The sequence below is a fragment of the Cupressus sempervirens genome, chromosome 3, assembly GCF_028749045.1.
Source record: "Cupressus sempervirens isolate cs-2001-9-10 chromosome 3, ASM2874904v1, whole genome shotgun sequence".
Lineage (NCBI taxonomy): Eukaryota > Viridiplantae > Streptophyta > Pinopsida > Cupressales > Cupressaceae > Cupressus > Cupressus sempervirens.
Window position 1 is genome coordinate 204,057,434 of NC_143120.1, and position 72,089 is coordinate 204,129,522.

General features: G+C 33.5%; 1 protein-coding gene and 2 pseudogenes across 4 annotated transcripts; 1 reads left to right on the forward strand and 2 right to left on the reverse strand.

Moving 5' to 3' along the window:
• The first annotated feature begins 36,242 nt into the window (after positions 1 to 36,242).
• Positions 36,243 to 39,577, forward strand: LOC149565527 (uncharacterized; annotated as a pseudogene).
• Positions 39,578 to 39,916: 339 nt separating this feature from the next.
• Positions 39,917 to 44,295, reverse strand: LOC149565528 (putative pentatricopeptide repeat-containing protein At3g23330 pseudogene; annotated as a pseudogene). The gene has a single exon (XR_016362050.1). The product of XR_016362050.1 is annotated as a putative pentatricopeptide repeat-containing protein At3g23330 pseudogene (transcript).
• Positions 44,296 to 47,979: 3,684 nt separating this feature from the next.
• Positions 47,980 to 51,681, reverse strand: LOC149565529 (pentatricopeptide repeat-containing protein At1g08070, chloroplastic-like). 3 transcript variants are annotated; one of them, XM_089819039.1, is made up of 3 exons: positions 50,373 to 51,681; positions 48,940 to 50,207; positions 47,980 to 48,457 (listed from the first exon to the last, which is right to left on the reverse strand). In XM_089819039.1, exons 1-2 carry the CDS (start codon positions 51,544 to 51,546, stop codon positions 49,312 to 49,314), a joined length of 2,070 nt encoding a protein of 689 aa, XP_089675165.1. In that variant the 5' UTR covers positions 51,547 to 51,681; the 3' UTR covers positions 47,980 to 48,457; positions 48,940 to 49,311. The 3 variants fall into 3 exon arrangements, with proteins under 3 accessions (XP_089675165.1, XP_089675164.1, XP_089675163.1); XM_089819038.1 differs by having other exon boundaries at positions 48,940 to 49,151; positions 49,277 to 51,681; XM_089819037.1 differs by having other exon boundaries at positions 48,940 to 51,681.
• Between the last annotated feature and the right edge of the window lie 20,408 nt (positions 51,682 to 72,089).

Sequence of the window (72,089 nt, forward strand, 5' to 3'; positions counted from 1 at the left end):
CCTAAATGTTAACCCTAACAATTTTTTTAACCCCAACCTAACTATTTCTCTAACCTAAGTTGATGCTAAACTTAACTATAGCACTAATGCAAACCCTTACCATGGTGTAAAACCTCAACCATAAAGCCTAATGTTCACCCTAGGCATAATCCAAACACCAAACTAGGTATATCATCTATCCATGACTCTAACCATGATGTAAACCCTAACCTCAAGCTTAAAACATATTTTAAAACTATATCTAATCCTCAACCTAACCAAACCTTAATCCTCTCCCTAACTAAAAGATAATATAAACACTAACCGTAACCCTACCCCTAATCAATGCCATAACTCTAACCCTGCACATTATATAAACCCTAACACTGACCTTAATTATAGCCTTAACCATAACCTTGACCTTAACTACAATATTAATCATAACAAAATCCTAACAATAATGCTAAAAAAAGTATTTCTATAACCTAAGAATAATTCTAAACCTAACTATATCACTAATATAAAACCCAACCCAAACCTTAATCATGATGTAAACCCTAACCTTGATCCTAAAGCTTAATATTAGTCCTAACACTTACACGCTAGCCATACCCAAACCCCAAACCTAACTATATTGTTATTCCAGACCCAACTCTAATCCTAACCATGATTTAAACCACAACCACACCATAACCTCAATGCCAAACCCTAAATCTAGACTTTATCCTAAATTTAACCATAATTAATCCTAATGTCAACCCTAATGTAAACTTAATATAAATTAGCACCCAAACTCTAAACCAAAACAAATCCAACTCTATCCCTAATTGTGATGCAAACCTTGTTCATAACCATAATCCTAACCTTGACAATAATCCTATCTTTCTCCATAACCTAGACCCTAGCATTAACCATAATGTAAGGCAAAACCATAATCATAACCCCAATATATCTTAGGGTTACTAATTAGAGTATAACATAATTAACATTAGAAAAAGTACTTATAGTATAATATTATATTAAATTTTATTTAACAATCTTTTATGAAATTATTTATTAATATATTCAATGTGGTATGCACACTCCACTAGCTAATATATATTCTATATGTTAAATACACTGAGATATATTAATTTTTTTATCATTTAACTTTTTAATTAAAATTAAAGTTGAAAAAATGAACCACCTCATCTCGACGTATTTAACATATAGTATATATATTAGCTAGTTTAATATTAATGTTATTATTAATATAATTTATTGGATATTATCTGATGAAATTGATTTATTCCTCCATAGTTCAAGAGTACCCACATTGTAACGCATTCCATCTGGTTCCTACTCTCCCATCTATTACGTATTCAATAAACTTGTACAACGCCGCTAATTTTGGAGGCAAAAAGGCTATTGCGCTGCATTTAGTATCTTTAGGATTTTGTTCTGAACACTATATTCGAATGGCTTTTGCAATCAATCAGTCGTCGAATGTAAAAATAGCAGATACTAACCCTCTTAATCTTCTAGCAATTCATGACACCAATATTTGTTTCCCATCCATGCAATTAACAATATAATAATTGCACTTTACTGCCACTTAGCCATCTTAATTGCTCTCCAGTTATAACTTCATAAGTTTATAGTTTCAATCGTAGAAGGCAAACTTTTAAAATGCTCAGAGGTTTGGCAGAATATCCCACAACTTCATGAGCGAAATTCTCCATTAGAAATTTTTGTCAGCGTCAATCTCTAATAAGTACTATCGATAACTAAATAACTGAATGTTAGAGGATTATCTTGAGTGAGGTAGGTCTGACAGTCCAGGATTTCCAGGATTTTAACTGAGGTAGGTTTGATATTTGCATAATTCTGGTCATGTTTTTTGATGAATAGTCATTCTCTATTAATAAAGTAATATACTTGTTACATATTACAAGAAAAGAACTACAGATACAAGATCATCACAGGAAAGTTACAGAACAAAAGTTAGTCTAGATAATATCCAAGAAATACAGATCAAAAAAATTTTAGAAGACAAATAGATTGTGTGATAAGCTGAAGTTGTTACATGTAATGGAAGAATGTGGAAGAGTATTTAGCACTATTTCTTTGGCTTCCATGGCGTTGAAGAGACAGAGACTGTGTGATAACAACAATGGCAGCAGGCCTCAGAAAATGTTGCGTTTGTTTGGGGTTGATATCACTGTTAAGGCCCAAGAAGCAGAAAAGTGGAGGGCAGTAACAGAAAGCAGGAGTAAAAAAAGGTTAGGGTTAGAATTAGAGCAGCGGAGTTTCCAATGCAAATTCTGTAATAAACAGTTTGATAACTCGCAGGCACTGGGTGGACACCAGAATGCCCACAAGAAGGAGCGTCTGCAAGCAAAACGAAATCAGATTGAGAAGTGGAAAAATAGTATGCCAGATTTGGCATTTATCGCCTCTATGCCATTACACCCACAGGGACTTGAACCCCTGCCCTCTTATCCAACACTTAGTCCATCCTTGAGTTTTGCTCCACTACAACATGCACTTTACGAATTTTCATCTTTTAATGACTGCCCAAGCCCAAGCCCGAACCTCTACTCCTCCACAACTCTACAGGCGCCTCTTCCTTATAGCAGATATTTTCAGCATCCACCCCTCCAATTTTGTCAACCAAGAGGTCTCAAGGTTGAAACTGGACAGAGTACATCTCGATCTCATTCTCAAGTGGAGAATAAGGAGATTGATCTCTGCTTATCGCTAGCTTTACCAGCCAGCCACCCTTAAACATCATACGGTAAGAAGAAAATTAAGGTTGGAAAAAATAAGTCAACTTTGACAATTTAACACTTGTAGTGTTGGAATGAAGCTTAAAGTGTGATGTTTAAGCCGTCCATCACCAGCCTTGTAAATCCTGTAAATGATTATTGTTTATGATATCTTTAATTTACTTCATGATATTGTTTACTGCTTTGCTCTTCTGATATTGATGTTTTGTAATGTAATTGTGTGAAGGAGTTCACTGAATGGGAAACCAATTGTAGACAAAAGTTGATATAATAGTTAAAAGAATTGAAGGAGCAGATACTCGCCATATTGTAGTATGGTGTTTTCCAGTCGCTCAACAGTTCAATTTCACTCTGCATATGTCGGGTGTAACTTCAATTTGATATGCCTTCGAATTGTTTTATGTCTATATTATTTTTAATAACACTGTAATAATTAACTCCAATATTTTGCAGGTCGAACTGATTCTTCTGTATGACAATATCTTCAAAATACTTTCTAAAAGTTTCATCCTCATTTTTCGCCTCAAGTTAAACCCAGACAGTTGCAGCCATTAGAGTAATCCTTCTACTGACCTCTATCTCCTCAACGCCATGAAAGACAACCATAACCCATCGTTTCTCATTTTAAAGAACTCGTATTTGGATACATAAAATGTAACTATTCAGAAAATACTGAGAGTTATATTCTCATTTTAAAAAATTTGGGTTATATTTTCATTGAAATTATATATCTATATATATATATATATATATATATATATATATATATATATATATATATATATTATTGAATTTCAGTGTATGAATAATTGTTAAATTTAAGACGTGTAAAACATATTATATCATTTGATATCTAATGATATAATATTGTATAACATGTCTCAAATGTTATTGGGAAGAATTTAAGAAACTTACAAAGCTTTTAATTAATAGTTGTTATTTGTTTGATATTTAATCTAATGTTTAAAATTTGTTATTCTTATTAAATTTTATTCTATTTAAAATATAAAATTGAAATAGTATATAAGAGATTATGAATCTTTTATCATTTGGTAAAGTTGATGGTTTCCAATTAGTCTATTAGAAGTCAAGTCTTCCTTAGTAGAAGTCTCTATATAAGAAGAATCAAATCCTACTTCCTTGAGTAACTAAAGGATTATATATGTTTGATGTAAAACCCACCAAAGTTCAATTGCAATCATAAGAAAATGTTGACAATACAAAGTAAATATCATCTTTATTTTATTAATTGCCAAAAATATAAGTTTAAAGACTTAAAATTCATGTACCATCATCCTCCTCAACTCGGATCATGCCAAGCAAGTCTTTCCTACATGGAGGAGTTCACCTAGTCTAGCTTCTTCTTCATGTTCTTTGATATCATAAAATTAAACTTTATCTCTTTCTCCTTCCAACTCAAAATGTCACTCTCATAACTACATAGCTTCTCTTGAATTCCTTCGCAACTATGAAAAGGTTTGAAATAATGTCAAATGGTTCAATTTATTTCTCTTTTAAGTCTTGCTAAAAAATTGGCTCAAGATTTTCCTTACAAAAATCTTCATTAGGTAGGAAGTCCCATTTTTTAAAGAAAACAAAAATTTAGCACACCAACATGCATGAAATGCCTTTAGCAATAAGCTAACGAAATTAATTTGACAGTCCTCAATGGTGTGCTTTCTCATGAATGGGTGTGTGACACCATGGCAAATAAACTTGATTGCACTAGGAATTAAATGACTTGTACCACCATTAGTTTAAGATGAAGAAATTTTTATGCCAACTAAAACCATATTTAAAGCTAAAACACACATCAAAGTTTTGGCAAGAAAATTCAAATTTAGTTATGTCATTTTCCCAATTTTCAAAAATCAACATGCTTCAATAAGCCCGTAGTCTTATGATATCATTACCCTTCCCTAAACTAGACTCAGCAATTATAAATAATCAAAAATACTAAATATTAAGTAAATGTATTCAATAATAATATAATGTGATATGTTGGAATAGGATATGCCAAAAACTCAATTGGTCAATAGTCCTACATGACAATCTTTTGAATCATCAAAAAAGCTAGCCCAAAAATGGGAAATCTAATAATTATAGTAACCTATGGAAAATATCCCCTTCTATCATTTTATAGGAAATATGGAAGGAAAGAAATAGGAGAATATTTTCTAATGAAAAATTGACAATAACCTCCTTTCTAAACAAAGTGGAAGCCAACATAATAGAGGTAATCAATAATAACTAAAGAAATATGCTCACTAAAGAAGGAACCTTCTCAAATTGGGATGCAAACATGTGTAAAAATTATTATTTATCCCTTGATGACCTATCTAAAATCTAATAAAAAAGCAAGAGAAGAGTGTTACAAGTGGGAATCTCCCCCATTAGGATGGACAAAATTAAATTTTGATGGAGCTTCTCGAGGCAATCCAAGAGAGTCAAGAATAGGATGTACATCATTCATTTGGAAGATGGATCTTGGAAGGTAAAAAGATCCAAGTATTTAGGAGTGTCTATGAATAACTTAGTAGAGAAAGAGGCACTAATTGAAGGTCTTTATATTAGTTTGAATTCTGATATAAAAAGGATAATGGTAGAAGGGGATTCATAGATAATATTAAATGTAGTCAAAAAGAGAAGTACCCCAAATTGGAAAATCAATTGCAAAACGGAATATGCTTTAAATTTTAAAAAACAAATTTTAAGAAACTAGAATTAAACATATATTTCAAGAAGGAAACAAAGAAGTAGATAGATTACCAAATCAAGGGGAGACGGTGAAGACTTTTTTACTAGGAATGATCTAGTTATCCATGATTAACTAAAGCTTAGAACATCTACTATCTCTAGAATTCTAATACTCTAGATAGATATATAGATAGATTTCATATTATTTTTAGTGTCGTAGCTTCAATATTTAGAATTTAAATTTGAATTTTAGAAGGTGAATAACTATTCAACACAATCAAAAAGATAAACATGCTAAATACTCTGCAATCATAATCTTTAATTACTAATAAATATCTTAGTAAGGCATTTCAAATTTCACCCTCAAAAACTAAACTAAAGAAATCAAAATAAATTTGGAAAATAGCAATTATTACATATAATCCTAGGTAAAAGTACAAAACTCTGTCACCTTTCAGGCTAACTTATCAAAATGACTAAATTTAAGTATTTCTATGTAAAAATCAATTTTGTTCAAACCTATGATCTAGAATTATTCATTCTAGCTAAGTTATATATGGTTTCATATTTTTCCAATTGGAAATGTCTATTAAATGCATGTTTTATACTAGTTTGTAACCAATTACTAAAGAAATAAAATTATTTCAGAAAACTCATATTTCAATAACTCTTACTATATTTTATTATATTTTTCTAATAACATATAAAACTATTTTATGGAGCTCAAAGTCAAGAATATTCTCAAATTGATTTTATAATGTTTTAATTAGATATAGTATATTGTAATTAAATAATTCTACAAGCACATATTTTAAAACTTGAAAAGATGTTGATTTTGAGAAGGAGAAAAATATTAAAATGATATCAAAAAAATATTAAAATTATGTGACATTCTAGAGGAGAGAGTCCTCTTCCAGAATGTATAATTTTTCTTTTGGTTAGAATATATTTGTTTTGAAAAATGTGGTGGGAGATGAAAAATATTGATTTTAGGTTAGTTGAAATTTGAATCATTATAAAAGATAAAATATAGGTCTAAAGCCAATTTTTAGTTTTGATCATTCTAGCTATATATGTTATCTATAACATAGTCTGTTCCCAATTTTAAGCATTTTTCAGCAAATAAAAAATTATCTACAAAAACTAAGAAAATATATCAATTCTTATTCCAAATAATTATTAAAAATTGTAATCCTAAATTTCATCCATCTCTACACATTTCATTAGTTTACTTCATTTTCAAATTCTAAATAAAAATACTAGTTTTATGTCATTGAAGGTGAACAATTATACTTTTGTTATCTTTTTCCTTTACAAAAGAGTGATACGGGTTTGTGTTTTTACCCTCCTACTATAATTAGGGTAGCTTAATTCACTTAATGAAACTCTTAAGCTATGGATAAAGAACCCTGATTACAAATGTTTGGAGACTAATCATTTTTGTGAGCTTGAAGTATAAATGATGTTGTAGGGTTACTATGGGTTGATCTAAAATAGAAGCATAAATAAGGCAATCTAAACAAGTTCATGGTTCCAAATAAAAAGTACCAACATTTTGTTAAGAATAAGGTGTCTCAACCTTGGATAACTCCTATTCTTATTATTTGTTTTGTAAATGTATTTTTTGCAAATAATGTAATTAAGTGTGAGTGCACATGTCTAGTTAGCATGTTGATGTGTCACTCCACTTGTATGTGTCAGCATCTTGAATTGTATGTGAGGATATCATGGCTGATATAGTTATGACAGGTTTCTATGACACATAAGAGCTATCTTTGGAAGATTCGATGTCAAGGGAAGACATGAAGACATTTGGCAATTGATCATTGAGTACTATACACTTGAGTCTCCAACTCACGCGTGGGGTTCGGGCATCAACCTAAAAAAAATTGGGTTCCTATTTTTCCAAAGAATGGTAAAACCCTAATACACTTATTCTTTGGAAATAACCCTAAAAGGGAAAGAACGTGATATAAGCATTTTTAGGGTTGCAAATTGGAGAGTGAGAAAGTGTATTGTTGGTATGGTATGGTTCTACTAGATTGGTCTTCTATGTCGTTGTTCTTCTGAAAGAACTTGCATTGCAAGTGTGTTGTAACCTTTTGTGTTGAAGATAATACACTTTCCAAGTTTTGGAGGGGTGGGGTTGTTTTATCGAAAGGTTTTTCCTTGCCGACATGTCAATGTGGGGTAAAAATACAAAGTTGTGTCACCTTTCAAACTGACTTATCAAAATGACTGCATTTGAGTATTTCTATCTAAAAAACATTTTTTTCAAACATATGATCTTGATAAAATTATTCTAGCTAAGTTATATTTGGTCTCACATTTTTCCAATTGGAAATGTCTATTAAATGCATGTTTTATACTGGTTAGTATCCAATTACTAAAAAAATATAATTATTTCATAAAACTGGTGTTTCAATAACTCTCATTATTTATTATGATATTTTTTAATAACATATAAACACCATTTTACAGATCTCAAAGTCAAGATTATTCTCATATAGAGTTCATAGTGTTTTAATTAGATATAGTATATTGTAATTAAAAAATTCTACAAGTACATATTTTAACACTAAAGAAGATATCAATTTTGAGAAAGAAAAAATATTAAATAATATTAAAAAAATAAAAATTATATGACGTTCTAGAGTAGAGAGTCCTCCTACAAAATCTATATTTTTTCTTTTGGTTGGAATAGATTTATTTTCAAAAATGTGGTGGGAGATGAAAACTATCGACTTGACTAAGTTGAAATTTGAATCGTTATAAAAGAAAAAATATAGGTCTAAATCTCATTTTTATTTTTGATTGTTCTAGCTATATATATTTTATTGATAACATAATCTAAGATCAAAGAGAAATAAGTTTATTTCCATATGGTTTTGTGGTGGGAACTAGACCCCTAATTTCTAGCATTTTTCAGCAACTAAAATTTATCTTTAAAAAATAGGAAAATATATAATTTATTATATTCTAAATAATTATTAAAAATTATAATCCTAAAATTCATCCATTTCTACATATTTCATTAGTTTACTTCATTTTAAAATTTTAAATAATAGTACCAATTTTATGTCATTGAATGTGAACAACTACACTTTTGTTAGCCTTTTCTTTTGTAAAAGGGTGACACAGGTTTGTGCTTTTACCTTTTTTTTATGTGTTTTTTTTCTCTATCTATTTTTTGTATCCATGGTGGACTGCAATATTATTGTTTACATAATATCGAATCTAAAATTGTAAGGATTTTATAGGAATTTACACAATACTTTCCTTAAGGGATTAGTGTAGGAAGTTGTTTCCACACCTAATTTTCCTTGCACATTCAAAGTATGAATTTTAGAGGCCATAAATCTCCTTTGAATCCATGCGAGAGGAGGAGCACCAATTGTAAGATATTAAATTATGTAACAAGGAAGGATTGTCTATCCTAGACCCTAATATTAAGGGGTGATTATATATTTTCTAAAACTTTGTAAAGATACTTCTAAACTTATTTAAATGTAAGGGAGGGCATGCCTTCCCAAAGACCTTTTCTAATTCACAAAGGTGAATGTATATGCATGAAATCAAGACATAAATGTCACAGGCTACGCTAAGGATTTTCTTCCCTATTATTTTCCCTTCAGTGCATGCACTTTGAATGGGAATAATTTGTAAAATATTTCTAATATAATATATAGGGCTCTTTTCCTTTTACTGATTTTATATATATATGTATGTATGTATGTATGTATGTATGTATGTATGTATGTATGTATGTTACGTTATAATCAAATATCATTATCTCATGTGTGTGTCCATGTATATATTTACACACACAACACACACACACACACACACACACACACACACACACAGCTATTAGATAATTACTAATCCTATTAAGAATAAATGTATATACCTAATAGAAATTAATATAAGGAACATTGATTAGAAGTGAGATAGGCAAATAATCTTCATAATTGCAAAATGTTGATTACAATGTCACTAGAGAACCATTCATTCTTGATATAAAAGACATTAAGTGGTCATTATAATATCATCATCCATGTCATTATCCAATTATTAAAAAGACATATTTTCAAGATAATAATAACAATCTATTATCCATTTGTACCTATTCTAACAATAATAATGTTTAACAATCTAAAAAATTCTTGAATAAATATTACCTCAACTCCTTATGTCTTTTTTTATTATAATTATCTTTGACACTTTATTAAATATCCTTGTTTATATTATAAATTATTCATAATGTATAAGTATAAATGATAAATACCTAATAAGATAAGGTTCCACTTTTGTATATTTTGTGGTTTGTTGGTGGTGTTATCTAGGGAAATATTTTTTGGTATGTACATGAATGTTCCAAAATGTAGATATATAGCACTTTATGTTATTACTATGTTTGTATACCCAACTCTACTTATCAATACACTGTGTTGATGGATTAATTTCCAATGATTGTGGTTAACACAATATGGTCATTCAGATTTCAAGTCTCATATCTAGAAACTCATGCATATCATTGATTTTCATTAGATGGTACCTTGGTGACAACATGTGATAGCTTATAGTTTCATTGGTCGAAGTGAATATCTTTTTATTTCTATCTTTTGGTCTTGATTGTGGCTTTCTAGTAGTGACAACAATTTTCATAAACATTGTAATATCCTAATATGTTACTTACAATTAATAATGTAACATGGTCACTATGTAATCCTATACTTATATCAAATTCTTAAAAATTAAATGTAATACCCTAGCCAATGCAGTGGTTTTATCACATGTTTTATTATGAAGTTTACTACTAATCTCTATGCCTAAGTTGTCTTTTAGTGTCCAAACACTTAGTCATTTACTAGGAAAGGATGGAAGGTCATCATTGCAACCAAGTCATCTTGTAAAGGTCAAGGATTTGTTTATTTTGCATTACATGTCAAGCAAGTTAGAGATTATTGAGCACCCCAGTTGAGATCGAACGCATATATAAGCCAAGCTATTACAGTTGAGACTAAGTAAATTGGAAGACAGTTTTTGTTAAGTAAATAGAAAATATCAAGCATATAAAAGTCGAGTGCCAGCATGAATGGTAGTTACGACTAAGTGTCATAATATTCAGATGTCGAGCAAACCATTTTTGGCATATAAGTTTGCAATCACACAAACACCTATGTACAAACCATTTTTGGCTAACTTCTATATGCATTTAATGATTGTAGAGACAGTTAAGATGGAGTTTATGCATCTTTATAGAAGCTATTAATTATGAAGAACGAAAATCAACCAATCCAAAAATTAGAAGAGAAACAATAAAAGAGATGAATCATGAACCATTGATTATGATCCAAATATTTCAAATATTGTCTATTTAAAGAGGGTTCTAACCCTAGGATCATGAATATGAAGGATGGATGTATGAGAGAATAAATGAATGTGTGAATGTGCAAGTAAAGGAGCAAACAAGGATAGAACTTAGAAAGAAAGGCTAAGTTTGAAAGGAGATCAAAAAAAGAAATCCAATTGGTGAAGGATAAAATAGAGCTATCAGATTAATGGATCGGATTGAGACATTGAACATAGAAGATCCAAAATCAGCTTTCAGAGAAAATCGAGAGTGTTGGGTACTTAATCATTTTTAACAGATTGAATCAGGGTAAACCTTTTAACCAAGTGATCCTAAAAGATCTATTTAAATCTCCTAACAGAATCTTTACTTGATTGTAAGTGTAGAATCCTTTAACAAGGTAAGACCTAATAGTCTTAAATCTTTTAATAGGGTAGACCCCTCACTAGGTAGATCATATATTATGATCAAACATTGTAACCCTAACAGGTTAATTTTATTCTTGCAATAGTGAAGATTTGTGTGTTTCATCCCCAACTCAGTTTTACATTCACATTGAAGTGTTTCTAGGTAACCAAATCATTTGTGTTATATGTTGAAACTTTTCATGGATGTGATGTTTTCATTTACATTTCAGTATTATAGTTTTGATGATAGATACAAAATGTATTAGGTGTGAAATCAGCATTTTGTTTTGTAACTAAAAGTTTAAGATCCTGATTTACCCACCCCCCCCACCCCACAGCATCTTGTTTCCCATTAAATCCTTCCAATAGCTTACATGTGCATATTTGAGAGGAAATCTTTGTATATAGTGTATGGTGTGAGAATGGTTAATAATTATATGGATTTTTATGATGGTTACAAAATTATGACAACATGTCTGTAAGACATGTATATGTGATGAAAGTGAAAACTTACATAGACAATTAATTTGAGGAGGTGTTGGCACTAAAAAATGAAATTATAGAGGCTCAACAAATATAGGTTGTGTCGGTTGTACTTTCATCAAGTATTGGTAGTAAGCCTTGTTATGTTAATGGGGTGTGTCTATTTTTGCAATAAAGCCTCGCAATACCTCTTCATGTTACAGTGAGAATTTTTGGTAGTTAGCCTTATTGTAAAAAACTATCTTAGCTAGTTTCACCTACTCGATGTTTACCACATAAGTCCTAGTGTTGATTGTTATGGTGTTTTTGTTCTTTATTTCGTATCTATATTTATAATGGTATAATTGGAATATCTTAAGTGGTGGTGGTTGATTATTAAGTAATAATCGGCATATATCAAAAGTTTTAATAAGTGTGTAGGAATAAATAATTCACTCTCTCTCATTTATTTTTCATATTAAATAATAAGTAGATATATTTATATATGGAAATTATGGGGAATGGAAGGTGAGAGGGGGTAGAGGAGAGAGATTGAAAGAGAGTAATTAGAGGAAGACCTGTGTGTGTGTGTGTGTGTGTGTGTGTGTGAGAGAGAGAGAGAGAGAGAGAGAGAGAGAGAGAGATTCATTACATATGAATATATATATATATATATATATATATATATATATATTAGGGGGAGAGATGGTGAGAGGGGGAGGGACATGGGGGAAAGAGAAAAGGAGATATTTGGAAAGATGACATACAGAGAGAGGAAAGAGGTGTAAGGTACAGAGAGGGGGAGAAGATGAGATAGATAAAAATATGATTGCTAGGGCCCTAGAGAGAGAACATATGTATTAACAAGGCATGCGATATATTTTTGGGTCCTAAGATACAATAATGGGTCCTAGAGGATCCCAAGATAAATTAACGAGTGTGAGTGAGTCCTAGGGTACATTGATTGATGAAAAGGAAGCCTAAGATACTTTAAGAAGTCCTATGACATCTTAAGGGGATCTTAATATCATAGTTGGTCCTAAGGTGTCCTAGGCTATCTTTCTAAGTTCTCATTCATGTGATTCATAAGTGCTCATGAGGGGAAATGAGTCTTAGGAGTCTTAATGTTTCCTAAGTGTCAAGATTTAGGGATGAAGAAATCAATAAGAAACATGAGAGAAGAGATACAAGTAATGGAGATGGTGAGAGGGGTGGGAGGGGAGAAAGGAGGTAGCATGAGGTGGATATAAGGAGAGAATGTAGAAAGGGAAAGAAATACAAGGTAGGACGATAAAGGGTAATTCAGAGGAAGAGATGGAGGGGTAAAAGTACAAACCTATGTCATTCTTTTACAAAGGAAAAGGCTAACAAAAGTATATCTATTCAACTTCAATGACATAAAACTAGTAGAATTATTTAGAATTTGAAAATGAAGTAAACTAATGAAATGTGTAGACATGGATGAAGTATAGGATAATAATTTTTAATAATTATTTGGAATAATAATTGATATATTTTTCTAATTATTAAAGACAATATTTTAGTTGTTGAAAAATGTTGAAAATCAGGGGTCTAGTTCCCACCACAAAACTATATGGAAACAAACTTATTTTCCTTTGATCTTAGATTATGTTATAGATAACATATATAGCTAGGACAATCAAAAATAAAAATTGGTTTTAGACCTATATTTTAGCTTTTATAACAATTCAAATTTCAACTAACCTGAAATAGATAGTTTTCATTTCCCACCACATGTTTGAAAATAGATCTTGTCTAACCAAAAGAAAAATTATACATTCTAGAAGAGGGCTCTCTCATCTAGAACATCATATGGTTTTTTTGTTTTTTTTTTTTTCTATAATTTTATTTTATTTTCTTTCTCAAAATTGACATCTTCTCGAGTGTTAAATTTGTACTTGTAGAATTTTTTAATTACAATATGCTATATCTAATTAAAACACTATAAAATTGATATGAGCATATTCTTGACTTTGAGCTCTATAAAATGGTGTTTATATGTTATTAAAAAAATCATAAAAAGTAGTAAGAATTATTGAAACAATAGTTTTCTGAAATAATTTTATTTCTTTAGTAATCGGATACAAACTAGTATAAAACATGCATTTAATAGACATTTTCAATTGGAAAAGTGTGTGACCATATATAACTTAGCTAGAATGAAAATATTTAGATCATGTGTATGAAAAAAATTAATTTTTAGATAGAAATACTCAAATTGAGTCGTTCTGATCAGTCAACCTAAAAGGTGACACAACTTTTTACTTTTACCTAGAGAGAGTATAGGTTTTACTTTGATAATGCTTAGTACTCCATGTTTTTTGTAAATCATTTTTGTTACAAGTCAAAATATGTAGTGATTGGTTTAGCCTGAGCATATTCACTACTCCTTGAGCATATTACTTATAAACAACTCAAGTCGAATAGTATTTCCAAGAAGATGAAGTTTTTCAATAGTTTTACCTTTGTCAAAGAATTTTCTAAATTCTGAAACTTTATTGCCAACTAAATTTATGTGACCTAGTTTTCCTAGTTAACACACAATGTGATTTGAAGTAATACACACATGCATACACATGTATATTAAACGCACATACCAATATGTGTATGTATGTATACACATAAAATTTACATATGCATGTCCATATGTGTGTGTGGCCTTATATTTTAAATTTTTTTAAATAGAATTTTTTTTTTTTGTCACATATCAAATTTATATGTCATTAATTGGGTATTTGTAAAATTGCCATCATACTTTCACATGTCTTCTAAGCTTTCTAACTAAGATCTTTTCTATTTTTAGATTACATTAAAATATTAAGTTCAATATTAGTTATTAGTGTCTCCATAATTCTCAAGATATGTGTACAATTTTTCTAATAACTTTTGATCTATTTACCAAATACTGAAAAAATCATATATTATGTGTACTTGATTCTTTTACACTTCAAAAAAAATGTTTTATAAAATTTATTATGGGACATTAACAAACATCTAGTTTTCAAGATATGCCCAATTTCAAAAACCACTAAAAATTACTCAATATAATTCTTTTTTTTTAAAACAAAATTTAACTTTTACAACTATCTTTTTAGAAAAATATTCTTTTTAAATACAAAAGAAAAACATTTTTTTACGTGCAAAGGATTTAATTTCTTCATCATGTTCATCTTTAAAAAACTTTAATATTTTAGAATCTTAATTTAGATTATGTACAATTCTAATTTTTCTCATATTTTTTAATTTTAAATATATAACTTTCAAATTTATCTTCCTAGTTCAAATTTATGTTCATAAAAAATTGACCATTTATACCCTTGTTAGTATATTATTATGATGCACACGTATGATGTAGAGAATTGTAGAAACAAACCATTAAATTGAATACATGTTATCCCTTCAAAATACACTAAATAAATTTCATTCTTAGAGGCATCTCATGAGGCAAAACATAACACCTTTCAACACAAGTTTACCAGTACTTCACCATTTACATAGTTTTATTTCTATTCCACATAATATCATTCATAACTTTCAATTTTGATATTTTATTACAAAACCCTTTGGAGGAATTTTTAAACACTGGGAATATTAAGACATATCCAAATAATAGTTCAATCCAATAAATACATTACAAGTTATGGTCTCTGTACTGAGACCCATTTTTACTATCATAAACTAGAAACAAAACTTGTAACCCTGCCTAGGGCATCTCATATATTTCTTAAAACAATTCAAAATGACACCAAACTAATTCCCAATTAATCATACATGAGTCTAGTTTCTAAATCTATAAGCCATCAATTTTTGCAATGCATAGATAATTAGCAAAACATGAGAATCTCCGCCTATCACTTCAATAATGGAGATCCTTAAAAACCAGTCTTCACTCCGATACACATAACTTGCAAAAATATGAATGAAAATGACTCAAACCAATTGGAAATAAAATCTAGTTCACATAAAATTCCATTAAATATAATTAGAGTTCCTAATTCATCCACATGTCTCTGCACCAAAAATTTCAATCTGACTGTAGTCAGGCATCCTCAAATCTACAAATAACAACGTTTACCAAAACTGTCATAACATATTCATTTATAAATGAAATAAACTTTTAAAAAAATCCAAAAGAAATTTTATTCATCCTAATATCAAAATTTATATATTATACATGGTTTCTAGTTATATGCAGGCGTACAATACCTAGAACCAACACAAAAATTGAAAACCAATCAAAATAGCAACTTAGAATCACACTAAATTTGTTTCAAATATAACTCTTTCTTTCCATTATGATTTTGTTTGACCATACATCATTTTTTATATACTCTTTGGTATTTTACAACTTCACAACTACCTTTTGAACCAACTCCTTGCATTCTATTAATCATGATGCATTTTCATGACAACAGTTTATGCATTTTTGCATTACAACTTTTGCAAGTTTAACTCCAAAATTGACAAATATTTGCATGGACGCTTGAATCACCCTAAAATGGACTTAAATATACATTTTACATAAATTTTAGTCTTTACATCTTGACCAAAATGGACTCAAATGACTCAAATGAATTTAAATATCTCATATAAGGTATCTTATCCTCCTTGTGTTCTTTTTCTTAAGGTACCCCTACACCAGTGTATATATAAATATATATAAGTCATGGGATAAGAAGATTTTATTTTTCCTAATATATTTAGTGACTATTGTAACATATTTTCAAAGAAGTGATCATATTTTGACACATTTTTTCTTATCACTTTCAAGGAATTATCATGAAAATGAGGTGGTTTAGTTGTGTGGAAATAGGAAACACCAAAGAGTCATGGATTAGAGAAGACTTGAAGATTAGGGCATGTTTGGTTGTTGGAATACAAATAGGAAATTAGAATATGTTTTCTATTTTTCATTTGTTGCATCAATTGGAATAGGGAATAGGCATGCATATTCCCATTTGCTCCTAAAATGAACTTATGTCCATTTCAAAAAATAGTTGTTATTGGAATAGTCATTCACATTCCTAATATGCATTCTTATTCTCAATTAACTAGTTTAGGGTCAATTTTGATCATAAGAATTCTTCAAAGAAATTAATATACTTCTAATATAATGTCGTGTTCGAGATTAAGAGTTAAATTATATCCCTTATGTTTATTAAGTCTTACACTTTCGAATTATCTTTTTGTAAATATGTGTTTTGTAATTAAATGAATATATTCATAAATTTTAAGTTGAATCATACTTTGAATTACTTGTGTCGTTCACAAAAATATTAAATGATGTTTTTTTTTTGGGCTAATTTTATACTGTAAAGTGTGAGCTATTTTTTTCATTTTTCATATTATTTTGATTTTTAAAATATATAGTTTTTAGATTATTATATATTTTTAGATTATTAGTTTGTAAGATTAATAATTTTTTTAAATGATTTGTTTTATAGTGTAATTTTTGGATTAAACTACTTATTTTTAATGAATAGTAGTTTATTTAATAAGAATTTTTTTATTTTTTAGTCAATTTGTATTTTGAATTATATATAAGTAATTCAAAAATATAATAACCATTCAATAATATAGTATGCATTTAGATCTAATTCAAAGACTTCTAAATTGTAAACTATAAATAAATTCTATCAATTTCCTTTCTATCTTTAAAATCTTATAGTTATTTATTATCAAGTACTTATAATAAATTATTAAGTTGTTTCAAATGATTTAATTTTCAACATGACATTTAATAAAATATAAATTGAATTTTTATAGTTGACTTGTATTTTAAATTAGTTATCTAGGTGACTTAGAAGATTTAAGAATTGATAAATGACAAAGACCTAACCTTATCATTAATCATGTAGAGCTAACCTTAATGGTAAATCATAAATTATATATTTTATTTTATTTTTTAGATTATTTCTAAAGTTTTAATATTTACTTATTAATTTTATATATTACTGTAAGATCAAATATAAATTTAGATAATATAAAATAAAGGTGAATATGTTATAATATTATTATTAGTACTTATTTGAGGTTAAGTACTATTGCATTGAATTCTTAGTATTAGCTAGTGATTAAAATAATTTCTTTACACCAATTCCAATACATTACATTATATGGTATTTTCAAAAAAAATAAAAATAGTTTTCTAACATATGATTGGTCAAAATGGCTAATTATCATAAACACCATCATTTTATTACTTTTTCCATGTTGCTCAAATTCATCCAACTTTGTGAAACCAATATAAATTATTTATACAAATATCACTTTTCAATTGGTTACATTGATTTAATTTAAATATTTATATTATTTAATTTTTTAAATACTCATTTTAAATATAAATAGTTGATAAACGCATAATAATTTTTTATTAATTATGATTCTATTACCATTATATCTAATTTACAATAGAAATTATCTCTAACATAAAAAGATTATTTTTGAGTTAGGTAATCTTTAACTAAACAAGAGTATTGATTGTTCTAAGAAGTTAGACCTGACAATTAAAGTGGTTTCCTCTTATTCCAAAGGTATAAGTTCAAAATATAGAACTATCTATGATAATTCATTATAAATAGAAATTGTTGGGATAAGGTGACTCAACATTACCATGATTTATTTTTTTATTTGTGCTTTATTGGAAAGTTGTTAAATGAAGTTCAATTCTTCCACAAGAAAAGACTTGAAGTAGAAAAATATGAAGCTTTTGTTTTTTGATGATTTATTCTCTTGTGCTTTATTTTTATGCAAGGGTTGTGCGTAAGAAAGCTTCTAAAATATTATGTAGATGTGTTGTGTAGTGCCTGCCCCTAGTTTACATTCTGTTATTATTGTTGAACTCTTTTAGGCTAGTTTATGTTTATGCTTCATGATTAGTAGCATTATCTTTCAGATTATCAAATGTTGTTTCATATTCAGTTGATTTTATGATGAGACTACTCGGTACTAGTTACTTCATGTATGCAAGATTATACCTTGATGATGATTATTATAGTGATTTCAGTTATTTGATGGTATTAGTTAGATGGTTTATTATACGTATTTTCTTATGGATACTTACCTCATACTGCATGTGTATGGTGTGCGTGTATATTTTCTTTATGTATGACATTTCTGACGTGGTTAAGGGAGTCGTAGTCACCTGCTAGTCGAGATCTACATGATGCACCACTTCTTGCCATTTCCTGTCTGTTTAGTTTAGAATATTTTTGTTTGTACACATGTGGATTTTATGCAGATTGCAAGTACTGGGTATCGACTTCCTTGAATTTCCAAGATGAGTGTACCCTATCACAATATCTCAATGGTAAGAGAGGGGAGATAAATTCTTCAGTCCAAATCCTAAACCGTTAAACCAATTGTCCTAGAAAATTAGGACAAGTATCTAAGATGATTACCTTTCTGAATGTGTCATATGATGTAAATTCATGATTATAACCCTAGAGTTTGACCTTATATGTGGTATTTTATGATGGGTTTCTATATTTTGTCTTATAGGTCTTTGGTGATTTTTCTATTAATTAAGTCAAATTAAAAGATCAAATTAATGATTTATTTAATGGAAAATTATTATGATATTTTCAATATTTAATTATATTTAATTAATTGGGAGATTAGTTAAATAAAAAGAATTAAATTTAAAGAGAAAATTATAGTCTAGTTTGAGAGTGTATTAATATTTATTTAATTTAATAATAATATATTTAGGAGATCATTTTTAAATAAATACTAAATATTATTATTACTTAAGTTAATAAATATTTATCAATTAACACTTCAAAAATAAATTAAAGAGTGAAAAAAAAATTAATCTATTAAAGATATTTAAAATTGCATAAAGTATGCATGAAGTTTCGAAAAAGATAATAAAGAGTTAAAAAGTTGTGATCAAGGAGTTCTCTTAGGTGATCGCACAATTAGTGTCCCGAATTTAGGAGAGAATTCCTTATCAGCAATTGAGGGTCCATTTTCTAGGGACTAGGGAATTTTGGAGAAGTGAATTTTCTGAGAGAAGGTTTTGAGAGAAAAAATTTCTCTCATAATCTTTGGGTGTTTGCGAATTTAGCATCAAAAGTAGGTAGATCCTTGTGTTTTGTTCACCCAGTTAATTATGTTATCTAATATTCTTGTCTTCTTTGTGACTATGAATTGTTTATCCAAATTTCATTGTGATAAGTCTTTCAATATTTTATTTTGAAATTATTGGTATGCATGTGGTTTTCTTCTGTATACATGAGGATTAAAAATGTCATTAGAACCGTCTTTCAATAGATTTAAAAATTGAAAATAAAACCGAGAAGAGTTTTTCAAAATAAATGGAAAATTTATGTTAAAATTTTGATTAGTTCACTGTATTTTTCCTATCAAAGTGTTTGATAGAACGTGTGTGTGTGTGTGTGTGTGTGTAAAGTTTCTTTTGGGATGGGGTTTTGTTTATATTTAAAAAAAGATTTTTATATTAAAAATAAAAATTAAAAAACATATATTAAATTGATGGGAGGAGACGCAGGTTTTACCCCACCTCCCCCCCATCCCCTGCCAGTAGCATCACCGCTATTATTCACAGGGTACTGTGACTGTAGCAATACTTTCTACTATTGTGGTCGTAGGCCCCTACGGTAGTAGGGTGGCCGCACAACCCATAAAAGCCAGCGGGCCCTAAACGCAAGGTAGCATGCGTTGTCAAATTTTATTTTAAAATTATTTTTTATTTAATTTTTATTAAATTTAAATTGTATTTAATTTAAATTATTATTTATTAATATTTTTTATTTATATTTAATAATTTAATAAATAATTAATGAATATTAATATAGTTATTTATTTTATAATTATTAATTAATTTAATTAAATTTAGTTTAATTAAGTTTGATTGATGATGAATATCATTTAATGATGTTTTAAATTTATTTTATTATTATTATTATTTATTTAAATAAAATTATAATTATTTTATTTCAAAATCAATTATTATTATTTTAATAATTTAATAAATAATTACCTTTAAATTATTTTGGAATACTGACTTATAAAACGAATAAGGGTAATTGTGCATTTTATTCAAATATAAGAAATGAGTTAAATTGTAAGGGTAAAGTGTGAATCTCACCTACATAAAACATACATTGAAACAAATACTTAAACCCTAATGTTAACTCAACTATGTGTTTTTAAAATCAAACCAAACTACAAAACTACACTATTATTTGTATGTTGTCTATTTTTTAAGTTTGGGTTGACTAGAGCTTTGACCAGTTATAGGACGTCTACAAGAGGCTTGGGAGTTCTGTGTTTGTGATAATATGATGATTTGATCTTGATTTTTTAAACTCAACCATGGTAATGTGTCTATTATGCTCTAGGATGAGTTTGGATTCATTGTTTTTAGTGTTATTGTGTGGAATTGAGATGAATGGTATGACCTATTTGACTTAACTTTTAAGTCTTCAGTGAATGGTATCCTCTATGATGAGTTTGGATTCATTGTTTTCAGTGTTATTGTGTGAAACTAAGATGAATGGTATGACCTATTTGACTTAACCTTTGAGTCTTCAATTAGTTGTTTTTGGAATGCTTTCCAGTTGCTTGTAAAGAACTGAAGTGTTATTGTGGATTATCTTTTGATACTTTCCAGTCACTTGTATAGAGCTGAGGTGAAAATTGTGAGACTTTGATTTGTACTTTTATGAGCCTAGGGTAGGTAATCTATATGTTAAGTTGGGAAGTGGCTTGTAATGGAGGTCGAGGCCCAAAGACCTATTTGACTTAACCTTTGAGTCTTCAATCAGTTATTTTTGGGATGCTTTCTAGTTGCTTGTAAAGAACTGAGGTGTTATTGTTGATTATCTTTTGATGCTTTCTAGCCACTTGTATAGGGCTGAGGTGAAAATTGTGAGTCTTTGATTTGTACTTTTATGAGCCTAGGGTAGGCAATCTATATGTTAAGTTGGGAAGTGTCTTGCAATGGAGGCCAAGGCCCAAAGTGGCTGCTAAAGTAACCCATTGTAAGTTGTTTGATAAGTGAAAACACTACACTAAATGAGAGTAAAATGAACCTAATAAGAGTCTTTTTTTGTCTTTCCTCACCCATGCCTCGAGTGCTAGTACAGACTAGGATGGGAGTAGAGAGGACACTTGGTTGTGACCATGCATCATTAGTATGCCTTGTCAGTACAAAAGAATACTAGTTTTGCATAGAGTCACTAGGGGGGCGGAGGATTAAAAGACTAGCTGGGTAACCCTAGAGTTGGTTCGTGCGATGACACTTGCCCACTAGCAGTATAGATTTCCTATGTGTTTGTGTTTGTCTCTGGGTCTAGATGTCGATTTATCTTGGAACGTTTGAGTTAGATTACTTTTAGGGTTTTCCTTGATATAGATATTACTTTTTATTTTAAGATTGTTATCCTATGTGGGACTTGAGACTATCTCCTCAAGGCGATGGGAGTGAAGCTTTTTGGGTTACCACGAGGTCGAGTGGTAGTGCTTTTTACTTTTACCATTGAGATTTCTCTATTAATGTTGTGGCTAGAGTTCCTTATCTGCATTTCCTTTCATTCTATCTTTGTGTATTATGATGGATGATTTCATTTATTTTATTGTACTTTGTTTCATAGATCGGAAAGAGATTATTTATGGGAATTGCAAGGTGACTCTTTTGTTACCTAAATGCATAGATGTTATGGAGTTGATCATTGGATGATCTGGAAGCTTCTAGATAACCTATCTCTCTCATATGCATGTGCTAGTAGTAGTTGTGGAGTTGGTCTACATGTGGACCTGAAGTTGTTGTACTACATTTTCCTCTTGGGTGCTTGTACTTGCATGGCTTGGATTCTTGTTCGTTGGATCTAAGGGGTTCATAGATGTCCCTTAAAAATCTATGGTGATGTTCATCTTTGATAATCCATTATTCTAGGTTCAGTTGTTTGGTTTTTTTTTTTTTCTAGACTTATGAGGTTTCTGACTAAGAAGTGAGTGTGGATGTGCATGGGTGTTCTTGAACATAGTGGTTTTGCAGGTTTTGCATGATAAAGGGAAAAGTTGTGGTTTTTTGTGGATCTATTAAAGAGCTATTTTCTAGACTCTGATTTCTTCAGGGTGTTAGTAGATGAGATAGTTGTAGTTCTACATGCATGCATGTTTTGTGCATGGTGAGAGGATGTGTTTCTTTCTTTGCATGGAGGTGTTGATACGTGATCAATTGCTCAACATTTTGTGGTGATGTTTTTTTGGATTCTTGAACTATGGTGCTCGATGTTGACATAATTGAAAAATCTAATTTGTGTTTGATCTATTGTTTGAGCCATGTTGTCTACATGATTATTCTCTTTGATCTCATTAATTTGTACATGTCACAAATATGATAGTGGGTTTGCATGTTGCAATTATTGGATCTAAAAGTTATGCATTCAGGTGGGTGGCTCACCCATTTAATTACAATGGGATAACTTGGATGTAGAATATCTATATCCAACAGACTTGGTTCAATGTTGGTGTAGATTTGTTAGTTGGGCATGTGTGTGGTCACTTGTGCATTGGTGTGGTTGCTTTGGGATGAGAGGATGGATGATAAGTAAGTACTTGGATAGTCACTTATTGGGTCTTATAGCATAGTGAATTTCCTTAGTGTGGAGATCTTGGTTCCAATCAGTGTGATGTGTGGGCTTGGATGATTTTCAGATTTGGGAGATGGTGTGTCATATGCTTAGATAGCTTGGTATCATGTTTCAATGGGAGCTTTAGCAATGGTTGTATTTTTCATCACATGGTGATGGATGATCTTCTTTAGTGTTGCTGATGTTGGAGGATACCTTGGATCCTATTGCTATGGAAGGGTCTTTCACATTTGTTGGTTCACTAGTTAGAGATGTTGACATCTTTAGGATTCAAGGAGTCCTTAGTAAAGATGTGTGGTTTATGCTTTCATTTGATATGTTATCATGGTGGATTTTATGTCATGGTTTTTCTCTTGATTACCATTTTAGAGTTGTTGCATGAAGTAGTTATTTGATATGATCACATGGAGCATGTTATCTCTTTGGAGGAGATGGTTTAGATCATATTGTCATGTTTATGTTCCTAATTGCATGGTTGGAGCTTTTGCATTGATCTTGGTTTAGTTTCTTGGTATTGATTACTTTGATCATTTGTTTGATACTTCATGATAGTGTTATGTTGCATTGAAGTTTGGCATAGATTGATTGATTACATTTGCTTATGGATACTTGGAGACTTAGATGAGGCTAGGGCTCTGTTGATATGAGAGACATGTGGTTGAGATGTATACTCTTGATGATATCTCAATAGAAAGTTTGAGGAGCCTACACCTAGTTGGACGTGAGTTCAACATGGTCCTATGAGGAGATTGTTCTTGGAAAACTCATGATTGACTTACATATTTTGAAGGAGCATTCTCATTCCCTACTCTTGGTCTACTCGATAGTTTATCACTTGAGAGGTATTTTCCAATGTTATTTTCAAGTGTTTTATGTTTTCTTTCATATTCATGGATCTTTAGCTATAGTTAGATGGTTATGGAGGATTCATTGTGAGAGATTAATAACATGGTTATCTCCTTGAGGTGTATTTTCATTTATGATGACAATAGGAGATAGTAGTGAGTTGATTTCCTAAAATGGGAGATGGAGTTGTTTGGTCTTCTTTGAGAGGCTTACATCCATATAGATTCATAATATCATGTTATGTGTGATCTCTTGAGGTTGAACAATTTTGGATGTTGTTGTGGCTTTTCTCTTGGGGTTGTAAAGGAGATCATACTTTACATAACTGAAAGTTAGAAGTGTTTGTAAAAGGACATGCTACATTTGCAAGTTCTCTCTTTGGTCTTTGTTATCTTCTTGGATGTTTGGGTTCACACAACATTATTTTTTAGATTTATTGGAGCTAAGGTGATCACTCCTTTTTGGTCATTTTTTATCACTCGTACTTCATTATCTTACGTCCCTGGTATCTCACTCATCATTGGACTCATGCTCTTTGCATCTTCTTGGGATTTTTTAGGGTGGGTTCTCACCAGCTACATATTCAGATTGATCACCAGATTGATAGGGAGGACAGGATCTATCGGCTTTATCACCTCAGGGAGGTCAAGACCAAGTCTCACTTTATTTTTTATTGTCTCATTTACTATGAGATTCGAGGGAGATTCTATTATTTGTTCAGAGAATGTCGGTCTCTTCCCTCATTCTTCAAATGTATTGACAAGCACTGTCTTGCACTCTACCTTCAGGAAACCATGCAACTTCACAAGCACACTAAATAGCTCCAACTTGCTCGACATCAACCCCTATGCAACTCATCACCTCTTTCTTCAATCCTACGGTTCCTGCCTGAGGACTGAAGCAACCTCTCTGCACTATCTCAGTTCACACCAAATCTGTGAGACCTCACAAAGATTACACTTAGCAATGTCCCTCTAGTAGACCTCGGAGGCAACCTTCCAAAGTACCTAATTGCCCTAATGTCTACCTTTCCATTCTGGACTACTTCTCGCCTATGAGGAGTTCTTAGCCCTTGTTAAATTCCTTTTTCTTAGTTCTTTGTTGTTTTGCTTTCATGTTTTTTCTATGGATGTCGTTTGGTGCTCCCTTTGCTAGCATTTTGCCTTTTGTATTGTTTCCAATCCCTTAGATCCTTGTTGATCTCTTGTTGGACATTAATAAATTTATCTTATCTTATTATCTTTAGTTCTTTATTTTGTTGGATCTGGAGAACATGGAAGAGTTGTGGAGACTGGATGAAAAAGATGTTTCGTGTAGTGTTCTTGCTACAAGATTTGCATATCTTTGTGGATAGTCCTTAGTACTACATGGTTACGCTTTCTTTGTTATCAGTAGAGTTAGTATGTCTTTGATTTTCCAAATTTGACATTACCCATGCAGTGGGAGTTCTTGTATGTGTATGGTCTTCATCAATTGGTTTGCAAGTAGAGCTTGAGATTGCAATTTATGGGTTGGTTATGTTAGGGGAGAGGCACCAGTAGTGGAGTGGGCTAACTTTGTCAATACATAGTTCTCACATGGAATGTCGTGAGACTTCCTTTTTTTTTTACAAACATATAATGGACACTTAACTAATTATAACTAAGGTTTGAAGTTGCCACTCATCATGCGAGTTGTCGAAATAATCCATTTAGTTTGGAGTGTCCAAATATTGACTTTTTAGACATTTGACCAAAGCTCAATAATAAAATTGTCAATAGATAATTGTTTAGACATGATTTCTTATGAAAATATATACAAATACATGTTATGAAAGCAACATATTAAATACTTAAAGACTCCTAATATTTTAAATAACATTTATTTTAGTTATATTTTATTCTTATATGAAACAAAAATAGACCAATTGTGTATCACATTGAACACAATTAAATTCAAATAGTAATACATTATAATTTTAAAAATTAATTAAAATATACAATAATATATAAAAACCTATTTAAAATCTAATCTATTTAATTCATTTCTATTTTCAATTAATTAACACAATCACAAATTTACTACATCCTACAACCTAAATTGTTTATAACCTACCTTAAATTTGGGCACCATTAACCCAAAAGAATTTATCGATGCCCTTATTATGGACACTGTTATACCTATACTACTTCTTCCAACACCTATTAATTTAAAATTTTGACTAAAAAATAAACACTATAATGCTGCTTACGAGATTTTTTATGCCCTAACATGTCCACGCGTTGATCAAACCTGGGCGTAGCATACACGTATTCATCCCGAAGCTTCCAACCTTGCATTTGCGATTGTGCCCTAAATGCAGCTTGGGGTTTATTTCATGTCGGTAGTGGATTGTGCATGGGGTTTATTTCGTGTGGGCATCAGCTTTATACCAAGCTGCTTTGAGCTATGGCAGTATGTTGTATGGTGAACAACTTTACCCCAAATGTGCACATGTTTTCAGCCCACGAATAGTGCAGTATGAGGGCGAATGGCCTACTTGCCCACTCAAACAATGGGATGGGCAGTTAGCTTCTCTGGGGTAGGAGCTGACATTCTAGCAATGTTGCCCTCGACCAAGCTATCCTCTATCCAGGTCCCCTTTACAATAGTAGGGGCAGCGCCTTTCGAGCTGTGGTGGGCATTCAGCAGTGGGTGTTCATGAGGCATTGTTGTTGTCATTACTATAGGGTAGGGCTTTTACTTATATAATTTGTGGGGGTCCCCTGTAACTAGAAAAATTGTGGGGAGGCCCTAGCACCCCCTTTTCAATATTGGCATGAATAGTAGGACCTGTGGGTCAGTTGAATACGGGTCGACTTTCGTAGCTCCACTTTCTTAGCAGATGCATTTTGTACTGGGTTTTTCAATATAAGCTTTTGCTGAAAAATAGCTTAGATCTGTGCATATTTTCAAAGGTGTGTGTTCACACCATAGATGGAAAGGAAATAAGATGGCTTGAGCAAAATAGTTACATAATTTCATTTTCCTCTAATGAATTTACCTTCTATTTTTCTGTGATTAGGGTTTTGATCTTTGATACCATACCCTATTTTTTGGAGTATTTGTGCTCTGAAGCACCTTGCACTTGTACTTGTTACATCTCCGTCGACGGAAAATTATCTTCCATCATCTCTTTTTGTGCATATTTGGTTTTGGCATAACATTCTGGTTTAATTTTGTGACATATCATTCGTATACTGAGTTGGCTATTTGCAAAATTTTAACTCTTACCAGATGCCAAAGGTTCGTGAAGGTTTTATTACAAAATGGATTTATTAAAGGTAATGTGTTCTTTTATTAATTTATAATAACAAGCTTTTGGAGTTTCAGCTATTGTTACACATATGTTAGATTTTTGAAAAAAATGAAAGGCACTAATACATTGAAATGTCAGTACATTTGATAAGAATTTGATTTCATTTTCCAACGGTGTGAACTTATCCGTATGTGTAGAAATGGATTGGTAATGTTGTTAAGGTCCACTTTGTGGGTAGATATCATATTCCTCATCTATACTACTGTATGGGTCTCGAAGTTTTAATGGGTGTTAAAGATGCTCCTCTGCTTTGCATGAATGCAAACTAACAATGTTATGAGAGAATGACATGGAAATGAGTTAGAAAACCTATATATTTACTTGAATTTATGTTTGAGATGAGCCAAGTGAGAAGTGCAAGCAAAGTTAGCACAATTATAGACATCCTTTAAGGAATTCAAAGTCTAGGGTCAGTATCATAGAAATCAAGCAGTCACCAAAAACGGCAAAATGGATTATGTAAGACAAGTAGGAATTATTATATGGAACATTTTGCCCCTAAAAACATAAATGCTCTAAAGTTTGTGACGAATTAACAGCTGCTTTTTCCCAATATCATTTTTGACTGTATTTATTCCTTTAGTTTTTAGAGTACAAAATATAGCTTGATAATGATGTGAATCAAGTTGAATTTATTGAATTTGCAGGTGGATGCAATGTATACAGAGTTAAATAATCATATTTTATAGTCTTTTCATCTTCATGTCACTTGCATCATATTGCTCTTCCATACATCTTCTAAACTTCGAAGGTCACTTCTTGCTGTTGATACAACTTTATTTGAATACATCTGTAGGTTTCATATATAACATTGATGGGTCTTCTTCCAATTAACCGCACCTTCTAATATTCTTATTGTTGGATATAGGTGGACTATAGGACTGATGGCACTATAGCTTCACTACTTGTTCAGATGCTGATGTTGATGCTTGTTCAGATGCTGATGCTGAGGCTTGTTGAGATGGTGATGCTTGTTCAGAAGTATGATGAAGTCACTATTGATTTCAGGTGAGGTTAATTTAGACCTCACTAAGGCAATGATCCATTTTTTCCCAATTTTGAGTTCGTATTTTGATTATTGTTTTATTCGTTTAATTCTTGTAGTTTTTATTGTTTTATTAGTTTAATTATTGTAGTTAAATGGAGATCACTAATGCATTAACATATCGAAGAAGCATACATATATTCATGTACTTGCAGATATTTGCATGGATTTATATATATACTAAAACACAACTCTAGACTAGGTAGTGTATTTATAAAAAATTTAGCTGACAAGAAATAGTCACATGAAGTTTTTAAAATCAAATATGCCCAAACATATGGATGAGTATGTAAATATGCATGTATAAATACAATGTGAATTTATGTAAATATGCCCACTTTCAAGGAGGCTATATATGGCACGATCAATCATTTTCCTATCTTCCTTCCAAAAATCAAAATTTTAACTTCATAAGTTATAATATGGTCTCGATTACAATCTATGCATGAAGTTAACCAAAATACTTCATAGTGAATGGTATTGGTATATCCAGTTACAAGGAGCCTGTATATGGCGTGATCACTCATTTGCCTATATTCCATCCAAAAATTTGAAACATTACATCACAGTTTATAATCTGGTCTTAATTTACATCAGTGTTTGAATTTAACCAAAATACTTCATAGCACATGGTATATCCAAATTCAACATAATCCAATCTCAAGTTACTTCAATATATGAAGTTAGCCAAAATACTTCATAACATATGGCATATCTAGTTCAAGGAGCACCTGTATATGGTTTGATTGTTCATGTACGTAACATCCAACCACAAAATATGAAACTTCTACTTCAAAAAATATGGTCTGATGAATCATATACCTGCAAAAATAGAATAAAATAAATCAATTTCAAGGAGATTTTACTTGAAAAAATATGGTCCAATGACTGGTGTACCTACCAAAAACCCCAAATAAAATAAAACTATCTCAAGGAACATATACCTCTCAGCCAATATTAGTGATGCATTCATATTAGCATTTATGTACACCTACAACATCTGTAGGTATGGATGTAATATTAGAACTTGATCCTCCATTAGCTATGGTTGTAGATCCTCCTTTTCCTTGCTCCATGAGAGGTGTTATAGGAAGATGTACTTGGCTTGTAGAATTTTGATTATTGTTTGAACAATTGGCAACAAATGAATAAGCAGGAGTGTAAATGTTCATTATATCCCTGAGAACTGAATTTTCTATAAGATGATTTGAGGGATTTCTTAAATGCCTATGCCTTACCAACTCCTTTTTAACTTTTTCAATTTCTCTCATTTTTTTCACTTGTTCCTTTTTTTGCTCTCTCTCTTTCCTCCGTATCATTTGAAGTTGTTCCTTCTTTTGCTTCTTCATTGCATTCTCTAGCTTCTTTTGTTCTTTCAGCTCTCTCTGGATAGCTCTGCTAGCTTTTCTCTCCTCTGCTTGTTCCTTTTTTTTGGCCTTCAATTCTTCAATTTCTTTCTTTCTGGCTTCTTGTTCCATGTAAATTTGTATGAACTCATCTTCTGTGAGTATTTGAGACTGTCGACTGAGCCTAATCGTGCCACCACTCTCATGAGAGTATTTTTCATTGACGCTTGCATTTGGTAACTTCAAGAAAGATGATAGTAATGGCATATGGTTACCTTCTAGCTAGTTGTTATCTATATTTGTAATGTTTTCATCAACTATGTCGACATTGCCATCATTCTCTGTTGATTGATTTTCTTCATTTTCTACACCAAACTGTGTTGTTGCATAGTAATGAACCAATGTGTTTGGAAGAGACGGAGGAGGGGATTGCAATGACAATCCTATATCCTCATTATTAAATTCCAAGTTCACAGAAAGGTTTCTAGCACCTTCCATGATGTAATTAGGAATACTCACTTCAGTTGGAATACTTAAATCTGATGTATCTTGCACAGTCTGTATCGAGTCATGTTGACCTTGTTTAGCAGTGGTAGAATCATGTTGTCCCTGTTCAATAGTGGCATTATCATGTTGTAGTTTCATTTCAATTGCATCATTTTCTCTTTGAATTCGTTCTACTCTTTCTTGAATATCAGACTCACTAACTCCTGCAAATCGTAGAATACTTTCAAGAGCAATTGCTTCATCTTCCTCTTCAATAGCATTCGAAAATGCTCTACTAGGATTCATGTCATTTATAATTGATGTTGGGTCTAATGGCCAGATACCAGTCCTCTTAAATCCTGCCTTTATATTTTCTGGAGTGAGGGTCTTTTTGAATGCTTTGCTGCATAAGGTAGCTAATTCAAACTTATTTATTTCTAATCCATGATGCTTTGCCATCCATTCTGATCTCTCTCTCTTGAAGTAGTTCTTAAAAGGAGAAAACACACTTACATCTAAAGGTTGGAGCTTGTGGCTTGTGTGGCTTGGTAATGTAAGGAGATCAATTCCTAGAACTCTTGCCTCTTGTATTGTGGAAAGTGCCACATGGCTCCCATGACCATCGAATATGAGTAAATGTATATTGCTAGGTGAGACTCCACCAGGCACAGATCTGGTAAAGTGATGCAACCAGTTGAGAAATAGTTCCTTGGTCATCCATGCATGTGGTTGGGCTGCCATACAAGCCCTTGGTTCACAACCTGCAATATAACTTTTTATTTGCCTTTGACCTTTAAAGAGGTAGAATCCTGGAATGCTCTATCCTACAGCATTAACACAACATAATATGGTGATCCATTCTCTACTTTTTGACAGTACATATGGCACACTCCTTGAGCCCTTTTTGGCTATCACCTTCATTCCATAATTTCTCCCAGCTTGAACACCTATTTCATCACAGTTCCAAATTTGGTGTGGGCCATATTGTTTATTTTTGTAAACTTTTGCCAAGTTGTCATAAAAAGCTACTGTTATGGATGGTCTAAGCATGGTAGCTCTATCTTTATCTATACCTTTTGTTGTTCTCACTGCCAACTCGGGATGTCTTCTTTTGAACCCTCTCCACCATGACTTGCCTAGAAAACCATTTCTGAAAGGGTTTGGCTTGGTCTCACAAATGTGAGCAACATGTGCTTTCAATTGTGTTATTTCAAGACCATATCCCATCTCTGCCATATCTTGACACCATTACACTATCTCCATTTCTTCTTCACTTGATAATATAGTGGGTGGACCTCTCTTTGTTCTAGTTGTGATACCTTGCAACCAATTTGACAAGGTTGTAAAAGGAATACCCCATTTCTTGGCAGCAGCTCGGATGGAATACAGATTATCTTCAACGTCTTTGATTGCACTATCCAAGTCTGAATTTGACCACTATTTTCTTATTGGTGCATTCTTAGGTGTAGTAGAAGTCATTTGTGTGCTAGAAACTCTACCTTGCACATCTGATATGTCTATTGGATCTGGAGTTGGTATTTCAGGTTGATTTGGTATGTTAATTTGATCTCTAGTATTGCTTTCATTTTCTAGATTGCAGTGAAGCATAACCCCTCTTTTGTGCATAAGTAGAGGCCTTGTTCTTTGAACTCGATTCCTCTTAGAAGATTTCATGGTGAAATATATGTAGTCTGTGTGAAATTTATTAGAAAATTACTGTCATTTTTTCTTTTAATATAAGATTGCAATCAATCTTAACAAAGATTACTTAAAGTTGAGAAATAATTTTAAAAAAATAGTATGTTTTCTTCTAATGCTTGTCACCAAATTCTACCTACTAAATGATTGCACTTCCTTTTGTATACATATTTAACGATACAATGACAAATAAATCAAAAAATAATGCAAACGCTTTGGTCAACATTTTTTTGTTGTTGCTGACTATTTTGTTTCACAACTCAGAGATATATAGACATCATTTCTTTTCAAACAAGTCCTGGTAATATGCAATAAAAAGACTTGAATGGGTGATGGGGGTTCTATGAAAATCCTAAAAAAATGTTTGGGGCTCTAATTTGAACGTATTTGTACAAACCTATTGACCTGTATGTTGTCTTTGAGCATATCTTTTATTTAAAATATATTTCTCAACTTTTTCTTAGTCTGAGATTAGATTGTGAAGTAGATGGTACTAGTAGTGAGTGAGATTCTACTAATTGCTGTGGATTCTATGATATATGGTTTAACCAATTCTTGCTGACTATATAAATTTTTTTGTACGTATAGTGTTGTATAAGACAACTCCTTAATGAATGTAGAAGATACATAATTAAATGTAAAAAGTTGTTAAATTTTTATCTCACGAATTATTTGTAAGATTTTGTTTTCTTCATATTATACTATCTTGAATATAGGTTATAGATTGTTATCTAATACAAATACTCATACAGTCACACACAATCACAGAATGTAATCGAATAACAACACTAGCCAATTTTAGCAATAAGGAATATGATATCATTGAGTGATTTCAAGTAATGAGATATATACATAAATCTCTAACTATGTGCAGTGATGTCTGAACTCAAACAAATTAATACTACTGTTACAAGCCTAAAAAAATGTCTGGGGCTCTAGTTTGAATGTATGTGTACAAACCTATTGAACTGTATGTTCTCTCTGAGCATATCTTTCAATTTTTAAAAAAAATGGAAAGATCTATGCAAAGAAAATATAAATGAAAATGAATAAAAGTTTATGCACTTGAATATGCTTAGCCTGGTTGAAAATTATGCTTCTGAATATGCTTTGGTTGATGAGAGCAGTTACAAATATTGTTGATCCCAAATACAAGCTGAAGCAGAGAAAACGTCTACAGTGAAAGAAAAGAGACTATTGTCCATCCAGTTTATAGATTGTGTTAACTCTTCTTTAACCATGATTAGATTAAATTTCAATTGGTTACTCTTTTTTAATATCCAAATTTGATTGGATGGTTTTTGTTGCCATGGATTGAGCTTTTGATTTTCCTAAATTTGATTGGATGGTTTTTCTTGCCACGGATTGAATTTTGTTGCATGATTTGATTGTTTTAGTATGATGTAATTTGCTCTCATAAATTAAGTGTTTGAAATTTTGATAGTTCTCCTGTTAATTAAACATTGGTTTTTCTTTGTGTTATTTTTGTGGTGAGCCTTATAAGTTTTCTGCATCTGTAGGTGAAAGGTCAAATAAGCCAATAAATGTTGCATCGACTAGGAGGGGGAAGTTGGAGTGAAGACTTCAAATTAGATTTAGACTAGATTTGATCGTAGCATATTCTAGTAGTTGTACACCACTTAGCATTATTTGGAATAAAAATATTTTTTTACAGTTGTAAAGTACCCAGTAGTTGTACAGTAGTGGGTAATATTTTTTTTTTTTTAAATTTGTTTATAGTTGTGAAGTACCCAGTTGTTGTACACTTGTGTGTAATATTAAAAGAAGAATATATGTATAGATTTATAAACTGTCCTATTATTGTACATTCAGTGATGGTATTTAGGAAATAAGCATTGCTTAATTAGTGAAAGTTGTAATATTTGCCAGTCAAAATCAAATCTTAAATTGTGACATATTGGATCATGAATCTATATATTTATTTGTAATTGTGAGATGCAAGAGATCTATATAATTTTATGAGACACCTATTTAGTTATGATAGATTCATTATTTTAAAACTAAAGAACTTATTGTAGTCAACTTATTTATATTAATCAAAGCAAAATGTATTGCATAACATTTGATAATATATGTATATTTTTTATTTTCAAATTAAAGATTACAAGTTCTCGCGTGTACTATTATTGGTTCCATCCATCACATATCTGGTAATATTTTTATCAATAAATAAAATCTATGTGATCAAGATTTAATATTTATTTGTTTTTAATAGTATTAATATTCACATTTGCTATAACCATTATTGGACCCCGCTCCACTACTAGTGCCTCTCACCTATTGGCATGAGTTTTCTGGTGTTGGATACCTTTGAGGTAGGGGTGATTGGATAGGTTAGCATTTACTATGGATGTTAATTTCAATCTCATGGGTTTATCAGTTGGATTGGACCAATCAGTTTGATTTTTGTTCTGGTTGTTGTTTTATCTTTTTTTCCTAGAGGATGACTTCAAAATCGTGTTGGACTAAGAAGATGTTTTTTATGCTTCTGTGTAGCTCATGAGAATAGTGGAGTGGTGGCATTATTGTGCAACCTTTGCTATCACTGGGATCTTATGCTTGTGTTGGTTGGACAAGTTTCTAGTTGGAGCACGAGAGCATGTGTCAAGATTTATGTGGTTTCATGAATGGTTATCATGAAATAGTTTCATCAGTTTGAATCGTGTAAGGTCTTTTTCAAGTGGGAGATTGTTGGGATAAGGTGACTCAGTCTTACCATGATCTATTGTTTTATTTGTGCTTTCTTGGAAAGTTGTTAAATGAAGTTGGATTCTTCCACAAGGAAAAACTTGGAGTAGAAAAACATAAAGCTTCCATTTTTTGGTGATTTATTCTCTTGTGTTTTGTTCTTATGCAAGGGTTGTGCATAAGGAAGCTTCTAAAATAATTTGTAGATGCATTGAATGTAGACACTTTAAAAACAATTTCCTCTTGTACAAAATCTCTAAAGTACAAGGCATCGTTGTACAAAATTAAAAGAGAGGGATGAGAAGTTATTTGCACAGGGTTACGTTGTTGGATTTTCTCTATAATGGAGCAAGATATAAATCTCCATGTGAAGGCTAAAAATGTATTCACTTGTTGTTGAATAATACATTAGCTTGATGGTTTGGAGGGTGCGGTTTTTATCTGGAAAGGTTTTCCCCACATATATTTGTGTTCTCTAATTGGTAAATTGCAATCACTTTCTTTTAAGGTTTAAATTGTGAGAAATCAACTATGTTTGTTTCCACTTTTATGACATAGTAGTATGCACTTGTATTTGTTTATTAGAAGCTATTCAAGTACTGATGTCATATGACTTTCTAGGGTGCTCTCGTTTCTCTTAGAAATCAAACATACATTTGATCTAGATGTGAATATTAAGGCCCATAATTTTAATCTAAAAATAATATTTAAAATGAATTTTATTATACAAGCGCAAACTTTAAATCTCCTAAATGACCATTTAAATAAAATTCTAACCAGTGACTTTACCCAGGTTTAAAATTTACAACTGACAACTAAATTAAAATTGTAAATATAATAATCAGTCTGTGATAATAGTTTAAACTATACTGGGAAAGTGCCAAAAATCTGTCCACAATGTGTAGCCTACACCGCCTCTGTTGCCTTGACTTATGTCTGTACATGGAAATTCGAAAAATTCTGACAGGAAACCTTCGTTAAGAGAATCAATGGATCTGCTACCTATATGCTTTTAACAAGAACATGTTTACAACAGCATTAATACCAGGTGAATTAATCCCTATTTCAGCAATGAATAATTTGAATGAGTCCATACTCAATCCTAACGGTCAGTCCATTTTTTCACTCATCTTCAATACCTATATCTGTGTTCCGTTTTCCTCGAATGAATTGCAGTACCATTATCATATTGATGCACAAGCTTTGCTTGAATTTAAAAAGTCAATAAAAATGGATCCAACTTTCTTTCTTCAACTGGGTGGATGGAAATAATGTTTGCAACTGGACTGGAATAACTTGCAACCGTCAGTCTTGTTGTCAAATACAGAGGATTGGTCGGTACCATACCCCCTCACATAGCCAACCTCTCCTGCCTCACAGCGTTCGATCTCTCTCATAATTATTTCTCTGCCCGCATTCCCCTTGAGCTTGGTAAATTAGTAAGGCTGCAGTTCATCAAGCTATATGGAAACAGCTTGCAAGGTCAAATTCCAGTCAGTCTGTGTTGCCTGCACAAGTCTTTTCCAACTCCGATCAGGCAATAATCTGCTGAGCGGAAGCAATTTACCGGAGCTGAGTACTTCCTTGAATAGCTTGAGCAAACTCAACATCTCTTTCAATAAATTGAGTGGCAAAGACTCGATCTTGACATAATCTTATATCAGGCACAATCCCCAAATCCATCAGTCAGCAACTGTACAAAATTGCATGTCCTGTATGTCTCTTCGAATGGGCTTGAAGGACCTATTAAACGTCAGAGATATTCACAGCATTTGCCAGATTACAATATATGTATCTGGATTCCAACAAGCTCAATGGTAGCATCTCAATTGTGGAGATTAAGGCAGATTGACTTCTCTAGCAATAGTCTTACAGGTACCATTCCCATGGCCCTGGCAAACTGTTCATATCTAGAGGGGCTGCATTTGTCTGGCAATTCCTTATATGGCACCGTCCCACCAGAGTTGAGTTCACTTACCCGACTCCAGGAACTGCAGTTTACAAAAAATAGCCTTGGAGGATCAATTCATTTTCTAATGAACTATACTGAATTGTGGCTCTTCACGCTAGTGGACAACAAGTTTGAGGGTACAATTCCAGAGGCCATAGGCTATAATCTACCCGAAGTGCAAGCAATGAAATTGTTGCACAATTAGTTAAGTGGCGCCATCCCAAAATCTCTAGGAAATTGTTCCGCTCTCAATTTTATTTCATTAAATTATAACAAGTTGAACGGATCAATGCCTCAAGAATTGGCGATGCTTACTCGTCTACAAACACTTTCTCTTGGTAGAAACAGCTTCGAGGGAATTATTTTTTCTCTTCTGTTGAACTTTACACAATTGCAAATAGGTTTGTGGACTCCATTCCTGTAGATATCGGGATGAAATTACCCAACTTACAATATATTAATGCGGGAGGTAATCAGTTTCGTGGGGGTATCCCAAATCTAGGAAATTGTTCTCAGCTTTCATCCCTTTCTCTCTCAAACAATCAGCTAATTGGTGCGGTTCCTCGAGAACTGGGAATGCTAAGAGCTCTGCAGACACTATTCCTTGGAGGTAACAGCCTGTCAAATGGGCATTGTGCCACAACTGGTGTATTAGATATACTTTCTAACTGCTGCTTTCTTGAAGACCTAAGACTAGGGGAGAACAATTTCAGTGGCACTTTGGCAAAGGGCATAGGAAAACTCTCTCCCAGGCTATCGAAGCTGTTCTTGCACAACAACAACATCGCTGGCAACATACCAGAAGAGACTGGTAACCTTGCTGATCTGACCATGTTGGCTCTCAATAATAACAGGTTAATTGGGCAGGTACCAGGAGCATTAGGTCGTCTGAAGAATTTACAATTGTTGGACTTGAGCTTCAACAACTTGCGGGGCACCATTCCATCAGAGTTCAAAATGCTGGTGAACCTGGAATATCTATTAATTAATCTAAATCATATTTCTGGAAACATTCCTTCAAATTTGCTCTGCAACAGCTAAGAAAACTTGACTTGAGTCATAATAGGAAGGATGCCAAACACCATTGGGCAATTGTTCTGCCTGGAGATGATCGACCTCTCATACAACAAACTCACAGGAAATATCCCTACAGAAATCTCTAGCCTCCATTCGTTGGCATTTTATCTCAATTTTTCTTGCAATTCATTGACAGGAAGATTGCCTTCACTGGGAGGAATGCAACATGTTCAACCCATAGATATCTCAGCCAATAAATTGCCAACAAAAAATTGGAGGGAATGGTGCCAAAATCAATAGGGCAGCTTAAGGGCCTCAAAAGCATTGACTTGTCTTTCAATGAGGTGTTTGGGCCAGTGCCACGTTCTATTGCAAATTTCACCATGCTCCGCCATTTAAATTTCTCATACAATTGCTTGAATCGATCATTCCCAAGTGAAGGGGCTTTCAGAAACCTAAGTGCAATATCATTTTTTGCAAATCCAGGATTGTGTGCAGACGCAGGTTGGTTGAATTTACCAAAGTGCACGAGCTTTGACAAAAAACATGATGCATTGAACGTAAGCATTGTCTTGGGTGCTTCAATTGGCACTGTGTTGCATTTTGGGGGCATTTTACATCTACAACAGGAATTAAAAAGGCACCAATGACAGATCGTTTGTTTGGAAGGTTTCATGCAAATTTCTAGCCTGGAACTTCACACAGCAACCCAGGGATTTAGTGCTGCTAATTTAGTAGGCAATGGTAGCTTCAGGTCAGTTTACAAAGGGCTTGTGTCTGATAATAAGTTGGTGGCTATTAAGTTATTCGACGAAGACCCTCAAAATTCATACAAGCATGTTGTGAGAGAATGCACAATACTGAAATCAGGCACCGCAATCTTGTAAAAATCTTGTCCTCTTCTTCTGCTGGAGATTTCAGGGCTTTGGTATTGGAAATTATGTCACAGGGGAGCCTAGAACAACACCTCCACGTGGATGAAACAGAATTTAACTTGAGTTTGAAGATGAGAATGAACATAGCACTTGATGTCACACAAGGGATGACATATTTACACCACGATTGTTCCCCTCCAGTAGTTCACTGCGACTTGAAGCCCTCAAATGTGTTGTTCAATGAAAGCATGACAGCCCATGTGGCTGATTTTGGGATTTCTCGTCTAGTGACATCCTCTGTTTCTGCAAGTAGCACCGCATCTAGACTGAAGGGAACAGTAAGAAACCAAGCCCAACATTTTTTTGACAAATTTAAGTGTTTCTATGGTTTTCTTGCCCACTTTAATGTTTTCTTCTCAACAATGAAATCACATTTTACTTTTGCAAGAATATAGAATGGGTGGAGAAGTGAGTAGCAAGGGAGATGTTTACAGCTTTGGGATGCTCATCCTTGAAATGGTGACTAAAAAGAGGCCCAGTGACAATATCTTCTCTGGGGACAAAACTTTGCCAAGATGGGTGAGAAGAGCATTCCCAGAGGCAATTGAGGGAGTTGTGGACACAGAGCTGTTGGTTGATCAACGAACAGCGGGTGAGTCGAGTAGTACTGCTCCACTTGAAAACACTGGTGAAGAATTGGAATCCTCTGAGCAAACGAGTTCCTTGGTTAGTTTTATTTGAGTAGGACTGCAATGCACGAGAGAAAATCCAGCAAATAGACCAACTATGAGAGAGGTGGAGGTTTTTCTTGAAAAAATGGTGTATGGCAGGGCATATGGCGACTTGGCAGGGCATATGGCAACTTAAAAGAGCAATCTTCAGTTCAGAATTCGTTGAGTGTAGGTAATAGAATGCGCCATTCAAATAGCAGCTCAGATGAAAGTGAAAGTACTTGAGAAGAGAACAATGCTATTCAGTGAATTTCTTTCGCCAATAATAGCTTTTTGTACTACCTATACAAATTGAAGTTAAAAAGATTTTATATTTTAACATGTGAAAGACATCTATAGAACGCTTAATTTAATTGTATTTTCTCTAAGTCCCTTAGATAAATCTCTCTATGAATATTCTATTATTCTTCATGCAAAGATGGAAGTTAAAAACATGCTGCAATATGGAAATGTATGTATCAGGAGACCTCATACACATGTTTTTCCTTAATTCGACATCTGAGATACAAATGTGTATATTAGAAAGAAGACCTACATGAATCAAACAATATGGACACTAGTAGCTGGAATAAATCTATCATTGCAAAGTGTAAGAACAGCACATAGAGGGGAGCAGAATACATATATGTATTCCATGTAGCAGCCTCAACTAAAAATTTACCCTCCGGAATAATAAAGTATTTATAAGAAAGTACTAGAGGCGTACAAGCCAACACCAGCCTCTTGAAGCTTGGAAAGTAGGTCCAAAAGTGCTAAAGTAGGGTCTTCAGTCTTCTTGAATACATTAGCCAAAGGTGTCATGATGGTCAACCCGGCATTTTCATTACACATATAAACACCATATCAATCTAGCATGTAATTATGCAAAATCAAATCACTGACCAACAACTGAATATAGGAAGGGAGATGGTCAATATAATTTAATTCATTTCAATGTAAATTTCAAGTAATTCCTCCGATTCAAGCTCTTTCAGCATATTATTTCTTCCAAGGATGTAAATTTCAGGAACTACGTGAGCATTTATATAGGTTTCTTTAAAAGATGAAACCTACAGAACAAGAGGTAGAATTTTTTAGGGTCACACATTTGAGTTGTTGAGAAGCGTCTAGCTTTAATGGCTCTTCCTCAACTGGCAGTAATAATTCTTCTTTGATTCCTTTTCATGGAAATCAGTTTTTTGAGCTGCTCAGATTTCCAAACTTCAAAATTGAAGATCTTCATGGTTTAGAAATTGACCACTTCTGTAACTTCGCTCGAGTCCTCTTCATTCTTGTAAACTATCTTTTTCTGTATCGTGTTTTCTTCAGAAAGAGAGTTAAACCAGAAATCATTCAAATTGTCTGACATCGTTTGCATCTCCTCAGCACCTCACTGACTTTTACAAAACAATTTGAGAGATTGAAGCTTCTGATTCTGTTTCTTCTTCTTGAAGACCATGATCATCCTTCACTCTAGAAATGACAATTTTCCAGAAACTAAAAATAGAAGCCCCATTCCTTCTTGCTATTCCAGAACTTACCTAATGAAAGCCTCTGTTACTAACTAGATTCACTCAGAATCACCAGTAGTCTCCACATGAACATTGCCCATGTTCAAAATGATGGAAACGATTTGCATCTCTTACAACAATTTTCCTTTCAACAATCCTCGAAATAAACTTAGTTGCAGTGTGGCAGTCACGACATACTCGAAGATTCTTGACAACTGTAATAGTTGTTCCAGGGGATGTGTTTAACAACCCAAACGCAATAGCCAACTTCTCACTATGGTGGCATAGTAGTAGTTCCTTCTCTTCACTCTCCACATCATTTAATACAGGTTTTGTATCTGGAATATACCCGGCTGCCTTCATCTTTCCAGATAGTTTTTCTAACTCTTCATAGATCTCCTGTGTTTGTGGGTGTAATCTGTCTCCTACAAAAAAAACATGTACTATTTTATGGACTTCGATCCAGCTACATCCAGGTGTCTTTATGATTCCTGTATCTTTCATCACTCTCCTTAACTTTTGAAGTTCACTCCACCTGCCCACTTCTGCATAAAGATTTGACAGAAGAACGTAAGATGCAGCACTTTCAGATTTAAACTCGAAAAGGAGTTTTGCCACAAATTCTCCAAGCCTAATATTCTTATGTGATCTACAAGCACCAAGTAAACACGTCCATACAACTGTATCAGGTTTTATTGGCAACTTGATGATAAAATTTAGAGATTGCTCAAGATAGCCAGCACGGCTAAGAAGATCAACCATGCCTGCATAGTGGTCTGTCTTGGGGGTTATATTAGACTCGGTAATGCGATTGAAGTATTTACATCCATCATCGACTAGGCCTGCATGGCTACATGCAAATAGAACAGAAACAAAGGTTATATGATCGAGCTCAGCTCCAGAATGCTTCATTAATTCAAAGAGTTCAAGAGCATCCTCGCTGTAGCCATGCATTGCGTATCCTGCAATCATTGCATTCCATGATATTACATCAGAATGATCAATTTTGTCAAACAATACACGACTCCTCTGTATGCTTCCGCATTTGCCATACATATCTATTAGAGCGTTCACAACTGCATCTGACAAAGATCCACTTTTGATTATCCTTTGATGGATTTCCATTCCCTGTTCTAAAGCTCCAAGTTTGGCACAAGCTGGGAGGATGCTCGCAAAAGTTAACGAGTCTGGATCTATGCCTATCAACCGCATTTGCTTAAAAATATCTAAGGCTTTATCAACGAGTCCATTTTGTTTATATCCTACAATAATCGTATTCCATGAGACCACATTTTGTTGAGGTAGTAGTTTATCAAACACTTTCCTCGCTTTCTGTATGCTACCACATTTTGCATACATGTCCAGCAGTGCGTTCGAGGCCACATCTGACATATATCTGTTTTCTACTAGTTTTTCATGGATTTCCATGCCTTGCTCCAAAGCTCCCATTTTGGCACATGCTGACATAATAGTGGCAAAGGTTTCTGAGTCTGGCGCTATACCCGCCAATTGCATTTGCTTAAAGAACTGCAAGGCTTTTTCAACATGTTCATGTTGTGCATATCCAGCAATGACTGCACTCCATGAGACCACATTTCGTTGAGGCATTTCTTCAAAAATCCTTAAGACCCCATCAAGATCTCCTTGCTGTGCATATCCGGTAAGTATCGCATTCCACGAGACAAGGTTTGCATTTTTCATTTTCTCAAATAGTGCGCATGCTTTCTGTATATATCCACATTTCGCATACATGTCAATCAGTGAAGTTGTGGCTACCGCTCCTGACAAACATCCTGTGTCAATTATTTTTTGATGGATTTCCATACCCTGTTCTAAAGCTCCCATTTTGGCACATGCTGACACGATGCCGGAAAATGTTACTGAGTTTGGCTCTACACCAGCAAGCAGCATTTGCTTAAATATCTCCAAGGCCTCTTTAGCATACCCTGTTTGCATGTATCCAGTAATAACTGCAGTCCATGAGACCACATTCCGTAGAGGCATCTTTTCTAACAATTCACGCGAATTTTGTATGCTTCCGCATTTTGCATACATGTCTATCAGGGCAGTCATAACTAGTACATCAGACAACAATCCGTTCTTTATTATTTTTGAATGGATATCCATACCAAGTTCTAAAGCTTCCATTTTGGCACATGCTGGAAGGATGCTGACGATGGTTGACGAATCTAGCTTGACACCTGCCAATTGCATCTGCTTAAAAATTTCCAAGGATTCATCAAAAAACCCATTTCGAGTATATCCCACTATCATAGCATTCCACGAGACCACATTCTCTCGAGGCATGTCTTCAAACAATTTGCGCGCCTTCTGCACTCTTCGACATTTAGCATACATGTCCACAAGGGAATTGGAAACTAAAACATTTGACAAAAGACCACTTTCAACTATTGTCTTATGGATTTCCATACCCTTTTCCAAGTCTCCTTTTTCGGCACAGGCTGGGAGGATGCTTATAAAAGTCGCTGGGTTAGGTTTTACACCTGCGAATTGCATTTGCTTAAAAAAGTGTAACCCTTCTTCAACAAAACCGTGTTTTGTATGCCCAGTTATGATTGTTGTCCATGAGACCACGTTTTTTTGAGGCAATTTATCGAAAAGCCTCAAAGCTTCATCAAGAGCACCGTTATGTGCATATGCTGTAATCATTGCATTCCATGAAATCACATTTGCGTTAGGCATTCTGTCGAACAATTGACGTGCCTTCGGTATCCTCTGACATTTTGCGTACATGTTCATCAGGGTATTCATCACAGTAAGGTCAGATTGAAATCCACATCTAATGATTTTTCCATGGATCTGCCTGCCATTTTTTAGGGATTTCGTGTCAGCGCAGGCGGGAAGAATAGTCGAGAAAGTGAATTGATCTGGTTGAGCCTCTGTTAGTTGCATTTGCTGAAACAATGCCAATGCCTCTTGACGAAGCCCTTGCCTTCTGTAAAGTCCAATCCGCATATTCCATGAAAAGACGTTTGTGTCACTCCTGTCCTCCAAAGCATTGCGAGCGTCCACTAAGCTTCCACACTTGGCATACATATTGATAATTGTAAACCCTGTGCCATTGATGTGAGAATGCATTCGTTTACCCCACTCAGTACAGAGTACTCTCGGTTTCAGACTGAGATGGTAAATGGATGGCATTGAATTAATCTGCATTGTTATCCATTCAACTATAATTGAACACTGATTTCCAATTCTTCTGAATCTGACTTCTTAAGCAGAGGAAGACTCTGATCTCTCTCATTCTGTAACTCAAGACTGCTGATTTCTCCAAGAACCTTCTATATCTTTTTTAACTATTTTCGATTTGCTAACAATTAAATCAAACTAGTCGGTGGAGGTTGTTAAAACTGTAGAAATGAAAAGTGCCTACTTCTGCACTTTACATCTTTTATCGGCGCCTCGCTTCGAGTATTAATTGTTCACAATTTCTTTGGTTTGAGTTTTTCAATCTAAGGAGACGAATTGGTAGCCGTTCACGATCTTTTCAATTTATCATTTATTAAAATTTTCAAAAAATCATACATGTATTAATAGTTGATCATTTTAAATTATTTTGGTTGCTGATTAGTCTGTTTGTACAAAAAGAATAATTGTTTGGCACCCAGCTATCCTCCTACAAATTGAACAGTTGATCAATTTTCAAAAGAACAAAAATATCATGAATTTTTTTTGAAAATTTCAACATTTGATCTTCATAATCTACATAGTTTCTGGAAAAAAATTAATTTGACTTTGTTTTGACATTTTGAGTGAGTGCTTATTGAAAGTGAACATAATGCGGAAAAGACGAAAAGCTCTTCATCTCCCCTATTACATTTCTTAAAACTATTTTATTTTATTACTAAATTATAGATATATTATATTTATATTTATTATTAACATCTAAAACTTTTTATATAAAAGACATTAAGAAATATCATTTTCAAAATGTTTATTCAAATTTTTTAAAAGTTTTGAAATGAATTTAAACATTTCAAATTGTTATGATAGTTTTGTACATGTAATTACAATAATAAATAGTACTTCTAAATTGATTTTGGAGTGTTGATAATAGTACAAAAAGTCAAAGCAACTCTTTAAGTTATGAAAAGGCATACAAGCTCTTTCAATTATGAAAAGGTAGACAAGCTCTTTCAATTATGAAAAGACATTACCTACTTGACATAAAGAATCGCCATAGATGAAGTGTATGAAAGTCTTTTAACCTTTATTCCTTCTCAAAAATGGTGAAAGAATCAAATTCTATATCATATTCTTTTTAAGGAATGTTATTTCATTAGTCGTTATACTAGCATATATATATATATATATATATATATATATATATATATATATATATATATATATCGAGAGTCATCTTTCTTAGTGTACCTATTTTATTTAAATCCTAGTCCACACAAAAAAAAATTCATAAGATTTAAAGACAATAGGCACCTCGAGAAGGATCACTCTCACCATATATATATATATATATATATATATATATATATATATATATATATATATATATATATAAGCTAGTAGCAGTCGTCGTGCACCATGGAAAATAATTTTAAATTTTTTAAATCTAAATATTTACTTATATTATATTAATATGAGTCATCTCTATTATATGGATTTTTATATTATTATATTTGATATATTAATATATTCAATATATATTCAATAATAATATCAATATATTTAATATTAATTATCATATGGATTATTATATTATTATTAATAAAGTGGCAATTAGTAATATTGTGTTTATAATCTTAATTAAAGTTTATCAAGGTTAGAGGTATAATTATGATTGGGTATTAGGATCATGGTTAGTATTTAGATTATAGTTTCTTTGGGTTTGTCTTAAGATATAATGTGTATGGTTAATGTTAGGATAAAGCTTACAATTAGAGTCAAGGATGAGATTATGGATAGGGCTAGAGTTAGACTTAAGATTTAGGTTATGGTTATGGTTAGAATTATGGTTAATTTTGGATCTCTCTCTCTCTCTCTCTCTCTCTCTCTCTCTCTCTCTCTCTCTCACACGCGCGCGCGCGCACACGCACACATTTCTACTCTCTCTAGATATTCCCCTTAATCACTCGCTCTCCCTTCCAATCCTCCCTCGTCTCTCTCTCTCTCTCACACACACACACACACACTCACACACACACAATATCTTCCTCCCTCTACTATCCATTACCTCTCCTTATATATACCCCCTAATCATCCTCTCTCTATGCCAATCTCTAAGTTCTCTTTCTATTAAAAATATAATAAGATCCCTTACCTCTCTCTCTCTAGATATGCCCCCTAATCATCTTTCCCTCTATCCCCCTCTCTATTAAAAACATAATATGAGTCAATCTCTCTCTCTCTCTCTCTCTCTCTCTCTCTCTCTCTCTAAAACATAATGGGATCCCTTTCCTCTCTCTCTAGATATGCCCCCTACACCTTCTCTTTAAATTGCTCCTCTCCTCCATCCATCTCTCTAGATATGCCCCCCCTCTCTCTCTTTCTATATATATTTATATGCCCCTAATATATCTCTCCCTCTCCCTCCCTCTCTCTTTTATTCCTTCCCTCATCTCTCTCTCTCTCTCAATATCTCTCTCCCTCTACTATCCATTACCTCTCTCTATTTATACCCCTAATCATCCTCTCTCTCCTTACAAGTTAGAAGCATGTAATTTGGGTGATGATAGCTTTGCTAAAATTGCTTGCAATTGTAATTTGGGATGCCCAAATTGGATCTGAGGTCCCATCTCATATATTTTTTGTGTAACACCTATTATTGTAGTTTGGGATGTTGTACATCTTGGGCTTAATTCTGAATTTGTTCCCCCTGTCCCTGCACAAAGAAAGAGCAAGAATAAATCACTCCCCATTTCTATTATTTGTGTAACTCATAATTTAGAAACAAAATGATTATTTAAACAACGCAAAACAAAAACTTTGGAACTTCAGAGAATAGGACACAAACATAACAAGATGATTGGCTTACATGGTTCTCCGTTAAATGCAACAAAATAAGCCTATTAGCCTATTATCTTCATTTATATAAGTGTTTTAACTATTTAAATATGAAGAGTCAAGAAGTAGATAAAGTATAAACTCTTTAAAAAATCTAATTGATACATATTACATCCAAGAAAATGGTGTCTATGTGAATTACAGTTCTTTAATATTCTAATTATCAAATGGCCTTTGGTATACTAAAATGTCATTTGAATTTTTAATTTTAATATTCAATTTTGTTTGTAATTGTCCTCTAATTTTTTTTATTTGCACGACATATTCTCTTGTTGGGATTTGCTTCTGCCATTGTATATGCCTCTCGACATAATTAGATCTTAAGTATAATCTAAATTGTAATTTATTTAATAATTAAATTCTAATTGTACTTAAATTTTAATCATTGCATTAAAGAATGCATGTCCAATGATTGTAGGCGCACATATAGAAGATTAACAAGATTTGCCTTAATCTAGTGGAGTGTTTAGTGAACAATGGTAATTATCAATTGACAAAATATTTGAGTAAATAATTACTACATATGTTTGGTAAGATAGAATCTTCACCATAAAAAATATGAAAGAAATTTAGAATGCATAAGCAAATAAAAAGTTTTTAATAGGCATCTGCATCTGGATCCATATTGTAATTCATTTTGTAACATTCTATGATAAAAAGTGTTGATGACTTAAAATATTAGATCATAATCAGATTTTTTAAAGTATACTATCTTTGTTATAATGTGTAATTGTATTGTTTAATAACTATTTGTTATCATTTTAGTAGTAACTACAATGATAGTTTTTTATCTTATATAAGTACTTTTCTAATCTTATATAGATCAAATATTTAGTAAGACCTATCAAAAAATAATATTAAATTATTAATAAATCTACTAATTTTTATTTTTCCCTTCCTTTTGCAGTGGCTCATAAAAATAAAAATAAAAAATTGTAGAGATATAAAAATTCGAATAGAAACATTTGCTTACAAAGTGTAAAAATGAACTATTCAAAAAAGAAAGTAAATTTAAGAAACAATACAAAATGGTCTTAGAGACTCTCTTTTTTTATGGAGAGGCAATCCATCAAGGTTAGAAAGATGAAAAATAACTATTCATAAATGAACACACAGCCAAGCATAGTTAATTAATTCTTATTGATTTTTACTATCAATTAATTCAGTAACAGAGAACATATATCTGCACCACATCAAATTCAGTAACAGAGAACATATATATGCACCACATCAAATGATAATCTGAGTCGATAAAAAAGAGCCTGATGGGTTAACAACAATAAAAATGAAAACCACTTCAAAATAAATTTAAATAACTAATTCTCAGGATCCCTTGGACAGCATGGACAGTGGTTGGATCCTTTATCCTCCTGCTTTTAATTTCACAAAGAGGCAGTTCATGCCGAAAGAAGCAATAGTGATATGTGTTAAGACTGACTTATTAAGAAACCATCCAATTCGCCCGGGTGATGAGCTACAACTGGGAAGCTCTTTCTGGCGCCCTAATTACTTAAGCTCCTCATGAGTTATTGTACTGCTCAATCATCCTCATGAGCTCGTCCTATTTTCAGGCCTGTATTCATCATAAATATGTCACATTGTCAAGAAAGTAATTGACAAGAGAAGCCACATTGGACATCTTGAATTGTTATTTAAAAGGTTTTCAATAGTTAACATCTACAAGCAGTGTCATTTTGAAAGAAAAACCTATTCAAATGTGCTGCTTATGTGGCAAAGCGCTTCTAAATGTATTAGAGAAGGATCTTTGAAAATCAAGAGAGAAAATCTCTGTGACTTTCCACTCCTGTTTGCAGTGGAAGTCTAATAACTAGACTAGAACTGAAGATTTTAGGTACAATTTAACTGTACCAAAATGATATCATTTAACTGGACACTTGCATTACATGATCACTAATGGCAAAACATACACCTCGATGAATATATAACTGATCATACAAATTAGGCTCTATAGCAGATCTGACCTAGGGCCAAGATGTCAAAATTAATTCAGGCAAAGAGACAGAAATTTGACGAAGGAAGGAAGGAGTAAACAACCATCATGAAATAATCTCCCCATCGTTTCCAATTATTAGCTTGATAGGAAGCCATCCTTCCGCGTTCTTGTTGGCTCACCAGAATTCAGTTTTGCAGTTTTTCTTTGAACATGCCCCACATAGCGTATCCGATTATTCACCTTCTCCTTGGCGTTATAAAATGGGGTTTCTACCAAAATACCCAATCGGTATAACTAGAGGGTGATCCGTACTCTGCAACATATTTTCATAATGTCAAAAGCATAGTCTCGCACTTTAAGCTCTCAAAACAACAATATTTGGGAAGCCAAAAGAAAATTCTGATACCCTCTTGTCTCTGTAAATCTGACACCATGTACCTTATCAAAGTACAGGCTTGTGTCTGTGGCTCGTTTCACCAATAATCTTCACACGAACATCGTCCATATTTGAAATGATGGAAACGATTTGCATCTCTCACAACAATTTCTCTTGAAGTAATATTAGAAATAAACTTGGTTGAAGTGTGGCAATCACTGCATACTCGGAGGTTCTTGACAACTCTAATGATTGTTCCAGGGAATGTGTTCAACAATCCAAACGCAATTGCCAACTTCTCACTATGATGGCAGAGGAGTAATTCCTTCTCCTCTTCCTCCACATCATTGAATATAGGTTTTGTATCTCGAATATACCCGGCTGCTTTCATCTCCGAAGACAATTTTTCCAACTCTCTATAGATCGCCTGAGTTTGTGGATGTGATCTGTCTCCCACACAGAATGCGTGTACTGTTTTGTGGATTTCAATCCAACTACATCCAGGTATCTTTTTAACTCCCATTTCTTTCATCGATGTCCTGACCTTTTGAGCATCACCCCACTTTCCCGCTATGGCATAGATGTTTGACAAAAGAACAAATGGTGCAGGATTTTTTGAATCCAACTCAAATAGGCTTTTCGCCACAGATTCCCCTAGCTTTATATCCTTATGAGTTCGACAAGCGCCGAGTAATGACATCCACACAACTACATCAGGTTTAATTGGGATTTTGATGATAAAATTCAGGGCCTCCTCAAGATAGCCAACTCGACCAAGAAGATCAACCATACACACATAATGATCCGTCGAAGGCATTATTGAATAAGTGTCACTCATGGAATGAAAGGATTTACAAGCATCACCCACTAGACCTGCATGGCTGCATGCAAAAAAAACACAAACAAAGCTTACATGGTCTGGGTTGGTTCCAGAGTGCTTCATTTGTTCAAACAGTTCAATCGCGTCCTTGGTATAACCATGCATTGCATACCCTGCAATCATTGCATTCCATGAGATTACGCCTGGATGATGAATTTTATCAAACAAATTGCGTGCCTTATGTACACGCGAACATTTTGCGTACATGTCTATCAGTGCATTCCAAACTATCTCTGACAAATATCCCATTTTTACTACATTTTGATGGATCTCCATACCCTGTTCCAAAGCTCCAAGTCTGGCACAAGCTGGGAGGATACTTGCAAAGGTTGAAGGGCTTGGCTTCACACCCGCAATTTGCATTTGCTTAAACGTCTCCATGGCTTTATCAACAAACCCATTTTGTGCATATCCTACAATCATCGCATTCCATGACACTACATTTCGCTGAGGCATTTGGACAAACAAATCGCGCGCCTTCTGAATGCTTCCGCATTTACCGTACATGTCTATCAAGGCACTCAAAACTACGACATTTGACAAAAAACCACTTTCAATTACCTTTTGATGAATCTCCTTACCTTGTTCCACAGTCCCCATTTTGGCACACGCTGGGAGGGTACTTGCAAAGATTGCCGAGTCTGCCTTTTCATCAGATAATTGCATTAGCTTAAAAATCTCCAAAGCTTTTCCGCCATTGTCATTCTGCGCATATCCAGCAATGATGGCAGTCCAGGAGACAACAGTTCGTTGAGGCATTTCTTCGAAAAGCCGGAGAGCCTCGTCAAGCACACCCTTTTGAACGTACCCTGTAATCATGGCATTCCATGAGACCACGTCCGCATTAGGCATTTTGTCAAACAGTTCGCGCGATCGCTGTATGCTTCCACATTTTGCATACATGTCTATCAGGGCATTCGTAACAGTAACATGAGGATGAAACCCACATCGAACAACTTTTCCATGAATCTGCAAACCACTTCTTAGAGATCCCAAGTGGGCGTACACAGGAAGAATTGTGGAAAAGGTGAAATGATCAGGTTGGACCAGCGTTTGTTGCATTCGGTGAAACATGGTGAATGCTTCTTGAGAAATCCCATGCTTTCGGTAAGCTGTAATCATCATATTCCATGAGGAAACATCTGGTTCAGTCATGTCGTCAAAAGCTTTACGAGCATTCTCCAGACTTCCGCACTTTTCATACATGCTAATGAGTTTATTTTGTAAAAGTGAGTTTGTGGCGAATGTAAATTCCCTATCTTTCATGTGAGAGTGGATTTGTTTACCCTCTGAAAGGAAATTTTTATCAATGCATGCCTGCGAGAGATGATTATATGTAGAAGACTGTGCAGGAAAGCTGCGTGTATTGAGGAGAATCTTTAGCGCCTCTTTCAAGAAGTTTTCTGTACAGAGTATTTTGAAACTCAGATTAAAATGGGCAGTGGATGACATTGAACGTTTTTATTCATTCTATCGTAGCAAAACAAAATTTGCTTTGGTATGATTTGATAGAAGACAGGTGTGATGAACAGTGATCAAAATCTGAGTAGAGAATCTACTGATAATTCTACATTTTCTGAAGCAACTTTTTTAAGTGGACATCCTTAAAAAATTTCTTTAAATAGAGGACTATAAAATTGAAGACGATGGAGAGGAGAGAATCCATTTCTATAATGGAAATCAGCCTCGAATTTGATGGCCGTAATGGCCGTTTTTTTACTTTTATATTGGCATATTGTTATAAGGATTTAACTATTTAATTTTTAGTCAAACTTATTGATTTATGTTTTGTTTCTAATTGCTTCATGATTTGGCTCTAGAATAATAAATAGAACATTGTACTAATGTTTCATGAATAGTGATTCACAGACATCTATCTCATGACAATAATTGAACACAATCACAAATCCAATTTCATGATAATAAATAAAAGGAGTGTTCTATTGATTGTCACACAAATGGATTTGTGTGAATCACTAGTCATAACCATTTATTGTCATGATGGATGGATTTGTGTGAATCACCACTCATAAAATATGAGTCACATCTATCTCATGGCAATAAATTAAACACAATCACTAATCCAATCTTATGATAATAAATGGAAAGAGCGTTCCATTGATTGTCACTAAGATGGATTTGTGTGAATCACTAGTCATTGCCATTTATTTTCATGAGAGATGGATTAGTGTGAATCACTACTCATAAAATATGAGTTAATAATGAGTTTGACTCAAAAACTACTAGTTAAATCCTGATAGCAACATCACAATTTGACTTCAAATTTATTTGAGATTTTTGTACATATTATTCTAAATTTAATTTGGTTCTATGTAATTTATTGTATATTACTAATTTAGAATTTTTAGTTGGAAAATTTTTAAGAAATATTATTGAGATTTTTTTACAATTCATATTTTTATAAAACATAAAATTTTTCAGATATTCAAATCATTAGACTGTCATATAAAAACATATAATAGTGGGGGCGGTCGTCAAATTGAGATGGTCAAAAGAGTCTTTTAGTGAGATGGTAATTGGTCAAAATAAGCTTCTTAGTAGAACTTGTGTGTTAATATTCAATAAAAAAAATACTCTTCAATCTCAAAAAAGTAATTAATTATATCAATAAAAATCACAGTATAAAACTGTTGATTTTTTCATGGATCACTTATTTTGGATTAAAAACATGTTAATGATAAATTATATAACTATTGAAATTAAATGTTTAGAATTTAAACTAATAAATAAATAATAATATAGTTATATTGAAAAATGTAAATTATAAAATCTGCCAGAAAAAAGAAGATGATTATTTATATAATTCATAATACAAACAACATCATAGAACATTATCAACTGAAGTGAATCATGGACCAAAGCCAGAGATACAAAAGAATCTGCAGATAAGGGTTGAACACACATATAAAAGACAAATCACAATCCAAAATCATTTTTATACAAAATCTAGATAATGGGTTGGAGACCTTGAAGGACACCAAAATTTTGATTGCTAATGAATTGAAGAGCTTGACGTTGGATGCATTGGATTTGATTTTCCATATTTAAGCTCTTCCTAGAGTCTGCTTGCAGTTCAAAAGAAAGAGGTGTAAGACAATAAAACATGTCATAGTAAAATTTTAGAAATGCAAGTTCTTGAGGATCATAGAACTTATTAAAGACGGCTTTACATTGGGCTCTCCAAGAATGCAATAAAATTAATTGACGAACTCCTTTAACAATAACATTATTTTGAAGTCCAATTCCAAGTAAGGTCTCTTTCCAGTTAAGATTGTGACAAAAAATAGTAGGCAGATGGTGAAAAACATAATTCCATAACTTCTTAACAAATTGGCAACTCCAAAACATGTGTCTCATGTCTTCCTATTTATGAAAAAAAAGACAATTGATGAGCTAAACCATAATACATTTCAACCTGCCACCAATTGGCAACTTGTAATGTAGTATTTTCCAAGCCATTAATTGTGCTTCAACATTGATTTTTGACTTCCATAAATCAGCAGGGAGTTTGGTCCAAATTTTCACACTAAATTTGCACTTTCATTTACTATTCAAACAAGTTTTTATGAGTAGATTAGGAAGCAGCTGCAAATATATCTTTTTCAAAGGAAAAAAACAAGGAAGGATATGCATAAAGCCATAACCAGTCTTTGAAGAAGTTGCACTAAATTGGGGAGCAAAGCTTCATAGATAGTAAAATGGTACCAAAGATTCAATGAAGATAAGAAAATATTTATACTTGTTCAAATTTAATCTAGATCTAACAATGCCCTGGGACAACCAGATAAGAGTACTAAAATCCCAAAGATCCCCCACCTTATTGATGCATTTTTTGAACAACAAATGTGACAATTTAGGAAAGCTAAGAGCCAAAGGTTGGCCATGATGCAAAATATGTTTGTTCTACCAAATAGAAGAGGTGGAAAAGTTGAAACCATGATGGAGAGAAGCATCTCTCCATCTTAAGAGATGAAAAAAAATTGCCACACTTTCCAGATTGACTAAAGAGAAGGTAAGGCCTTAATAGAGAAGAAATGAGCATGAAGGATCTTGTCTAAGCTTTCCACAGCCTACCATTTTCCTTTAATTGTAGCATGTTCAATCTTGTATTGGACAAGAGTTTTCCAAGGCACATCCCCTTTAATTTCTTTAATAGTCCACTTAGTTGCCAAGTAAACCCCTTGAATCTTTGGAACAATTAACCCCAAACCACCTTTACATTTAGGTTCTATGCAATGACACCAAGAGGTGGATATTAACCCTTGGCTACTATCCCATTTAGACCATAAGAAACTTTTAATAATTTTAAGTAAATCCTCATAACCTCTGTTGGAGGGCATCCAACTAGATGAATAGTAAACATGAGTGGCTAGAAAAGTTTTATTAGCAACTTGAATTCTTCTAGCTAAATAGAGGAATTTATTACCCCAATTCAAGAGTTTAACATTGACCCTATTAATTTACTAGTTCCACATGTCAAATAGAGAAACTCCAAGACCAAAGGGTATCCAGAGATACCTCATAATTTACCTAAGTTTAATCTTCTTCCATTATTGTGGTATACAATGAGGAATAGGCCCATAACAAATCATCAAATAAATTTTTTTCTCGTGAGCAAGCTTGGAACTAGAAATGACATAGTATAATTCCAAAACATCCATAGTGTTATAAAATGTCTTTTTTAGAATTTTGCAAGAATAATAAACTATTATTGATGCAAGCAAGGTCAATGCCCAACAAATCACATGACCAAACATGGTGGAAGGAGAGAACACAATGGAGATCTTAATTATATTTGTTGAAAATCTTTATAAATGTTAGGTTCTGAGACCTTCCCTGTTGTGGCCAATACATAAAGAGATAAAACAATCATATAATCTACTTCATAAATGCAAGATTCATGATCTCCAGCTTCCCAAAATCCCCCTCTTCTATCTTCTATGAATTGCATTAGACCTACAACATGACTCCCTATTATGACCTAAATTACATGCACAATCAATGCAAAAAGAAAAGACCAGCATAGAAGAGCTCAGTGAAAGAAGAAACTGAGCAATAGCAACCACAATTAGAAGATGTTGAACCAACTCAGTGACAATGACAATTGACCGCCTTGGAGAAAATAAAAACTGAGCAACTTGATGATTGAATAATCCACCAAGAGTGCAAATAATTACTAAGAAGATCAAACCAAAAGGTAACCAAACACACTACCAAGTTACCAAGATACAAGATTACAAAGAAACTCAAGATGCTCTGCATCACACACCTAGGGTTGAAAAGAAACGATTCTTTGAATCATGTGGGAGCTTCAACCTGAGTTGAATCCAACTCAAGCTAAGAAATCCATGTAGAATCCTCAAAAGGTATGTTCCTCCACTTCACCAGGTATTCCATCTAGTCCTTTCCTCTTGTGCTTCTTCCAACTCTTTGTTATAGAATCTGTTCAACTTCCTCCATCTGCTTCTTAGTATAATCACTTGGTAACTTCTCACTTCTTCATCAGGGTCATGGTACTCATACAAATTTGCAATGTTGAATATAAGTGATATTTTCATATTAGCAGGTAACTCTACTTCATAAGCATTTCCACTATCAAACCTCTTCAATATCCTGCATGAACCAAATTTCTTCATCTTTAGCTTGTTGTACATATGTTCCAATAGGAAATATGCCTTTCTTCAAATGAGCCATCGCTTCATCACCAACTTCAAAAATCTTATGTCTCATTGATATAGTTGCATTGTCCTTGTCTTTCATATTACTATGCTACAACTTATTTTATATCTTCATGCAATGTCTTCATAAATTCACCAAAACTTTCTCCTTCAACACTTTTCTTTTCTTCTCCAACAACATCCCTCAAATTTGATATACCTCTAGGTTGCATGCCAATAAAAATATGAAAATTTGTCTTACCAGTACTTCTATACACTGAATTATTATATATGCAAACTTTTCTTGTGCCAATATTGAATCTCGATTACTCGATGTGTCTCCAACTAAGCATCTCAATGGATTACCCAGACTCCTATTTACAACCTTTGTTTGTCCATCTGTCTTTGGATGAAATCTAGAACTACACTTCAACTCTGTGTCCAAATTTTTCCACAAAGTCTTCCAAAAATAACCAACAAACTTGTTGACTTGGTCAGAGATAATGCTCCTTGGTAATCCATGCAATCTAAAAAATTTCTTAAAGAAAATATTTGCTACAAGCACTACATCTGGTGTTTTCCTACATGGTATGAAATGTGTCATCTTTGAAAATCTATTGACAACAACAAATATGGAATCATCACCTCTTGTAGTCCTCCGTAAGCCAAGAACAAATCAATCTAAGGCTTCTCAGGAATAAGATTGGTGTATACAATCCAGTAGTCTAACTGGCCCATTTTACAAATTGACAAACTCTACAATTCTTCACAAATTATTGAACATCCTTACACAAATGAGGCCAAAAGTATCTTTCCTTAAGAAAATTCAATGTCTTATCAATACCAAAATGTCCATCTAAACCACTACTATCAGGTTAATTCTCATTGATCCCCTTGGTATACATAACTGGATTTTCTTGAAAAACATATCTTCTTGAATGAAATAATATTCCCACTTACTTGGTTGATCTAAAGTAGGTATTATTTTACTTGTTTCTCTGCACATTCTCCATGGCTCAAAAAAAATTAGGGCCATTTTCATACAAATTCTTTGTGTCCTCAAAACCAAGAACTTCAACTCTCATTTCAATCATCAAATATCTTCTTCTACCTAATGCATCAGAAACTCAATTAGACACTCCACTTTTATACTTTATCATAAATCTGAAACTCTGGAAATACTCAATCCATTTGATATGTTTGTGATTCAACTTATGTTGACTACCCAAATACGGTAAAGCCTTATGATCAATATACAATGCAAACTCCTTAGGCATCAAATAGTGTCTCCATTTCTTTAGAGCTTAAACAATAGCATAGAATTGTTGATCATACACAAAATATTTTTGTTTTACATTATTCATTTTTTCACTAAAGAAATCAGTAGGTTACCTTCTTGACTCAATACAACTCCTATTGTACTACCACTTACATCACATTTAACTTGAAATACCTTACTAAAAATCAAGAAAAGCTAACACGGGCAATTCAACAACCTTTTTTTTCAAAGTCTCAAAACTCTTATCATCTTCATGTGTTCATTTGAATTATCTTGTATGTCCTCTCATTGTTTCAGTCATAGCATTGCAAATTGAAGTGAAATTTCTTATCAACTTTCTGTAAAATCTTGTCAAACCATGAAATGATCTTACCTCACTAACATTCTTAGGTGTAGGACACAAGGATAACTTTAAGAAACCCCCTCCCCCAAAAAAATATAAATTTGTGACAAATCCAACATTAGTTTCAAGGAAAAATTAATTTCTATTGGCAATTTTTTTCAACGTCTAGATAAGTTTAATTTTAAGGGCAATTTTTCTCCGACAATGGTAAAATTTCATAAAATCAAGGTGATTTTTCCCTTGTGATAGAAAAAATATATAATGTATGAGGTGATTTTTTCTATTTAATAGAAAAAATAAATATTGTATGAGGAAAATTTGCCCATTTAATGGAATATATATATACATATATATATATATATATATATATATATATATATATATATATATATATATATATATATATATATATATATATATATATATATATAGTATTAGGTGATTCTCCCCTTCTAATGAATATATATATATATTATGCATTAGCGAATATGCACTTTGAGACAACAAATAAGGTCACATCATCTGCAAATGACATGATTACTAAATGAATCAATGACTAGAAAATTGGGTTATAATGATTTAGAATAACTGAAAGGGGGGGTGCATCATTTATCCTCAAGTCTAGATGTACCAATTCAACTTTCAATAACTTCAAAAGGATTAATCAAACTGATATACCCACTCGGTCTCTATAGCATATCATCAGCAATTTAACATTTCATGTAAACACTTAACTCTCTGTCTCTATATGTGTCTACTGCCAGTAAATAAACTCCTATAAAATATAACGTGCAAAACAATAATATCTACACATGAAAATAACACTTTGACATTGGGATTTAACGTAGAAACCCAATTTGGGAAAAACCACCAAGTAACATGCTACAATTTTTTCGCTCTTCTGAAGTGATCTTGATTAGGAGCCAAACCTATTAAAAGTTATACAACACACTGTTAAATGTGACCTTGTTAAAGGAATTAATCACCCTATTAGGAGTGATCTTGTTAGAGGACTTTGGATCATTCCATTAGAATGTCACCTTGATTAAATGATTTACAAAATGATTGTTAGGTCAACCTTGATTAAAGAATTTTGGATTGACACAATGGTTAGAATGTAACAATAGGTTTGATTTACAAATTACAACTCACTTTGTAAATTTAGATCTCCACAAGCTCATATGCTAATTCATTGAATGACCTCCATTGACATCTCTCTCACTGATCTGCTTGGCATCTCCTCAAGCAATCACTCTTCACAAACTCTTCACACTTCACCTCTAATGTCCTCCTCTTCAAAGCTTCTCCTTAAGATCACCAATCTATAGAAGTTGAGAAAACCAACTTCACAAATCACCAAGAACACCTACATGCAAATATCCTACAATGAAGAGAAACCAAAAAATGAAAAAGTAGAGCTTGGAAATTCTCAACGAAGTGAGAGAAAAATGTATCCCAAGTTATGAAAAATGAAAAGTACAAAGGTTCAACCTTAAAAGTGAACAAAACCCTAAGGGGAAAGAAAACTATGTTTGTGCATTATAATTAATATAAAATATTAATTATATGCACCTAAGAGAGCTTAAGTAACTAGAGTAATAACCAACTTAATTAACTAAATCATGATGATCTAATTAATAAGCATAACAAAATAATTACTCTAACACCCCCCCTTAAGTGAAGCTTAGGAGGAAGCTAACCTAGCAAAGCTATGAAAGCAAGAAAATGGGTTCTGGCAACAAGGCCTAATCAGGTACCCAAAACAAGGAAATCTCTATAAACTGGAGACAAAGGAGAAAACTCAGTGGAAAAAACCCCTCTCCAAAAAGAGATAGAACAAACATGCTGAAAAAACAAGAAGGAAGGAAGGCCTCAAGAAGACCCCCCCAAGGACAACTTCTGAAACCCCATGCATAGACTACAACTGAAGATAGCGAGGCGATGCAAATGAATTGGTGAAGATGTCAGCAACCTATGCATCAGTGGAAATGTACTCCAAAGAGAGAACACCATCCTAGATCAGATGACGAATGAAATGCATATGAAGCTCAATGTGTTTAGTGCATTGATGCTTCACCGGGTTGCAGGAAATATGAATAGTACTTTGATTATTGCACCATAGAACAGTGGGACGATTAGGAGGAAAACCAAACTTAGTCATCAGCTATCGAAGCCATAAAATCTCCTGACTAGCAAGCATCGCTGCTTGATACTCAGCCTTTGTAGATGAAAGTGCATGAGCATGTTGCTTCTTGCACAACCATGTGATAGTACTAGAGCCAAGACAAAAAACAAAGCCAGAAGTAGACTTTTGATCATCAACATCACCGGCCCAATCTGAGTCTATGTAGCCAACAATACGAGGAGTCCCTACTATGTAATGAATGTCATACATCAATGTGCCCTGAATGTATCTCAAAATATGTTTGGCAGCTTGCCAATGACTCTCATGAGGATCATGTGAGAACTGAGAGACAAGACCCACTGCAAAGGAGAGATCAGGATGAGTGTGTGGCATGTACAACAAGCTGCCAACCAACTACCAATATAATGTAGGATCCATTGAAGGTGAAGGGAAAGAGGTAGACAAGGTGACCCTCGACTGAAAAGGTGTTGGAGTAGGCTTGCAATCAAGCATGTCAAAGCGTCAAAGCATGTCAAGAGCATACTTCTTCTAATAAACAAAAATGTTGGTAGAGGACTGAACAATCTGGAGACCAAGAAAATAGTGTAGTAGACCCAAATCAATCATCTCAAACTAGTCCATCAATGCTCTCTGGACATCTGTAATCATAGAGGACAAGCTACCTGTGAAAAGAAGATCATCAACATATAGCACAAGGATCAAAACCTCAACCTCAAGATGTTGAATGTAGACTATAGGATCAGAATGGCAGTGGGTGAACCTTGTAGAAAGAAGAAAAGAGTCCATCTTCTCATCCCAAGCTTGAGGAGCTTATTTGAGACCATACAATGAGCGTCAAAGTTTGCAAACCAAGGAGGAATCCTACACAAATCCCTGAGGCTTCTCCATGTAAATCTCCTCAGTAAGATCACCATGCAAGAATGCACTCTTCACATCCATCTAAAAAATGGGCCATCCCTGAGAAGCTGCAAGGGATACAATAAGGTGAATAGAATTCATCTTGGCGACAAGAGAAAATGTCTCAGTGTAATCAGTACCTTCGACTTGTGAAAAACCCTTCACAACAAGATGGGCCTTACGCTTATCAATGGAACCATTAGCAGAAAACTTAGTAAGATACAACCATTTGCATCACACTAACTTTCTTCCCTTAGGAAGAGAACAAAGATCCCAAGTATGATTCTTCATCAAAGAAGAATACTCCTCCTCCATTGTACTGTCCCACTCAGGATGTCCTATCATTGCTACAAAAGTCTGAGGATCATCAAAAATAGCATGAATGAGAAGACTAGAACCTGTAGTATGTGAATGGGTGCAATGGGAAGTGGTAGGGTCACCAGCTAGAGATCCTGCAGCCTCAACTGTAGCTTGAGCCCATTTAGGCATCTGGGGAGGATCTTGTGGCAGAGGTAAATGGGGATTAACATGATCATCATCCTCATCATTTGGAAAAGAGAGTCGAAAGGATGAGGGGGTAGTGGTAAGTGAAGTAGACTCTGAAGACGAGGTATCTATTGCAGGAAGGTGCTCGTCAAACTGGACATCCTGTCAAAATAGGACCTCTTGGGAATCAGGATCAAACAACCTATAGGCCTTAACATACTTGTAGTAGCCAACAAAAATGAGGCGTCAACTCTTCCACTCCATGGCTCTCCTCTGAGCATCTAGTATAAATGCCCATGCTTCAGTACCAAAAACTTGGAATGCTGATACATCAGGCTTGACATGAGACCAAGCCTCCTCAAGAGTCATATTTCAAACTGCCTTGTGAGGCATCCAATTCTAAATATAGTTGGCACAATTGACTACCTCTTCCCAAAAACACAATTCCATGGACCTATACTAATCATACAATTAGCCATCTCCCAAAGGGTTCTATTCTTTCATTCAGCCACACCATTTTGCTGAGGGGTGTAGGGCACCGAAAATTGATGTTGAAGACCATGTTCAGAGCAAAAATCCCTGAAAGCTTGGTTCACATACTCCCCCCCATTATCTATGTGTATCCACTGAATAGAAAGACTAGATTGCTTCTCGACTAATGTCTTAATGACTCTATTTGAATCGAAGACATCAAACTTGTACTTCAAAAAGTACACCCATGTACATCTGGAGAAGTCATCAATGAAAGTAAGCACATATCTAGCACTTGAAAAAGGAGTTGGAAATGACATGAGGTTACGATGAATCAACTCTAATGCTGTCAAAGCACAAGTGGCTCATCCATGTGGAAAAGGATCCCTATGTTGTTTGCCAAGTGCACAACCCTAAGAAACACCATCTATATAGGAAATCTAGGGAAGCCCAAGAACAAGTGCCTATGTGCTCATCTGTTGAAGATATCTATAATTGACATGGCCAAACCGCTCATTCCAAAGTCTGCTTACTAAATTTACATGTGCTACAAGGCAAGAACTTGTGTTGCAAGAGGACTCAAATCCATCAAAGTTGTAGAGGTGAGATGCAGAGTCAACACTCCTAGTAGCCACAATCATCTCATAATCAAGTAAATCGTGAACAACCACATCATGTGGTGAGAACTCAACTATCTTGCTAGAGCCAGAGTGGAAAATTTGATAAATGGACAATAGGTTCATCGATATGTTAGGGAAAAGAAGTACATCCTGAAAGGAACCCCCAGCTAATGCAACAAAACCAGAACTCGTGATTGAAAGATGTGATGAGTTTCCAACAGCAATCTGTGAAGTAGCACAAGGAGCAAGTGAGTGACCAACTACTGAGTGTTTGTCATATGGTGAGAGGCACAAAAATCAAGAATTCAAGTAGGCCTAGAAGTCATAGCTCGTATAGTAAGAGTGTGACCTTTCCCTACAAGGGGGGATGTAGACTTAGGAGTTGAAATGTGATGCTCCTGCATGGCTTCCTCTAAAGCCTCCAAACATTTCCAACACCTAGAAATGGGATGTCCATCCTTTTCACAAAAACTATAGGTCACAGTTGATTTCTTCCTAGTCTTGGAGGTAGACTCATTAGACTTCAAAGTAGATTTACCCTTGGAAGGGTTAGCTAGAGGTTTGGCATCAGTTTTTGGTGTATCTTTCTTCGGTTTGGCTTTCTGATTTGGTTTCCCTTGAGAAGTCTAAGCAACCAATGCTTGGCTAGAAGACCCAAAGGCATCCACCTATTGGATCTTAGCTTGTTCTCGTATTGACTGATCACGAAATGTCTCAAAAGAAGGCATCTGATGTTTGTTTCCCAAGGCATCCATAGTGGAGTAGAAAGTGGAAGAAAAGATCTGATACTATCCTCGCAACTTTGAGAGTATCAAAAAAATACACTCATCATCTATTTTATTTTCATTACATCCTTGCAAGACTGTATGCAAAGATTGAAACTTCATCAAGAAGTCTTCAATGGTGGGGAAGCTGGCTGGTGACAAAGAAGTTAACTCTACATCAAGCTGTAATGCCTAGAACTCATTCACTATGCCAAACAAGTAGTAGAACTTGGTCCAAATAGCCCAAGGAGTGGTCAAACCATCCAAGTGAAATAGTTGACTGTCTGAGATGTTTAGTGCAATCAATCTAATGGCCTCATCCATTTTGTTTGTATGTTGAAGCACCTCAAAAGGGTGTTGTAGAATAGGTTGGTTCTCATCTAGACATGACTATAGACCTTGTGACATGAGAAGCCTAGTCATTTGTGCTTTCTAGGTGTGATAGTTGTGTGGTGTGAGCCAGGTCATAGAAAGATCTGACATTGAGAGAAAGAAGAAGATGAAAGTAGAAGGATCTTATTCTAAATTAAATTATAGAAAAATAAAATACCCCCCCACCCCCCCCCCCCCCCCCCCCCCCCCCCAACAATAGATAATGATATCCCTCAAATACCAAAGAAAACAACTATAGAAAGCATAAAAACTGATAAAGAACCTAGAATTTAGATGCAGAGAAGAGGAAAATAGAAGCCTCTAATTCAATGCTGGAATAAAAAAACTAGCACCATTGTCTCTACCTCTAAGTCAGCTTTTTGACACTTCTTTCGAATCAAAAAAATATGTCTGTATACTCAACTTATGGACAAAAAACTGATTGCTGCTCCAAAAAAGAAGCTCTCTAGAAAATTACAAACACGATCTTAAAATTGACAGCCATACAGCTGTCATAAGCTATCGCCAGAAAAAAAATTTGATATCCAAAATGCTGATGTCAATGACTAAAATGATGATGTCACTAGGCCAAAAAATGACATCAGCACTGGCTAGAAAAAAGTTGACGTGTAGCCAGGAAGTGATGTCAGCAGCTCAAATTACTGACGTCAACTGATGGAATGCTAACGTCAACTGACAAAGTGAAAAGGTGGTAGTGCTACTAGCAGAGGTGATGCTTGGGAGGTAGCACCATTGGCAGAGCTAAGCCATGGAGGCCATAGGGCGACACGTCGACGACAATCGAGAAACAGCTGAGCCGCGGTGGCGCTAAGGCTATGGAGCTCGCGGAGCAGCATGCGGGTGGCGTGGTAGCAACTGTGCAGTGGCCATTGGGCTAAGCACTGGTGTGCACCTTTTTTTACAACTTTTTTATTTTCTTTTTTCAAAAAACTTGTCCGTACGGCCTCTTGGAGGGTTTAAAATTTTTCCCAGATGCCCGAAAGCCAAAAATGACAAGTTTTATATGAGTCTTTACTGCAAATGGCCTTCCTGATCCAATGGTGGCATCTGTTTGGGCCCAAAGTGCCCCAAAAAGTCACCCTTCTCCCTTTTGAAGAAAAAAACTTTGAAAAAGCTGGGGTTTCTGACTGTGAATTGTGGCTTCAAGAATCTTTAGACAAGGAAGCAACAGGTCTACTCTGATACCATGAAGAAGTTGAGAAAACCAACTTCACAAATCACCAAGAACGTGTGCATGCAAATATCCTGCAATGAAGAGAAACCAAAAAATGAAAAAGCAGAGCTTGGAAATTCTCAACGAAGTGAGAGCAAAATTTATTCCAAGTTATGAAAAATGAAAAGTACAAAGGTTCAACCTTAAAGGTGAACAAAACCCTAAAGGAAAAGAAAACAAGGTTTGCAGATTATAATTAATATAAAATATTAATTATATGCACCTAAGAGAGCTTAAGTAACTAGAGTAATAACCAAATTAATTAACTAAATCAAGATGATCTAATTAATAAGCATAACAAAATAATTACTCTAGCACAATCAACCATAAACCAACCTTAAAATCCATTCATTTTGCCCCCTTAAATAGGTAATTTTGATCTTTTGTCACTTAAACATCACTGTTGATCTTAGGATTAGGTCATATTCATTAAACCTTTCCATCTTTTTGTTCTCCTTCTTCCTCTAGAAACTTTCGATCAAATCCTTGCCTTTGATCACTTAACAAACTCTCTTCATTCATTAAATATGCCAACTCGTCAATCCTTATCTTCCACATACTTTGACTAATTCAAAATGCCAACTATAGTAGCCTCAAATTCAAATCTTGCTCAAACTATAACTTTTGTTTTCACCTGACAATCATTGTGTTCTTCATCTCAGTCATCACTATGTAGTTTGACAATCACTATACTTTTCTCACTCATCATCAATAGGTTCGCTCAACCATTACTACGCTTGGATGCTACAACACTTCTTCATACATTTTCTCGATAATAACTAACACTCAACTTGAACTATTTCATTTGGCTTCTAAATAAATTCCTTAATCTTCTACTTCAACCCCTTCATTGACTATGCAAGACTGATACTTGATCAAGCTTATCCTTTCTACTTGTTTCAACTCTTGGCTTCATCTAACTGTCTTCTTCACTTCATGTATTGATTGAACAAAACATTATCTTATCAAGAACTAACTTATCAAGTGTCCATTTTATTTCCATGACACTTAACATGTGTCAACTTAACCTCTCACTTGTTCATTGTTGGAAATATAAGATATGCTAGGTTATTGAGAGGGGAGGTGTGAATCAGGAACCAATAAAACTTATTCTTAATTCACCAATTAATCCTTCATATGCATTTTAATCTAATTGCACATGTATGAAAAGTTGAAAGCATTAAAACATTCATAACACTTTGACACAAGATATGGTGATCCAGAAACCTTCCAAATAGAAAGTAAAACTAGGGTGGGGATGATACCCACAAGCTTTAGTACTACAGTATCAAGTTGGTTAGTTAAGGCTTACAATGATCACTTCTGATGATCTGGCCTATTAGGAGCAATAAGGACTATTAGGTCCACATTGTAAAAGGATTTACAAAACATATAGTGAAGTATGCACTCGGTAAAGAGATTAACAAAATACTATTAAGTCTACCTTGTGAAAGGATTTAACTGTTCCACCTATTAGGATGAACGAGTGGCTAATCTCTAATCTAGAACTTTGATTTGTTGGTTGAGATTCCTTTGGAGTGTAATGATCACCTTGTTGTGATAAATAAATCTTTGTTGCTCCTTATATTGCTTGTAGCCTTCTTACTTCACACTCCTTTTCTTACACATATCTTTTTATATTCATATCATTTCTTCTTTTGGTTGCGATACAATACATTATATATATACCAATCCAAATCACAATTCATCAAAGTTGGCTACAATACAAGTTTTACCAAAATACACAAAGTTGGCCCAACTGTTGGTACTTGGGTTATGAAGAAAAACTTGGTGAGGTTTTGATACTTGGCAACCATCATCAACACTCGACATCGTCATGCTCTCGGTAGACTTAGAAGCTTGGTTCATACTAATCACTTCCAAGTAGTTTGCACTTAGTCAGGACTGGTGACTTGGTGAACACTACAAAAATTGACATATAAACTAAATCACTTGGTTGACACTACATAGCTCGGTCAACACTATCACTACAAGCTCAGTATAAATCGAATCACTTGGTTGACACATACCGGCTCAGTCAACACTAGATTCACATCACTGAAGCTGCAAACTCAGTAAACACTAGATAACTTAGTTTTCAATGAGAAGCTTAGTAAACACTATGAAGCTCGATTTACACTGATAATCATCAACTTGGTAGATACTGCTCGGTGCAAATTGAATACAATTTTTGGAACTCGGTAGCAACTGTAGAACTCAGTAGAACCTGAATTACTTGGTTAAAATGGTAAACTGCAAGATAAGCTCACTAGCTACTAACCATTTGATTAAGTGTATGTCAATAATAAAAAACTTGACTATAATGTCAACAATCTCCCCCTTTGGCATTAGTGACAAAAACACTTATCAATCAAAAACTGAATTCTCAAACTTTTAAGTTGAAAACAATATTTAGTCTCCATCTTGTGTGTTCAACTCAGTAACATACTCTATTTTTGAGATTTTTCAAAATTGCTTTTGTAAGAGATGTTTCCTTATTATCTGTACATGTATATGTATAATATTGTGATGCTCAAACCCACCCCCCCCCACCCCCCCCCCCCCCCCCCCACACACACACACACACATTTTATTTACTATATATCTCATGTCTTTATATTACATCTTATCTTTTCATCTTCTCCCCCTTTATTGCATCTTCTCATTTTCTCCCCATTTTTGACATTAATGCCAAAGATGTATGCTACATGTTAATACCAAAATATGACAAGAAGTCAGAATGTACCTTCAAAATCAATGATATGGTCTTGTCCCAATTTTCTTGTAACACCTTGCTTGGTAATGAAGTCCATACTTCTATTGATAACTCCATCATGTGATCAGCTATGGAGAAGTTATTGTCATGGATGAGAGTTTTGGCATGTGAAATATGTTTCTGCAATGCATCCATGTTTGGAAGAATCATGCCTTCAATATCTATAAGTGTGGCCCTGATCCTGGCTTCTTCCCATAATAATTATGCCTGCATATTAGTCAAAAATCTCATCTTTGAATAATGAAGAGAACTGTAGCTCGGGTCAAGTGACAACTGGTGTGCACTTGCCTTTAAGTCTTCATCAATCTTAGTTTATCTTTGATTTCCTGAGTGAAGATAGATGTATCACATAACTTTTTGAATAATGAAGTAACATTATTGGCAGAGGTTTCCAATGAGTTGAGGATAGTAGATAAGTCTACTTGATGTATTCTAATTTTCTGTTCAACTAGCTCCAATGCTTTGTTTTCAAATTTCTTCTCTACTCTTTGCAACAACTTTTCTTGTCCATTCATATCTTCATTGAATTTCTAAACTACTTCTGCTAACTAAATCAAAATAGGTTGAGTACTATCAACCTTGGTATTGAGTGCATCTATAAGTATGTTCTTTGCATCTTCTAGCACTTGGTTTTGTCTTTTTTTCTCCTCTCTAAGCCTTTTTTGCTTAGCTTTCTTCTATAGTAGTTCACCTACTATGTGCATTTCATCAAGATTCAGAGTAGAGATATCCCAATTTTGGATAACTATATACTCATCAAGATCAATGTCTTCTTCTTTACTTTTTCCTTTACTTGAAACTTTAGTACTCGGTTGAGGATTTCTCTCAACTCTCTTTGTACTAACTATTTGTACATTGGGAATTGTAACAATAGTAGAAATAGGACTAGCAACAAAAGTAGATATTGCATTGACAGTAGAAATACCTAGTCATTGTGTAGCCAAATCTAATGAAGGAGGAAGTACTAGCTACTTGGTAGATAAAGTATTGATTACTTTAGTCAATGTAGTACTTAGCTAAATAGGTGCAAATATTGGTTGGGTGCTTGGAATTGCAATGGTTGCCACAACCAACTCGGTAGAAGCTTTCTCTAAGCTTGATGACTTTAAATCTTTGCTCAAAGAGTGAGGAAATGAGGCCATAGCCACTGATGCAATCTTCTCTGGGTTGATTTCCTAAATACTTTAAATCTCAGGGAGATTCTCCTTGGTAGCTTTCTATTCTTGCTCCTCATCATCCAGATTGACATCATCTGTTTCTATATATTCCTCATCATTATTGTCCTTTTCATCCTTGTCATCTTCATCATCATCTTTATCACTAACATGAACAACAAAATCACTCTTTTGATGAAGATTGTAGATATTCTTCCATGCAATTGTAGTTGTCTTCATCACGTGTTCAATGTCATTAATCAATATCAAGCAAGTGTTGAATTTCAGAGTAATTTTTTCTTCATTTCTCTTCATGGATTCTTTTATTTCTTTATCATTAAGACTCAACATGAGCTTCCTTAGAGTCTGTTCAAATATATCCTTTACAGTCTTCTTAGCATGTTCCCATCTTGGTTTGATTCTTTCCATCAATTCATTGGGAATTTGTTGCACAAGTTGATCAGGTGAATATTTCCATTTACCTAGCTTGGACATAATTATGTCTTCAACTTGTTTGTTCTCATCTTCATTCCTGGTTTCATATTTGAGAGACTTAAAGTTTGCCATGCCAACTCCTGCATCAATCTCTTCTAATTTCTCCTAAAATGTAGTTAGAGGCCTTTTGAAAATAACATCCTCTGCTTCTTCTTCACCTAATTTCAATTTCTTTCTAGATCTAGATGCTCTTCTAGTGAACACTGCAGTAGATGACTTGGGAAGTCTGGTTATGATAACCTTACCTTTCTTCTTGGTTGGCTCTTCTTCTTTTGATTTAGTTTGTTTTTCCTCATCTTCTACATCATCTTCTTCCACATCATCTCCTTTCCCTTTTGTCAATAGGAGAGTAGAACTTGTTTGCCTTAGTTTTTCTATCCTCTTCTTTCTTTTCTTGATTTCTTGAGGAAGCTTTAGTTCAAGTTCTATTCTGGCTTTGGCTTCATCATAAGCACCAAAATATATAGCCTTGGGAAATAGTTTCGTTCAACAATTCCTCAATGATGTCTTTGGTGTCATCAATGTTAACCTCATAGCTTAGAGGCTTAACCCACACCACTCTAGGTTTGACTTCTTAAATGTATACCTTATCACACTCTACCATGAAACAAACATCATCCTTGTAATATTCTACAAGTTTCTTAAGAATTTTGAATCTGTTATTCATCTTTTCCTTGAATGAATCAAAATAATTGGCCATGATACTAACAAAATTCTCACCCATCTCTGCTATATGTACTCATTAATTTGATATAATATTAGTACTATTTTCTCCATATGATTGAACCTTTTGAAGGGAAAAACTTTTGCACAAAGAAGAATAAATAAGTTAGAAGTGAACCAAACTTACATAGGTTATTCCTTGAAGTTCTGATGCTCTCCATGTTCTTGTTGAATTGATTTAACATTAGCTCAGCAAGGTCAAAGGACATGTTGTTCTTCACCACCTTAAGAGCCAGATCAACTACCTTACATGACATGTTGTTGAGACAACTAGAGCTATAGATCCTATGTGCTATCACATGGATACCAAATTTCAGCTCCATGTTAGTTACATTGTTGATCTTCATATCTCTTCCATCCCATTTGACAAGATTTTTTCTTTCCAATTCTACCAGACTTAGGGTTTTGGTAGTTTTTGCCTTGTTCAACATTGGGATCCCTGTGATTTGATGAATCATTTTCTTCATTATTGGAATAGGCTGCTCCAAGCATAACTGGCCATTGTGTACACAACTAAGGATAAACCTTACCCATTTTATCTGGAAGTCTTAGGGAATATGTGGAATGTGTGTTAAACCCTTGGTTTCCAAGTGTTGATGCTCAGGTTTCAATGCACCATTCAAACATAACCTTTCCAGAGCCTCATCCATCTCTAGGGTTCTAATGTCTTCAATTGAATAATGGAAATGTTAGAAAATATCATTAATCAGTAGTACCTTTGGTAGAATCTATGACTGAGCTCCAGTTGGATCAAGTGTTTTCATAATTTTTGAACTTAACTTAAAGTATGGTGCCTTCCAATCGACTCCTCGAACCAACATCTTGGATCCCTTCTTGTTTTTGCTATTAGAGGATGCCATTCTCCGTAGGGTTTACAAAAACACAAAAATCTTTAGCAAAAAATCGTACAAGTTGCTTGGAAGCACAAAAATATCTCTCAGCAAATAGTTCTTCAAAAATTTATGGTGATAAATGAATTCAATTCATTCCCTTTTTAACCAATTGCCATAAATGCTTGGTACAATCACTTTCTCGATGATAGACTGTCTTCCACTCAGTTTGAACTCAGTGTTCGATAGAGTCATTCATGACTTAATATCCACACAATGTTTGAGTTACTCCCAACCTTGCTCGGCAAGGTATTGCAACCTGACCTAGCTTGGTAAGGTCTAGATTTTCCTTAAACACTTGGTGATCCCTTTGTATCTTGAATGCTGATATGGATCTTTCCTTCTAGCTGATAGGAATTGATGTCAGATTTCTACTTTAGAGTCTTAGTTCCAATTATCCTTGTGGGAGATCAAGTAGAAATGCTTGAGTCACCCAATTCTTGAGTGACATTTTCTTCATGGCTCAAACTTGCATTTTAGAAGATTTCAGAATCCATTAATATCTCATCTACTTCCTGATGTTGTCAGCCTTGGCTTTCTTTTCATCTTCTATCCTTCTAGTATTTATATAGTTCTTGGTAAGGTGTCCAAGTTCTATACAAATAAAACATCTTCTAGTGGTTTCTCTTGTTCTCATGTGATATTTCACACAATTTACTTCAATGTGTTCAATTTCTCCATAGTAGTGGCATCTACACCATGTGTTGTAGTCCCAACTAAATATAGCTTTCACAATCTGTTCTACTGGGTTCAATATCTTGGTTTTGCATTTAGAAGATTTGTGCCCATGCTTCTTGCATTTGTGACATTTGCCTTCAAATTTTTATTTCTCTTTGCATTCATTAGCTCTATGACCATGCTTATTGCAATTGTAATATTTTCCATTGAATTTAGCTTTACCATTACTACAACATTTGTTTGATATATGACCTAACTTACCACAACAATTGCAAGTAGGCCTTTGATTCTTTTGAGCTCCTTGCTTGGATGTTTCACCTTCTTCTGTGTATCCTATCCCTGCTTTGCCTTTTTATCTGTATTGACTTTGCTCATTCAATTGATTTATGTCTAATTGAGATTTCATCATTCTTTCATTGTTTTTCTTTTCAGTATTTAGATCATTTTGTAAACTTTCATTCTATTATCTTAGATTCATGATTTTTTCATTTGCATTAGTAAGTTGATCATTGAAGTTTGCCTATTGAAGGGATAGATGTTGAATTTCATTGTTCTTTTCTTCTATCTCTTCTTTGGCCTTGTCTTTTTCTTCCATGACTTCACACACTCTTACTGATTGAATTTCTTGTTCTCTTTTCATCTTTCTGACTTCTTCTTGAAGGTTACCATTCTTTTCTAATAGTTCTCTGATTGCCTCAATAGCTTCATCTGAATTACTTTCTGAATAGATATCTTTAATTCTTTCTTCAGTGTAGAGTTTGTCATTCATTTGTACTACAAGATCTTTTGTTCTTTTCAAGGATTGAGAGAGTTGCTCCTTTTCTTTCTTAAGTTTCCCAATAGCCAATTCCAAATCTAGCTTTTCATTGTCAATAGCCTTAATGACCCGATTCAAGGCCATCATATTTTAAATCATAACTGTGCATATATTTTACATTTTTTTTCTTCTTGATGATCCCCTTACCAACATTTTTATTCCCTTTTTATAT

Bases quoted from the DNA above. Each gene is read 5' to 3' on its own strand.
- LOC149565529 (XM_089819038.1), bottom strand. From the start codon at position 51,546: ATGTCATCCACTGCCCATTTTAATCTGAGTTTCAAAATACTCTGTACA.